Below are 72089 nucleotides of genomic sequence, written 5' to 3' on the forward strand. Positions count from 1 at the left end.
AACGAGTTTCTTGCTCACTGGAGGGTATTTTGTTGCTCCGCATGGCACCATGAATCTCACAGTGTTAGACAATCACTGGTTTAAATGTTTTAACCTTTGATGATGTCATCGCGTATAAGTTTTTTACTTTCTCTTTTTCCCCCGTTCAAAACGTAGACATGCAACGTTTTCACATAATGCTGACACCGGTATTGTGCTGGAGGTAATGAAAATCAGGTTGAAACGTGGTGGAGTTGCCCTTTAAAGCCACAATCTGCCATTTCAATATCTTGACCATTGACTGACCATTGAACAGAAGCAAATAATGCAGAATGTACTAAGAAGGATTCAGGTCAAGAGGAGTAGGGTTATGTCTTGCACCCATTGACACCGAAACTCCCTCCATAGAAAACAACAGCGACTATACGCTTTGATTTAGATAGACATGGTTCAAAAGTCACAACCTCCATCAGTAGTATTCCTTTAGTAGTCATAGAAAAGGCCTCCAGTTAAGCACCCATGCCACTCTCTACCCAGCCAGTGACGCTGACGCAGGTTGTGGCAGGTAGCCTAGCAGTTAAGGGCGTTGGGCCAGTAACCGAAATGGCGCTGGTTCAAATCCCTGAGCAGACTAGATGAAACATCTGGTTCCGTGTGCGGCGTGAGGCCCCTCAACAATCACGTTGGGGTGGGTGGCGGGGCCCCTTTCCCGAAATCTCCAACCAAACATATGTGCCGTTTCATGGGTTTTCATTGTTTTTGGGGTGGAAAAGTATGCATTCCGTGATTAGAAACGCTTGTGTCTCGGCTGTACCAACCATGTTTATAGCCCCCCCCCCACCGCCAATCACTCTGGGTTGGTTGAGCAGACCTGGGTTCAAATACTATTGGAAATTCTTTCAAATACTTTAGCTGTGCTTGATTGAGCCTGCCTGCTGCGATAGAACCAATTAGAAAGTCCCAAAAGAGCCAACCCCGACCACCTGGCACACCAGGCAGGCTAAAGCAAATACTTAAAGTATTTGAAAGATTTCAAATAGTATTTGAACCCAGTACTGGGCTCCAGCCAGTTGGCTGGGTCAGTAACAACCTGGGGGAACCAACTGTTAGTGTTGGATTGGGCTGTAATGATACTGGTGTAGTGGGAGGATCCCTGTGGTTACTCAGAGACTGGGGTGTTCCTGCACCTGTTTGGCAATTTTATCCTGTTACCACATTAACTGTGAGAGTATTGCAAGATGTTTTGGTGTATTGACTGTTGACTTCAATGTTGATATGTTCTATGCATTTCAAGGTTTGGTTCCCATTGAATGTATTGGGATAATATGCTAAAATGTATACAGCCTATGTAGTTGACTTGTCATGCAGTGCAACTCTTAATCACATGTATGGTCCCAAATGAATAATCGATAATTCCACAGTGTGGCATAGCCACCTCTTCTAGGAGTTTTGTATAGAAGGCTCAAGGCTTTCCTCAGGAATTGTCCAATGCCCGTGTGCAAATCACCCCTGGTAATGACATATGATTTATTTATTAACTGTGAGACGTATCTGAGCCTCTATCTTGAGCTGATGTTATTTGAGATAACATGTCTATTGGGGGTAGGCTATAGGCCATCCTTGGGGCCTCACAAAGTGGCTACAATGTGGATAGTTCAGACCAGCTGTCTAACCAGTGTCTAATCCATGGTGATTGCTGTTTGTCTCCAGTTGTGGGGGTCCATCATGCATCAGTATAGCGTTGAAAGATTGATTCTGTTGTACACCCCATAATGTTTATGAGGTTATGTTGTTTACAAACTAAGACCTACTGCCTGTGGAGACCATGCATATGCTATTCAGAAAACGAAGGGCCTCTACTTGAGGGGTGGCTATTTATACAGTTCTCAAAAAATATTTTTGTGATTTTACTTGACCGCAGGACTACTGGTTGCAATAAAAGCAGTTGACATTTGAACGACATGTCGGGTGCGTTGCCAAAGAATGTGGCTTTCTCAACGCAGTCTGGTAATAGCTAGCCTGATACAGTTCCTGTATCAGGCTAGCTGAGGAGTAGGCATGTTGACGACCTTGGCAAGGGGGGGGCCGCAAATATCTATCTTTAATAAAGCAGGCGCTGTATCATAGCAGTAGTCCAATCCTTTGAACAAAATCTGCGTTGGCTCATAGTGGCGGATTGCAACATGCAATAGACATGTCCATCACAATCAAGTGTGACAGGCGGCTAAATGACAAGAGTTATGAAGGCTTGGCTCTTCACAAGTATTGGCCCTACTTCGAGAATATCATATCATATCATTACCATAAACGAAAGCGTTCTGTGTTTTATTCGTGTTTTCCATGTAATCCCATACACAGAAGTCTTATTTTGGTAATGAAGCATTACACGAAAGGCTGTTCCCAGCTGTTGAAACTTTTTAAAATTAATTTATGACAAAAATGTGCGTTGTTTCTTTGTTATTCTTGAAAAAAAAAGGTTGGCAAAAAAAGGAGGAGAACGCAGTATGAAATGTGTGAATTGGGAGTGTTATGCATTTATTATTCGTTGCAGACCACAACTGAGTCCACATATCTGTGGTCTATTTAGCTAGTATTTTGTCTGGCAGGAATCTAACCTTTGATGGTGCAAATTTGATAATAATACATCGAATGTGTACATCAATATTCCTAAAATGATTACTACTTACTGGAGCTACTGGTACTATGTTTAATTGCCTATTAGCCTAATGTTGTTATAGACAACTATTATATTGTATGTAGCCTACTCTTATTACTCTGGTGTTACAAAGAATAAACCCATATAGGAAGGACATTAGCTGCCATTGATTGCTACACAATTACGGATTTTAGTATTTTAACTTTCAAAAATCTTTGTCAAATATTTTGCTGTCATGTTTGATGTGGTGTTTTCCAAATAAATCCTGAGAAATGGGGCGCGTTTCATACAAAATGGGGCATGTAAAAGATCTAACATCGACTCTGAAATCAGATATTACACCCGACAAGCAAATATAAATTCTGGAATAAAACTGTCTTGAGTTTTGGCTGTGGGGTAGCAAGAACTTCCAAATGTGATTAAGTTACCATGAACGCAGTTTACCCATGCATGCAGAAACCATTTTTGAAGTTTGACAGAATGACAATACAGAAAATCCTTTTGTAGCCTACATTTTATAACCAGTGTAGTCGAAACGTTAATCACAATAGATTTAGTTCAGAGACAATATTTCGTTCCAAATGTTTCGTTCTGAACCAAATATTTAAAATATATAGTTAAAACACGTGGTATCATTCTTCACTTCCATAATGACTTTTTAAAAAACTTTTTCGTTTCAATGTTTTTTTTATATCCTTTGCTTAGGGCCACATGAATGATTTTGCATTCAGCTGCAAATTACATTTGTAGCATATTTGAGGCGTGAGGTAAAATATTGGTGATATCAAACCCGGAATACAGTATAATAAATAAACTTCAACCCGACGTTTTTCAAAACAACAATATTTATCACCAGTCTGTTTTTGCTCTGGGTCTTTGACATAATAATACACTATGGTTGTTGATGGAGTGGGACACGTCCCTTATGCACCAGAATCAAAACTCTCTCTCTCTCTCTCTCTCTCTCTCTCTCTCTCTCTGACATATTATCATTATGTTGATATTTTATTTCCCCTGGCGTTACATCAGAGCGTGCAGAATGAGCCATCAAAGTGTTTAGTGACGCCTCCTCGTTGTGATGTATCAGTCTTCAGAAACATAACAGTATGTTTCAGTTATATCTGGAACATTGCAGACCACAGTCTGTCAGGATTGAAATAGTAAAGAACTATGTGGACTTTATTATAACGTATATGTAGCCTAGCTTACTATGCAGTTGCGCAGGTAGCTTATGCTATTGTTATTGTTCAGTTACAGAATTCATAAATTGATAATAACGTTGTAATATTATGCATAACTATTATCATAGGCCTTAAATAATATGACTTATAATATGAATACTAATACTAACACTTACAATAATATTAATAGTAATTTAAATGTATTCTAATCTCATTTATTGCATTCATGTTGAGTTATCATATTATTCCACAACGTCCCACATATTATACGGAAATAGTTTGATATTCAGACTGAAAAATAAACTAAGAGTTGATAATAAAAAAAATGAAATGCAGAAGTAGGCTACGTCACCAAAATATATTATGTATCATTCGTTCCTGTATGCAGATGGACCCGTCGGCTGTCTTTCAGAACGGAAGCAAAATAAAGCATCATGCCACCGCTAGCTCGAGGACCGGGAGGACCGGGAGGACCCGGAGAGAGATTTGATTCGAGATGAAATATCTAGCTGATGATGTAAAAGGTCCCTTTCGCGTGAGTTATGACCCGGATTTGGCTAGGCTGAGAGGGATGCATGCTGCTCCTCTCTCCCCCTCTCCTCCCCTCTCCTCCTCTCCCCCTCTCCTCTCCTCTCCTCGCCTCCTCACCTCACTCCCCCGCCCTGAAGGATTGTATCATCAGTCCTGATATATTGCCTAGATCCATATTGCCTTCAGAAAATAAAGGCTCATCCAAAACCATCGCTTTTGGTGGAGGAAAAATCACTTTCTGTACTAACTAGTAATTACTTCTTAATCCACTGCATAGCATAATTTGACCAATTTCAGAATCATTGAAATCATTTCCAATATTCACATTGGAAATGTTCAAAGTATCTATCTTCTAAAAAATCACACATAGTTTATTACTGTAATACTATACTTAAATACGCAATGCGATTTAATCCCCCATTGACTGCACACTCTCTCTTGCTCATTTACCGTAAGGCCTATTCTGGTATCTCACCCCACGACTAATTTAGACCCAAAGATGATAAGAGCGCAACCCGTTATAATTCCAACCGGCTCCTCCTCCTTCAAACTATGCCTTGTAATTATTGGGAGCATCCCACTCGCAAAAGCCCTGCACTGGACTGCAACATAGTCAGAGAGTGAAAGGGAGAGGGCGAAAGTGCCAGTGGGGACATAATTGATTACGTCCTAATCAATATTAACTTGTTAGTCAGTTGTTGCTGCAACTTCTTTGGACCTCGCCATTTTCAGGGAGGCACAGTTCTCCTTCGGATTGTCTGTACGTATTTTTGTGGAATAATACTTTCAAGAAGATATCCCGGTTTGGAATTAGGAGGGCTTTTTTATGTTTCTTTTTGCAAGAAAGTTTGCAGCCATGGCGTGCATTTGGTGACTGTAATGTGACTGTTTCTTCGATAGGGTTCGATATTATTTGATATCTGTGTTTGTTGTTTTCGTTGTTAGCAATTCAAAACAATTTAAAGTTAGCTTGCGTAACGACTAACGCACTAATAATGACATCCAAAGAAGTCGCCAAATGTGATGCGGTCGAGAATAGGAGGCGAAGTCCGTTGGACCATCTTCCTCCACCTGCAAACTCGAATAAGCCACTGACACCGTTCAGTATCCAAGACATTCTAAACAAACCCTCCGTGAAACGAAGTTACACCATTTGTGGGACAGCACACCTGATTTCATCCGCTGAGAAGCACCGTTCGTCCAGCATCTCTGCTCTGTCCAACCGGGCACTGCTCACACAAACCTCACCACTCTGCGCCCTGGAAGAACTAGCTAGTAAAACCTTCAAGGGGCTCGAAGTTAGCGTGCTACAAGCAGCTGAAGGTAAATATGATGGTATTTATGGCCTATTATAATCATTATATCGATATTACTTTCATAACAGTGCAATGCACAATTTAAAGGGAATTTATTATTTTTCATTTGATCTGTGAAAATATAAATAAGTAATATTGTATCTAAAAATAGACATTGAACATTAGGCTTTAAACAAGATTGTTTGCCAGAAAATGTTACATTGCATCTCTTCTGTGCGTAATTTGGAAGGATGAAAAAGAGGCTATTCATGAATTTACCAGCTGGAATTGTGCAATTGTTCTCTTTATGATGAATGCATAACATTACGTCTACGTTTATATTTGGTATATAGGCTAATATAACTTATTAAAAAAATTATCATTGATTTGGGGTCAAATGTCTCAAAATATGTTTAAAATGTTTAAATGCAGAGTTCAACGCCCTGCAGAGCCAATGCCATAGCAGCATGAGAATGACACCAACATATCACTGACTTAATAACATTTTATCTTTGTTTGTGCAGGGAGAGACGGAATGACACTCTTTGGCCAAAGAAACACCCCGAAGAAGCGAAGGAAGTCCAGGACTGCCTTCACCAACCACCAAATCTACGAATTAGAGAAAAGATTCCTGTATCAGAAATATTTGTCTCCCGCTGACCGAGACCAAATCGCTCAACAATTGGGTCTAACGAACGCCCAAGTCATCACGTGGTTCCAGAACAGGAGAGCCAAACTAAAGCGAGATCTGGAAGAGATGAAGGCCGACGTGGAGTCGGCCAAAACTATAGGTGACGGTGTTGTACCTCTGGAGAAACTCGCCAAGCTCGCTGACCTCGAGAAATGCGCCAACGGAACGCTCGGACATCACCCGCGAGCCGATTCTCCCGCGCAGAGTGGCGGACAAGAGTACGAGCTCGCTCGCAAGCTCCGGATGTCCCCCCTGTCGCCATTTTCAGACCACACAACAAGTAAAGAATGCTCAGAGGACGACGAAGACCTAGAAATTGATGTGGATGACTGATTGCGCAGTGGGATAATGAAATACAAAAATTACGACAACAAGCAGTAACAATCCTTACTACGATTGTAACTTTTCCCTGCTGATATTCGTACATCATCTCAGAACATTTACTAGTCTGTTGTGACTTTTGTATCGGCACACAGATATTCACAGTAAGCATGAACAGTACAACAAATAGCCTATGCAGTGCTATAACCATTTGTATTCATCAGCAGTCGGACAGTTTCCTCTTGTCTTCAAATGTCAATGAAAGCAATATAGGTTTCATAATCAGAACTAAAGATAATGCTATTATTTTGAAACATTTAATTGTCTATCAGACACACACACCTCTTTGAGGTATTTCTCTCTCACACACACACACACACACACACACACCTATTTTAGTTATCTCTTTCACACACACACACACACACACACACACACACACACACACACACACACACACACACACACACACACACACACACACACACACACACACACACACATTGATCCTTGTTCATATTTATGTAACACCGTGTCATATGCTTTAAGTATGTCAGTTTTATGAAATATTTTCGATAGGTTTTGCATGTTGAAATGCATGTTTTGTTTTGTTGATCATATCTATTTATTTTTCCTTTTAAATTATATCGCTTGTTTATTTTTTGAGACATACCTTATCATACATATAGGTCTACTCGAGTTCAGACCGTTTGTACACAGCGTTTACATAATTAGCTAGTCATATTTACACCAACCATAATCATTATGCTGCGTTGCATGATACGAAAGGCAAATTCAAAGGATCAAAAACCAAGTTATGCGTTTTATAGAGAAATGGTCAAACAAAGGTTATAAAAATACAAAATACTGCGGTGATATTTCGACATGGAGCTACAGTTACTGGACCGTAGGAATATATTCATTTGTTTGGATACAATAGAGTACTCTATGGTTGAATAGATTTGTTATGTTTTGTACACCTGTAAGTGCCTTTCTAAAATCAGGACAGTATTTGAAAACCAATGCACATTCTGTAATGTATATACTATGGAAATAAAATGGCTTTTCTCAACACGCTGTTTGTGTCATTATTATACTGATAGATTATAATTTCGATATTTAGTCCTAGTAAAAATGGTGACTATATGTAGAATCAAGGGGGGGGACTGAAATCCTTTATGAAGCTAATTCAATGCAGGCCTACATTATGGACGTTTAGAGTAGCCTATTTAGCAACCATGATCCCTTATAATACTTCAATATTTTTTGTTCCATTGTATCCCATTTGTGAGGATACTCGAAACATTTTGTGGCTCAGCCATCTCACTCTCTTTCAAACTGCTAAATGCGTGTCTTGGCTTCTTGACCCGGCAACGTGTTTCCCCATTCGGGACGAAATTTATGTGAGAATCGCAAATCTGGTGCTGGGGGAGAAAAGAGGGTCTAGGATGCCACAAAAACACAAAGTTTTGGGCCAGTTTTCCTGAGCCTTTATGGGTGTTTTTTTGTTCTGCGGGGCTGCGGGACGAGGCCATAATTTTGAGCGTAAAGCATGAAAACTGGGGACAAATGAGATGCCTTCCCCGATGTGACAAGTCACAATAGAGCCCGCCCGGTCTCCCGCAGGCAGCAATGCTGAGACAAGTGTGTCCCACCGTACAAAAAGGACTCAAACGTTTGGAGGCCATATGGTTTTTGAATTTTCCTCACAATTTCAGACAATTTGATGGATTGACTTAACCCTCCTTTTAAACTGTTTAACTCCCCGCGAACAAAGGCCGTAATGCATACACAGGCCCTTCTCTTCACGAGGGCATCTGCGACCATTAATGTCTAGCCTCTTTTCTTTGCCTTTTTAGCCTGGCATTTGGAACAAGTCAATGAATTACAATGAAAATGGCTCTTTTTTTTGTCCAGCCACTTGTCTTTCTTCCCTTTTTAGGCCCTGAAATAATATGTTTGACTTTTGTCCAGGAACGTTTTTCTAAACAACAAAATGCGGCACATTTTGTGTGAGTGTTTTTCATGTTAAGTAGCCCGAGTCATAAAGAGTTTAGAGTGTGACAGTTATGCCAAAGTCTAGTTAAAAGGAGTCTTTCGTTGCTTTTCTTCTCATGTCTTTTTCTTATTCTCTCTTTATTTCCTTTGTCTTTGCGGAGTTTAATGAAGCTGAAAACATGGTGATGTGAGAAAAAGTCATAAAGAAAAGCTTTCTTTTTGATCTAGAAGAGCCTTGTTTAACCCTCCGTCTTTTAAAGAAGGGGATTGATGCTGCTAAAGAGGGCTTTTCTTTTCAATACTTTTTTGGAAGCTGGTCGCATGAGTTTTATCATCCAACTCTATTATAGCCTATAACGTGTGATCTATACAATTTGCAGACCTATAGCTTCTCATCTTTACTAAAATAAATGGGTAGTAGGCGTAAAAGGCTAATGCTAATAATAATAATAATGATTTCTATATATGTTATTTTTCAATTAGCCTTTTTATAATTATATTTGCCTTATTAACATTGAACACCTATCCTGTGTCTGGACTTTGATCTGCATTTCAAATTAAGCTTCCCTAAAAAATGTAAATAAAAATATTAATAAAGCGTTACAATATTCAATAACATTGTTATTACAAAGGGAACACGTAAGCTACTTATATAAAGTCAATTATTGACTGAAATAATGTGGGAGAAACTATCAACACAACCAACAAAATTGTTGAATTTATTTGGATGAGGGTCGATTCTTTTAGCTTACACTGACGGTTTGACAAGAATTGAATAATAGGCAGCAGACTATTCTCAATGCCTTAATTAATTAGCTGGACGACCACATACAATTTAATTCCGATGACAATGTTAGGCTACTGTAGGATTCTCCAATAATATTTGGACATGGGTAGGCTATACGACCACACGAACACACACATAGGCTAAGGCTACCCACACAAACAACGGCGCGAGCATTGACGGGCTACTTGACTTGAATGCGCGCGTGGTCGACAAATAAACCCCCTGCGGTTTTGATGAAGAAAAAAAAAACGTGCTCGAATTCTCCCCACCTCCTTATATCACTCACGCCTATTTTGAATAAAGCATATTTATGGTCGGGGAGAGAGGAGAGTGTTAAGGCAGGCTAAGTTTATGGATTTCACTTGCTTATTTTATGAGCGGTTGTCAAGGCGATAACTAATACGACAGTCAGTGGGACCAGTTCTTGGTAATTAATCCGTTGGTCTTAAGTGTATTTCAGTTCAAGATGGAAAAAAATCACTAATTCAATCGTCCGGAAAATTGAAGTTTGATGCATGAGTCCCTGCTGAAACAATGGGGCTGGCCACCAAACTCTCTCTCTTTTCATCTATTTTTTCCTCCCCTTCTGTGGTCCATTCATTTATCTGTCTGTTTATTTTTTTCCTCATTGTGCAAACATTTATTACTAGAAAAGCAGGAATAACTTATCTCTGTAGCCTAATAAGGAGAAATATATCTTAGCAAAGTTTTCAATCTAAACTTAAATCAACCCAATGTTCGAATGTTTTATAGGCCAATTTATATCAAACTAGCAAATTGTCATAGCCACAGGTACAAGCAATCTTTTTAGCCTTTTACATTTTATCTGAAGATATAATGCACATTATCTACACATGTTGTATGTGTGTATTCTATGAATAACCTACATAAATCACGAGAATAACCTACATAAATTGTTAGCTGCACCAAAAGTCAAAATCGGATAAAATACTCAGGTATGGAGTTGTCAGTGAAAGTCTCTAAATAGGGATGAATAGCAAAGTTTTAATCATACCGTTCCTTGAGAACCAGTTGATACTTCAAACTTCAATTTTACGGGCGATTGAACTAAGCATGTTCCTGACAGAATTGATGTATGTATTAATTTCCTTTAACTGTTGATTAATTAGCCCGCGCTGAAGGCTCAAATGGAACTCTTTGCTTTCTATTTGCATATTAATCAAATTGTAGTTGATCATTCGCACGAGGCATGTGATTTAGGAGGGGCGCATATAGGCTTGGTAAAAAATATATACCCCAACCTTGGAAATATTTTCTCTCCTCTGCTGCCGCTGAGTTGCCTGCACTGCATTAAAACCAAAGACGCAGAACGAGTTAGCTTAGCTATTTCCAGCAAACAGAAATTGCCTGTCCAGTTTTCTGACGGCACACCGCTGAGCAGACAGATCTTAATGATGTCAAAATGTCACCGATTTAAACCGGGAGCTTTACCACTACACAAAACCTAATTTCTCTATCTCTTGCTCTCTTGCTCTCTTGCTCTCTCGTTCTCTCTCTCTCTCGTTCTCTCTCAATTCAATTTCAATTTCAATTGAAGGGGCTTTATTGGTATGGTAAACATATGTTTACATTGCCAAAGCAAGTGAAATAGATAATAAACAGTATACAGTATACATTAGACTCACAAAAGTTCCAAAATAATAAAGACATTTCAAATACAGCAGGCCTATATTGTCTCTGTGTGTGTGTGTGCGTGTCTTGAGGCTGTTGCTCATTCTGAGAGAGATTTCATGTGAAAATGTAATGTATGACGTCTGATGGGTTGAATTAGATTAGTAAAAAAGATACACATTTTCAAAGGCTGCCATCTTCTGGTTAAATACACTCACTCGCTCGCCCAAAAGCTCTCCTATATAACTTGGAAGTTTCTCTACTCCTGTAAGTATGGTGCCACTGCCACCTAGTGGTCGGATTCTATCAAGCATCTCAGAGTGGTCTTTACAGTGCCTTGCAAAAGTATTCATCCCCTTGGCGTTTTTCCTATTTTGTTGCATTGCAACCTGTAATTTAAATTGATTTTTATTTGGATTCATCTAATGGACATAAACAAAATAGTCCAAATTGGTGAAGTGAAATGAAAAAAATAACTTGTTTCAAAAAATTCTAAAAAAGAAAAAAAAGAAAAGTGGTGCGTGCATATGTATTCACCGACTTTGTCATGAAGCCCCTAAATAAGATCTGGTGCAACCAATTACCTTCAGAAGTCACATAAATAGGTAAATAAATTAATTCCACCTGTGTTCACATGATCTCAGTATATACACTGCTCAAAAAAATAAAGGGAACACTAAAATAACACATCCTAGATCAATTATTATCAATATAAATTATCAATGGAAATCAAATTTATCAACCCATGGAGGTCTGGATTTGGAGTCACACTCAAAATTAAAGTGGAAAACCACACTACAGGCTGATCCAACTTTGATGTAATGTCCTTAAAACAAGTCATAATGAGGCTCAGTAGTGTGTGTGGCCTCCACGTGCCTGTATGACCTCCCTACAACGCCTGGGCATGCTCCTGATGAGGTGGCAGATGGTCTCCTGAGAGATCTCCTCCCAGACCTGGACTAAAGCATCCGCCAACTCCTGGACAGTCTGTGGTGCAACGTGGCGTTGGTGGATGGAGCGAGACATGATGTCCCAGATGTGCTCAATTGGATTCAGGTCTGGGGAACGGGCGGGCCAGTCCATAGCATCAATGCCTTCCGCTTGCAGGAACTGCTGACACACTCCAGCCACATGAGGTCTAGCATTGTCTTGCATTAGGAGGAACCCAGGGCCAACCGCACCAGCATATGGTCTCACAAGGGGTCTGAGGATCTCATCTCGGTACCTAATGGCAGTCAGGCTACCTCTGGCGAGCACATGGAGGGCTGTGCGGCCCCCCAAAGAAATGCCACCCCACACCATGACTGACCCACCGCCAAACCGGTCATGCTGGAGGATGTTGCAGGCAGCAGAACATTCTCCACGGCGTGTCCAGACTCTGTCACGTCTGTCACATGTGCTCATGTACTCAGTGTGAACCTGCTTTCATCTGTGAAGAGCACAGGGCGCCAGTGGCGAATTTGCCAATCTTGGTGTTCTCTGGCAAATGCCAAACGTCCTGCACGGTGTTGGGCTGTAAGCACAACCCCCACCTGTGGACGTCGGGCCGTCATACCACCCTCATGGAGTCTGTTTCTGACCGTTTAAGCAGACACATGCACATTTGTGGCCTGCTGGAGGTCATTTTGCAGGGCTCTGGCAGTGCTCCTCCTTGCACAAAGGCGGAGGTAGCGGTCCTGCTGCTGGGTTGTTGCCCTCCTACGGCCTCCTCCACGTCTCCTGATGTACTGGCCTGTCTCCTGGTAGCGCCTCCATGCTCTGGACACTACGCTGACAGACACAGCAAACCTTCTTGCCACAGCTCGCATTGATGTGCCATCCTGGATGAGCTGCACTACCTTACATTTACATTTACATTTACATTTAAGTCATTTAGCAGACGCTCTTATCCAGAGCGACTTACAAGTACATACATTCATACTTTTTTTGTACTACCTGAGCCACTTGTGTGGGTTGTAGACTCCGTCTCATGCTACCACTAGAGTGAAAGCACTGCCAGCATTCAAATGTGACCAAAACATCAGCCAGGAAGCATAGGAACTGAGAAGTGGTCTGTGGTCACCACCTGCAGAACCACTCCTTTATTGGGGGAGTCTTGCTAATTGCCTATAATTTCCACCTGTTGTCTATTCCATTTGCACAACAGCATGTGAAATTTATTGTCAATCAGTGTTGCTTCCTAAGTGGACAGTTTGATTTCACAGAAGTGTGATTGACTTGGAGTTACATTGTGTTGTTTAAGTGTTCCCTTTATTTTTTTGAGCAGTGTATATCTACACCTGTTCTGAAAGGCCCCAGAGTCTGCAACACCACTAAGCAAGAGGCACCATGAAGACCAAGAAGCTCTCCAAACAGGTCAGGGTAAAAGTTGTGGAGAAGTACAGATCAGGGTTGGGTTATAAAAAAATATCAGAAACTTTGAACATCCCACGGAGCACCATTAAATCCATTATTAAAAAATGGAAAGAATATGGCACCACAACAAACCTGCCAAGAGAGGGCCGCCCACCAAAACTCATGGACCAGGCAAGGAGGGCATTAATCAGAGAGGCAACAAAAAGACCAAAGATAACCCTGAAGGAGCTGCAAAGCTCCACAGCAGAGATTGGAGTATCTGTCCATAGGACCACTTTAAGCCATACACTCCACAGAGCTGGGCTTTAAGGAAGAGTGGCCAGAAAAAAGCCATTGCTTAAAGAAAAAATAAGCAAACACGTTTGGTGTTCGGCAAAAGGCATGTGGGAGACTCCCCAAACATATGGTAGAAGGTACTCTGGTCAGATGAGACTAAAATTGAGCTTTTTGGCCATCGAGGAAAACGCTGTCTGGCGCAAACCCAACACTTCTCACCACTCCCGAGAACACCAGCCCCACAGTGAAGCATGGTGGTGGCAGCATCATGCTGTGGGGATGTTTTTCATCGGCAGGAACTGGGAAACTGGTCAGAATTGAAGGAATGATGGATGGCGCTAAATACAGGGAAATTCTTGAAGGAAACCTGTTTCAGTCTTCCAGAGATTTGAGACTGGGATGGAAGTTGGACCTTCCAGCAGGACAATGACCCTAAGCATACTGCTAAAGCAACACTTGAGTGGTTTAAGGGGAAACATTTAAATGTCTTGGAATGGCCTAGTCAAAGCTCAGACCTCAATCCAATTGAGAATCTGTGGTATGACTTAAGGATTGCTGTACACCAGCGGAACCCATCCAGCTTGAAGGAGCTGGAGCAGTTTTTCCTTGAAGAATGGGCAAAAATCCCAGTGGCTAGATGTGCCAAGCTTATAGAGACATATCCCAAAAGACTTGCAGCTGTAATTGCTGCAAAAGGTGGCTCTACAAAGTATTGACTTTGTGGGGATGAATAGTTATGCACGCTTTCTGTTTATTTGTCTTATTTGTTGTTTGTTTTACAAGAAAATATATTTAGCATCTTCAAAGTGGTAGGCATGTTGTGTAAATCAAATGATACAACCCCCCCAAAATAAATTTAATTCCAGGTTGTAAGGCAACAAAATCGAAAAAATGCTAAGGGGGTGAATATTTTCACACGCCACTGTACATATTTGGTAGCCATACAATTCAATATGTACGGGTAACTGCCAAAATAATGGAAACACTTGAGTAAATGAAGGATACAAAGTATATTGAAAGCAGTTGCTTCCTCACAGGTGTGGTTCCTGAGTTAATTAAGCATTTAACATCCCATTATGCTTAGGGTCATGCATGTGTAAAACAAGCTCTCACAGCAGAATTAGTTCTCCAAACTTACAATTTTGAAGTTGCCCCAAATGTCAAATTTTGAAGTTAAGGGTTAAGTAAAGTGCAGGCACTCTTTACAAATGGTTAAGGTTTGGTTTATAAAAATAAAATTAAAATAACAGTTTCCACGAGTGTGATCAAACAGACAACCTTCTGATCCTGAGTCATGGGATCCACCACCTATTTGATGGTAATAGCACTCACTGTTGCCCCTAGTAGCCGGTTATGAAGGCATTTCCCGTCCTCAGGACATGGATAGACGTCCAATTTTCAACGTTAACCTTGAACGACCTGGCTGGTATAAAAATGCTGGATAGGCCATTATTTTGGCTACCATGGCTATGCCCCCCATAGGATGACAATGTCCCCATCCACAGGGCACGAGTGGTCACTGAATGGTTTGATGAGCATGAAAACGATGTAAACCATATGCCATGGCCGTCTCAGTCACCAGATCCAGCCTGGTCTCGTAGACTAGACCTAACATAGCAAACGTAAATCCGTCAGATCTCAACCCAATTGAACACTTATGGGAGATTCTGGAGCTGCGCCTGAGACAGTGTTTTCCACCACAATCAGCAAAACATCAAATGATGGAATTTCTCGTGGAAACATTGTGTTGCGTCCCTCCAATAGAGTTCCAGACACTTGTAGAATTTATGCCAAGGTGCATTGAAGCTGTAATGGCTCGTGGTGACCCAACACCCTATTTAGACACTTTATGTTGGTGTTTCCCTTATTTTGGCAGTTACCTGTATGTCTATACTGTTCACTTTCCCCTTGACAATATTGTTATCACTGTAGGCTAGAATGTAACTGCGATATCAACGTAGGTCTATGACTAAAAAGTCAAGCAACCCCTGTGTTCCTGGTTTGGTTCTAGATTTAGAGATTCATAAATGAAGAGAGTCGCGGTATGACCCTCTTTTGAAATTGACTGTGGTTTTAATGATAAATAAAGCACAAAAAAAGACGGGAGGGGGGTTAGAGTGAAAGGAGGGATGGGGGAAAAAGAAGAGAAACGGCAGTCGTGAGCATCTCGAGACGTGATGTTCTCATCCTCCTGGATGTTTTCCAATTTCACGGAAGCCACTTTAGCCTGAAAAAGGAAAGGTAGAAAATAGAGAAAAAGCTCTGAAAATACCTATTGGCACGGGATATTAGTATCAACCTAGTTTAATGATTAACAGTATTACAGAGTATGAGTATTACTGACAGGCTTCTTGTTCTTCCTTCTAAAAACTCTCTGGAGAGCTGTGAAGAATCCGGTTCTATATTTCTTCTGCTTGGTGTTAGGTGAAGACATTATGTTGTCATCAGTGTTAGAGGTAGACAAATCTGCAGACTGATCCAGGCTGGTAGCATCAATAGTAATGGTAATTCTCTTTCTATTGGTTGAAGCATCACTCACATGGAAATCAGGTTGGTTGGAGGCTCTCAGGGCCGTAGACCAGGGGTTCTCAAACTTTATGGGACTGGGGACCCCTTTTCTGACAGCAAATTCATCAGGGATCCCCTTGTAATCAGAACACAACTTTAAAAAAGCATACAAGGAGTTTTACTATGACTTTGGCAGGGCATGGCCGGATGAACTAAGTCTCAAGCACTTCGGGCCCTCTTGTTATCAGAGAGAAAATTATGCAGTTTTAAAGTTCACATTACAGTGCTTTTATGTAAAACAATATATATATACAATAAGTATTTAGTAGAAAAATATATAAGGCTGGTGTACTGTGGATACCAATGTCCCTCTGAGCCTCCCAGGCCCATGTTGTCCAGGGTTAATAATGTAATTTGTTGATGAATAATATTGCATTGAATTGGATTACACCCTCTAAACTAATTTCACAGATCCCTTGGCCAAAATTAGTTTAATCTGTTTAGCTATGTTGCTAATATTTACTTAAAAAATGAATGATTATTTATTTATTTTTGGTCTGACCATGGACCCCCTGCAGACCCCACTTTGAGACCCCATGCCGTAGTCAACTCATGAAATATAAAAATATCATGCTTATTCATGGGATAGGGTAGGAACTCCTACAGGAATTCCTAATATGAGCATGCATTCACATCCAACCGCTAATAAAAGCATAATTATGAGGGTGAATCATCATAACTTTGCTTGCTACGCCATCTAGAGGTTACGAGCAAGAATGCATGTAATAATAAATAAAAAAATGGTGCTGACAAGTGATTGTAGTTATATTGTAACAGAATGTAAATTGTTGTTTTCAATCTTTCCACATTGTTACATTTACATTTGAGTGATTTAGCAGACACTTTTATCCAGAGCGACTTACATGCTTCTAAAAGACACAGTTTTCTTCCATATTTGCCCCAGTTTTCTAAATTCTGAGTTGAAAGTCAATCAGTGATTAATTGACAAGTACTGATGTTGAACTGCTAAACCCCTGCATCTGTGGTTGTATTCTATGACATTTGATGATAAATCCATATGTGTAACATGACTATGAAAATTACTCTCATTAGAGATGTTTTTTGGTTTCAATTAAGATTCCAAACACATTCAAATGCAACACAAAAAAGTTTACTGACTATAAAAATGTATAGCTTGGTGTGGTGGTGGTGGGATGAGGAGAAACAGAAGCATCATTGTGGGTGCCTTCAGTAGTGAGTGTCCTCACCTAGATGTCCTACTTCTTGGAAGCCACTTTAGCCTAAAGAAAGGAAAGATAGAAAATAGAGACAAAATAAATAAAAGGCATTAACACTGGATATCAGTACCAAAACAGTTGATAAGTTAATAAGTATAACAGTACAACAGTGTATAACGTATGAGTTATTTCTTCCAGGCTTCTTGTCCTTCCCCCTGAGAGCTCTCCAGAGAGATGAGAATAATCCACACCTGTTCTTCTTCTTGGCAGCAGCAGTTGAGATGTCGTTGACATCAGTAGTAGAGGTAGACATTTTCTCAGCAGATTGCTCCAGGCTTGTAGCACTAACATCAACTTCATGTAAAGCAACAAGGCAACTCTGGGTTGAAACCATAGAAATAGTGATGGTTAGACTACTTCTCTTGGTTGAGACATCAGCCACATGGACCTCAGGTTGGTTGGAGTCTCTCAGTGTGGAGTCATTATCCTGAGACACTAGGTTTGTAGCAGACTGGATGAGGTCATTCTCCACGATAACAACACCGGTAGACAACTCCTGAGACACTAGGCCTGCAGCAGACTGGATCAGGTCATTCTCCATGATGGCAACACTAGTGGACAGAACCTGAGACACTAGGCCTGCAGCAGACTGGATCAGGTCATTCTCCATGATGGCAACACTAGTGGACAGAACCTGAGACACTAGGCCTGCAGCAGACTGGATCAGGTCATTCTCCATGATGGCAACACTAGTGGACAGAACCTGAGACACTAGGCCTGCAGCAGACTGGATCAGGTCATTCTCCATGATGGCAACACTAGTGGACAGAACCTGAGACACTAGGCCTGCAGCAGACTGGACCAGGTCATTCTCCACGATGGCAACACTGGTGAACAGAACCTGATAAACAAGGTCTGTATCAGACTGGATCAGGTTGTCTTCCTCGTTGGAAACACTGGTGGACAGAACCTGAGGAGTCTGCAGGAGTGTCAGTGGCTCCCACTCATCCAGGAAGAAGCTCTCGACAGAGGAGAAGCTTCTTCCTTTCAGAGCTGGGGGAATGTAGGGGGTGTACCCAACAGTCCAGAGCAGAGAGCTGTCAATGGCATTTGCGTAGTGGTACTTGTCACCAAGTACCTCTGCAACGCTCTGATTGATGTTCTGACTCTCTGACTCTGGACCGTCAAGGGCGTTGGGTCACCATTGAGATCCACCCTGAAAGAACCAATATGGTAACACAGGGTAAACATAACAGATTTTTTGTATTATAAACAAGGAATATTCTCCTTTCACTAAAGGTAAAGTACAAGTGTGTCCCAATAATATCTAATTTCTCCTGAAGTGTGTACTTGTTCACTACTTCTCACAAATCTAAAACATTGGATTGGTGGAGTCATGGGCTAGTGGGAGTCTAACTATATTTATTATACCAGTAATTTCCTTTGAAATCAGTGAAGTGAACAAATGCACACTTTGGTACAAAGGAGAGATAATTGGACATAGCATAAGTTTATAACTTACATTTTGCATGTTTACATTGCTTGGTAACTAACAACAAATGCCCCAAGTCATCTTAACCTACATTTTATTATATATTTCCTTTCAACTAATAATTCAACCTTCAATTAATATTGAAGTTTCAAGATGTAAATTAATTGAATTGTTCCTACCTGAATTGACTTTGTTGTCCTTAATGGAACAATGTCTGTCCTCAGGGAGGATGAATGAAAAGCTTGCCATAATAATGCTGTCTCTCTCGTTGTTTGTCAATCAAGAACAGTGGAATGCTTGACATTTCTGAACTTATCTCTTGGGTTCTGGAGTTCCATGTGAAGCGTCAGCATTGTGACAATCTCGGTCGCATTGAGACGGTATTCTTTACACAGAATGGCATTATGCAGTGTTTGGAATCGGAATGGAAATGAGATTCTGTTTACCACACACTCTGGCCATAAACAATATGCAAAGAATACCTCATCATTGATGAATTTTAATTTGATTATCCAATATTGAATGTTTATGAATTACTGCAAGCATGCGTAAAAGCGGCACCTAGATGCGTGCCCCGTGCTTTTCCTCACCTGGGCAATGTGCACAAACAGTCCATTCCAAAAGTATTCAGACCCCTTCCCTTTTTCCACATTTTGTTACGTTACAGCTCTGTCAAGTTGGTTGTTGATCATTGCTAGACAGACATTTTCAAGTCTTGCCATAGATTTTCAAGACGATTTAAGTCAAAACTGTAACTAGGCCACTCAGGAACATTCAATGTCATCTTGGTAAGCATCTCCAGTGTCTAATTGGCCTTGTGCTTTAAGTTAGTGTCCTGCTGAAAGGTGAATTTATCTCCCAGTGTCTGTTGGAAAGTAGACTGAACCAGGTTTTCCTCTAGGATTCATAAATTATTGCTTTTACATATATCATGTGAACATTTCCTCAGAATAAATAACACAGGATTGTAAAAGTAGGGAGATAGAAATACCACTAGATGAGAGAACAGAACACCAAAAACAGGCAATATACCATTTACAGAAAACACTTCAATAACAATTTTTAATTCATGCCTGATGGGTGGAGAGTTTTTAAATATACTATCCACCTGCATTCTGTCTGGAGAAGACTAAGTTCAAGATTACCACCCCTACGTGAACGTTTTATCTGCTGTATAGCACAGGAGGACATGGAAGAGACCGGGTGACAGGTGTTGTGCCGAAAATCTCCCCCCTGCCAGAATTCTCTCCCCCCTTCGCGTTCTTCATTGCTGCGACTTGCTTGCTTGTAGAGATTTATGCTCTTCACTCCATTGTCAGTTTAGCCTACATTTCACTGATCTTAGTAGCAGAAAGCATGTTTGTTTACAGTTTTCGGTTTGGCTATTTGTTTCAAGTGTTTGTGGCGGTTCTAGCTTGTATGGCGCCCTGGGCGAACCCCCCCGGCAAGATGCCGCCCGTACCTAAATACGCTACTGATTTTGTATTAGTCTATAAATAAATGTCTTTGCCAAAATTCTTCATCTCTCCCATGTCTTATTCGACTCGTATTTTTGAAAGTGTAAGGATAATAATTCAGCCATAATTGTTCTGAAATGTTTATTGCTTGCCTACATTTTACTCCTCTATGTTTAATATAACACACATACATTAATTATTCATTTCGGTTGCCTATCCTGACGTGAAGTTTGTTCTATAGAAAGTATTTGACTCTAATGTGTGTCACAGAAAGTATTTGACTCTAGCCACAAAATTAGGGAAATTAGAAATGGGGGGGGGGGGGGGGGTCTGGCAGTGGGGAGATTTTAGGCACAACACAGGCCTCAGTGATATGCGTATCAGTACGCAGACCTAACGCTCTCAAACGAAGTACTTCCGCTCAGACGTACGTCATCAATACTGGCGGTATTTTGAAAAGGAACTAGCTGGCCGTGAAGTTGACAGCTGTATCTCATCTATCTGTGGCTGTATGATATAGTGAAATATTATACGTTTTAAGAAAATAAGCCCGCTAACTATTTCAAATATGGTAGGTGGACACGTTGTTTGACAAAGTGAAAAACAGTCGATTTCCAATTGATGAATGTTCTCCTATTTGTAACGTTAATGATATAACGTTAACTTATTTTCAGTCGGATATGCTAATCTTTTTCACTGCTAACGTTTGCTATTTTTTAGGTTTTGGTAGCTTCCGAGGAGCTGTAATGTTTCTTCCAAGAGTAACGTTACTTCCTGCTTTTATGTAAAAAAAAAAAAAAAAACTTTTTACATTTAACCCTAACCCTTTCACTAGAATTGATGAGGAAGCTGGCTAATTTACTAATCTAGCTAACTTAATCTGACTTGCTAGTAGGACTTCAAGTTATTTTCGGAACTTACCAAAGTAAAGATGTTGGTAGAGTGCTGACGAACATTTCTTTGTATGCGCCTGGTGTATTTTTTTTCTCCAAAACATGATTCAAACGACTTTTGAAAATGTTCCGTCATACTCACTGGTCCACGCTATGGAGTGCAGATCCAATGCAATGCAATTCATGGGCGTGGATCAGAGCTCGGTAGTTACCCACTTGTTGATAACAATATTGTGAATTCCTTGTTTTCAGAGTTCCAACGAGGTAACGTTGCAACAGGAGAATGTAAGTACGGTAGCCAAATATGAGCCTTTGTAAGCTTTACTGAAATTACAGTAAGTTATCCATTCAACATGCATGTCCTAATAATTCTGACATTTTTGTCACAGGGACAGCCACTGGACACAAAGTCAGAGGTCCAGGATACTCCAGCACCACCTGCCATTCCTTTCTACACAGAGTGCTCGGAAGCTGCACAGGCAGAACTGTTTAACGAGTGTGAAGAGCAGTTTGCCCAGCTAGAGATGGTACTGATCTGTTTACAATGACAGCTCCGGGTCTGCACAGACAACTTTGGATGATGTGATGTTGTTGTGTTAATGTTAAAATGTAATATTCTGCTTGTTTTTCAGCTTCAGAACGAGATCATTCTCGCAGAGCCAGACTCAGATGAAAACCCACAAGAACAGGTCAGAGATGGCCCTATTTCCCTATAGCTGAATGAAAGCATTAGTATGTGTGATGCATGTACTTTTTACGTTATCTTGCCTTATCTGCTGCATATCTGTTATTTGTCCAACAGTCTGTGAATAGATTGACAGCTGTAGCAGCTGAACTGAAGCAGTGGCAGACAAGACAGCCAGAACGTGCGTGTCTGGTTTATACTCTGAATATCATTCCTTTATAACTAATTGATTGTACTTATACTGTATGACTGAGACATAAGCATGATATGTACCATCAGAATGTGGTTTACTTTCTATCCATAGTGTTGTCCACAAATCCTGAGGTGTTACTCGTTGTTGGAGCAGAGGAGGTAAATTCACATGTGGATGTTGCCTTCCACCGTAGTAGTTATTGTTGGAAAATTTTCATTAAAAAAATATATTTCTATGCAGTTACCTTTTAATATACAGTACCAGTCAGATTTGGACACCTATTCATTCAAGTGTTTTTTTGTTGTTTTTAAAAATATATTTTCTACATTGTAGAATGTGAATAAATCAAAACTATGAAAGTGTTAAACAAATCAACATTTTTATATTTGAGACTCTTCAAAGTAGCCACCCTTTGCCTTGATGACAGCATTGCACACTCTTGCCATTTTCTCAACAAGCTTCATGAGGTAGTCACCTGGAATGCTTATCCAACAGTCTTGAATGAGTTCCCAAATATGCTGAGCACTTGTTGGCTGCTTTTCCTTCTCTCTGCCGTCCAACTCATCCCAAACCATCTCAATTGGATTGAGGTTGGGTGATTGTGGAGGCCAGGTCTTCTGTTTTGCTAGCACAGACTGGAATATGTTCCGGGATTCTTCCGATGGTATTGAGGAGTACACCACATCAGTCACTGGCTTTATCAATAAGTGCATCGAGGACGTCGTCCGCAAAGTGACTGTACGTACATACACCAGCCAGAAGGCAACATTCGCACTGAGCTAAAGGGTAGAGCTGCCGGTTTCAAGAAGTGGGATTCTAACCTGGAAGCTTATAAGAAATCCCTCTATGCCCTCCGACAAAACCATCAAACAGGCAAAGCGTCAATACAGGACTTAGATCAAATCGTACTACACCGGCTCCGACGCCCGTTGGATGTGGCAGGGCTTGCAAACTATTAGACTACAAAAGGGAAGCACAGCCGAGAGCTGCCCAGTGACACGAGCCTACCAGACAAGCTAAATAACTTCTATGCTTGCTTAGAGGCAAGTAACACTGGAACATGCATGAGAGCATCAGCTGTTCCGGATGACTGTGTGATCACTCTCCGCAGACGATGTGAGTAAGACCTTTAAACAGGTCAACATTCACAAGGCGGATTACCAGGATGTGTACTCCGAGCATGCGCTGACCAACTGGCAAGTGTCTTCACTGACATTTTCAACCTCTCCTTGTCCGAGTCTGTAATACCAACATGTTTTAAGTAGACCACCATAGTGCCTATGCCCAAGGACACTAAGGTAACCTGCCTAAATGACTACCGACCCGTAGCACTAACGTCCTGGTAATCCGTCTGGCCCAGCGGCTTTGTGAATGTTGACCAGTTTTTAAAGGTTTTGTTCACATCGGCTACTGAGATCCAGACCAGCTGGTGCTCTCGTGCATGCTTCAGTGTTGCTTGCCTCAAAGCGAGCATAAAGGCATTTTAGCTCGTCTGGTAGGCTCGCGTCACTGGGCAGCTCGCGTCTGGGTTTCCCTTTGTAGTCCGTAATAGTTTTAAAGCCCTGCCACATCCGACGGGCATCAGATCCGGTGTAGTAGTTTTTAATCTTACTCCTGTATTGACGCTTTACTTGTTTGATGGTTCGTCGGAGGGCATAGCGGGATTTCTTATAAGCGTCCGGATAGTCTCCTGCTCCTTGAAAGCGGCAGCTCTAGCCTTTAGCTCGATGCGGATTTTGCCTGTAATCCATGGCTTCTGGTTGGGATATGTGCGTACTGTCACTGTGGGGACGATGTCGTCAATGCACTTATTGATGAAGCCAGTGACTGAGGTGGTGTACTCCTCAATGCCATTTGATGAATCGCGGAACATATTCCAGTCTGTGCTATCAAAACAGTCCTGTAGTGTTGCATCCGCGTCATCTGACCACTTCTGTATTGAGCGAGTCACTGGTACCTCCTGCTTTAGTTTTTGCTTGTACGCAGGAATCAGGAGGATGGAATTATGGTCAGATTTGCCAAATGGAGGGTGGGGGAGAGCTTTGTATGCATCTCTGCGTGTGTGGAGTAAAGGTGGTCTAAGATTTGTTTTCTCTGGTTGCACATGTGTGACATGCTGGTAAAAATTTGGTGAAACTGATTTGTTTGCCTGCATTAAAGTCCCCGGCCACTAGGAGCGCCGCTTCTGGGTGAGCATTTTCTTCTTCGCTTATGGCCTTATAGAGTTGGTTGAGAGCGGTCTTAGTGCCATCTTCGTTATGTGGTGGTAAATAGACAGCTACAAATAATATAGATGAGAACTCTCTTGGTAGATAGTGTGGTCTACAGCTTATCATAAGGTACTCTACCTCAGGCGAGCAATACCTCAAGACTTCTTTAATATTAGACTTCGTGCACCAGCTGTTATTGACAAATAAACACACCCCCACCCCTCGTCTTACCAGACGTAGCTTCTCTGTTCTGCCGGTGCATGGAAAATCCCGCAGGCTCTATATTATCTGTATCATCGTTCAGCCACGTCTCGGTGAAACATAAGATATTACAGTTTTTAATGCCCCGTTGGTAGGATAATCTTAATCGTAGGTCATCAATTTTATTTTTCCAATGATTGCACGTTAGCAAAAAGAACGGATGGCAGTGGAAGTTTACTCGCTCACCTACGGATTCTCAGGAGGCTGCCCGATCTGCGGCCCCTTTTCCTGCGTCTTTTCTTCAAACAAATTACAGGGATCTGGGGCTGTTCCAGTGAAGCAGTATATGCTTCTCGTCGGACTCATTAAAGGAAAAAGTTTCTTCTAGTCCGCGGTGAGTAATCGCTGTTCTGATGTCCAGAAGTTGTTTTCGGTCATAAGAGACGGTAGCAGCAACATTATGTACAAAATAAGTTGCAAAAAAACAAACAAAATAGCACAATTGATTGGGATAATGTAAAACCTCAGCCATGTTCTTCAAATGCATTATGAAGGAAAGAAATTCCACAAATTAACGTTTTAACAAGCCACACCTTTTAATTGAAATGCATTCCAGGTGACTACCTCATGAAGCTTTTTGAGAGAATGCTAAAAGTGTGCAAAGCTGTCATTAAGGCAAAGGGTGGCTACTTTGAAGAATCTCAAATATTAAAATATATTTTGATTTGTTTACCACTTTTTTTGGTTACTGCATGATTCCTTTTTTGCTTACCACATGATTCCATGTGCTATTTCATAGTTTTGATGCCTTCACTATTATTGTACAATGTAGAAAATAGTCAAATAAAGAAAAACCCTTGAATCAGTCGGTGTCCAAACTTTTGACTGGTTCTGTACACATTTCAGATATCAGCTATTTTATAGTTATATAGAGCCCTATGCTTATTAAAAGTAACCATATTCATGTTTTAACAATTATTTTATTTTTTGTAACTTTTCTTTCCTACTTCCAAAGTTACAGAAGCTGAATTCACAACTGGAGTTGGTCCTCTCTTGCTCACAAGCCAAGAGAGACACACTGAGAGAGACTTTAAAAAGGTTTTCTTTGAATGTGATTGTTATTCTAAATCTCCAACCCTTTGAATGTTGACATGGAGACAGTAGATTTGACAGTATACATCTGTGTTTCAGTGAACAGAAGTGGTTGGAGGAAAAGAAGGAAGTGTTGAGGGCAGGCACTGAACATGTGGTCAAACAGCGACTGGAAAACGAAAGGTTATCAGAACACAGGTAAGGTACAACAACTGGGTCGTGTTTGTTAGGGCACACTGTAAATACAAATTTTACAAGGCTTAATAAAACCAAATGTTTTTTTTATTGAACAAGTTCAGATTGTACCTCCCCGTTTCACTATGTTTTGGAGTGTTTTCTTCGGTTTCCTGCCTATGAATATGATCCTGAATAATAGAAAATGACACACAAACCAACACATTGACAACTATCCTGAATTTAATATGGAAGTATTGCTGCTGTTGTTCAGTGTGTTGCAGGACACCAAGAAGAAGATCCAGAAGATGAAGGATTACCAGAACAGACTGATGGAGACCCTGACAGACGTACTGGCGGAACACTTCCCACTTCCTACGCAGGAGACCACCGCTGACAAGAAGAAAAAGGTGGTAGTCTTAGTGATGTATTATGTGGCTCTGATGGAGGGGTTCCTCACTGGTCACATATTGTTTTTTACTGTTGCATCTAGCTTGGTCTCAGATCTGTTTGTGCTGTGTAGCTAACATTTTTTGTTTTGTTGGGAAAGAGAGCACAAACAGATCTGGGACCAGCCTAGATGCTATAATTTTTGTTTCCATTTTCAGAACATTCCTCAAGAGCTGAACGAGAATCTAATTTCACTCAATGAAGTCCTGGAGGTAAGTCTCTGTTCGCATGCATTGTTTGTTTTATTATTCAACCCGGTGCTCTGGTTTAATTTTGTATTTCTTTATTACTACATGCTTGAACCAGTAGCAGCTTTATAGTCTAGTTTTTTATGACCCTATGACTATATTTTACACTTACATTACACTCACATCTTTGTAATGTAGATCAATTTGATCACAGTACAACAAACTGCATAAACATCCCTACTCACCTCTTGCTCCAATTGAACAACAACATAAATAATAATCTTAAACCCTTGTCTTAAACCTTATCTTCCATTGTTGAAATTTGCAGCTGCTGATGAACACGACTCTGGAGACGCCTCACGATCCCTACGTATCAATAGACGAGACGTTCTGGCCCCCGTACACAGAGATGCTGCTGCGCCACGGCATTGCACAGAGACACCCAGAGGACTGTTTCAAGATCCGCCTGGAAACCTTTTATTAACAGTAGCTGGTCAGACATTTTGGTTCTAGTTTTGTCAGCGTGTATAGCAGCCTGGTCCCAGATGTTTGTGCTGTCTTGCCGTCTCATTGTAATGCCATCGATCATAAGCGTTGGTTATACAGTACAAAGGGATCTGGGACCAGGCTAGGTGTATGGTAATATCATGAGTATGTATTGCGATAGTGGCTTGATAGGTCACTGGTTTATAGTGTTATTTCCTGTATGTTTCACAATAGGTTAACCTTTTTGAATGTTTTTTTTGTTTGTATATGTTAAATATCTATGTATGTTGCTCTCTCTGGCTACTGGAACACAATTTGCATACTTTGGTGAAACCTTAAATTGTTTTTATGTATATATTTCCATGTATCAATGTATGCCAGATTTGTTCTTAATAAAATGAAAAATCAACAGAATATACAAACATTCGTCATTCACTGTAGCACTTTGTTCTAATCCGAAGAACAGAAAACATCTTGATACATCAGTACTTGATTCACAGCAGTCAATTTATAACTCAAGTACATAAGAACTTGTATAATATTTTTGCAAATACAGAAATTCTCAAGGACAGATAATCTACCAACAACACATTTTAAACATTGAAAAATGCTATACATTTTTTTTTTGTCAAGAAACCCTGACATGCGTCAGCAGACTACGTAATCTCCATCATCCAATCCCGAGAACCGTTTAGGTATGTTCACCCGCCTCCCGGGAGTTCGTGCATTCTTGTGGGCGGAGAACAAATTTCGGTTCCGGGTGTTTTTACACTTCTCTCGAAGGCGTTCATTTGTCTGATTATGGTCTTAAATCATAAAGTAAAATAAATTCACGAACATTCAAGGTAGAGAACAGTTTTATTGAAAGAACAAACAGAACATCAGCAAAGATGACAACCCGATCAGAGAGAGAGAAGGCCCTGAAACTCAACGAGCAGCATCAGGCCATTCTGTCCAAAATGCTGAGAGAGGACGACAACAAATACTGCGCCGATTGTGAGGCGAAAGGTAACCATATAACACAATGTAAACTTCGTTAAATGATGTGTCATTTGATGTTATATAACTATTTCAGTTATTCGTCCAGCCAGACTCCGACTGAGTTGTTAGCTAGCTATGCTAACTGTAAGTAGCAGCTAGTCTGCTGACACCTTCCTTCCTCTTTAGCATTTATCCGGTAGCTACTAGGCTAGCTTAGCGATGCTAGGTAGCATTTTGTCTTCCACCACACCTTGAACCATGATCCAAACTTTAGTCATACAAGTAAATGCTAGTTTCGACACCCCCTGCAACATGAAAGTCACCACTGGGAAACTATCCCTAAATGTCAAAACATGTCACTCTAAAAGAATGCACAGGGAAGACCTGCCAATCTGAAGTGCTATTGTGACACCTGTACCACCGGTACAGACAGGTTTTTGATAAGTGAATCTTCCGTTACCTGGGCTGTGTTCATTAGACACCTAACGGAAGAGAACATACTGAAACCGGTGCACTAATGAGTACTCTGCCTGCCAGGTCCAAGGTGGGCATCATGGAACCTGGGAGTGTTTATCTGTATCCGATGTGCAGGCATCCACAGGAACCTTGGGGTTCACATATCACGTGTCAAATCTGTCAACCTGGACCAATGGACAGCAGCACAAATACAGGTAATTAGCCAATGTCCAGGATTTATAGTTTTCATAAATTAGAAATGTCATGTATTGACCTATATTTATTGACACAGACACCTCTCTTTCTTGTATATCCTACTGGCTGAATACAAAGTTGACTTTTTAACCCATACTTATCATGTCCCCCCTGCTGTTTCACTATCCACCCTCCACCCCTCTGTCTCTCTATCTCTGTGCTCCTCTTTCTCTCTTTCCCCCACCCTCTTTCTCTCCATCTATCCTTCTCTTCTCTCACAGAGCATAGTAGATATGGGCAACTCCAAGTCCAGGCAGCTTTATGAGGCCAACCTTCCAGACACCTACAGAAGGCCTCAGACAGACCAGTATCCTTACAACTACACACACACACACACACACACACACAGTCTCTCTCGCTCACTCACACACACACACACACTGCGGTTCCCAAAAAGCTTCCCGTAACACACGTACTTGCCCCTTTATAATATTGCTACATTTTTTCCCCCTTAACCCCTGACCCCAGAGCAGTGGAGTTCTTCATCAGGGACAAGTATGAGAAGAAGAAATACTACAGCAAAAATATGACCAATGGACACAGCGTATGTATCTCACCTCTGACGCCACACTCAAACTGGTTTGCGGATAGTACTAGAATGTGTTACACTGTCTTATTTGTATGTAGACTCTCCAAAGTGTTGCTTGTTAGGTTAAAGGGACACTTTGGGGTTATGGCAATGAGGCCCTTTATGTACTTCCCTAAAGTCAGATGAACTCTTGGATAGCATTTGTATATCTCTGGGTCCAGTATGAAGGAAGTTAGAGGTAGTTTCACTAGCTAATGCTAACTAGCATTAGCACAATGACTGGCTACCTGCTAGCATGTATTTCCACAGGTGTTTATGGTGCTGCTGGGGTACTGTTTTATTGTGTTATATGGCCCAACCATTTTGGAACATTATTCAAATGAGATTAGGCCTTTATCTCTCTTCCTCCATTGATTTTATTTTTCTAATTTCCTCTTATGATGTTCCTCTACAGCCAAAAGACAAGGAGAGCAAGCGAGAGAAGGAAACTGATAGAGGAACCAAGCTGTCATACAATGCCAAAGTACGGTGGTTTTGAATGGATACATCTATAGACTCTTTATATAAGATATCTGTCTCAACCCAACCCATATTCCCTGTTTGTCTCTTTTGAGCTTTGCAGTCAGAATGATATGTTTATTTAGTTTAGAACAGTTCCACTCATCATGACACTCCATGCTATAGCGGTCAGGTTTTAGTGGTTTAATGGGAGCAGACTTAAAGGGCAATTCCGCCGCTTTTCAAACTCATATTCATTTTCCAGCAACATACCATTGTCTACATATGTGAAAACGGCGCGTTTCTATGATCTGTGGTTAAAAGGATCAAATTGCTTCCCTGTAACATTACAGGGTAGGATTTAAAATCAAGAAAAACTGATTTATTTATTTATTTTTTGCCAGAGGGAGGGTATTTTCTTGCTCCCCATGTCACCAATCTCCTAGTGTTTGTTTTTTAAATGTTTTAACTTTTGATGATGTCATCGGGTAGAACTTTTTAACTTCATAAAAAAAAATTATACAAAAAGAAGAAATGCATGGGTTTTCACATGTCGACACTGGTATTGTGCTGGAGATAATGAAAATGAGGTTGAAAAGTGGTGGAATTGCCCTTTAACAGTCTAGTATGGCAAACTGTATGAACAACATTACAGTTAACAGGTCTGGCATTATACAAAGTACTTAATACAACTAATCATCAATTTACAAATGTTTATGGTCACCATGTCCAGCAAACTGATTTGTTGCGGTGCGTCTCACTGTGTAGTTACTTTGACGTGTTGATACATTGATGGCATGGTGAAAAATAGACCATCTTTGGGTTTAGGGTTAGAATGCTGGGCGTCGAGCTCCCGGCATGTTAGTTCCTAGGCATTGAATGTGGTCAAGTAACCCAAGGCTGATGATGCACCTAACCTTTGACCTCTAAGAGGGCTTTACTGCTGAGGGTTTGAAAACCTCCCCAGGATCTTTGCTTTCATTATGAACTAAACCTATGCTCAACCGAAGCCCTGCATATTTAGCCATTAGTCTGGAAGAAGCTTAACACATCAACTTCATTATTACTTCCAAGACTACATTATTATTTTTTCACAATCATTATGCCTTTTCTCTTGGACTCAACCCCTGAAGAGTGAAGAGACCCGCCATGCCCCCAAAGCCAGTCCTGTGAAGACAGCAGAACCTCCCGTCAACCTACTTGGCCTTGGTAAGATTAAACCAGTCAGTTTTCCAAAACGAAAATGAGAGTTTCTTATTGGACAAGTTCAGATAGTCCTTCCTGGTTTCAGCCTGTTTTCTTTTGTTTTGTGCCTATTGAATATGACCCTGCTTTGCCTTGACGAATACGACCCTGGGTGGTAGCCTAGCAGTTAAGAGCTAACTAGGTGAAATTTGCCGATGTGCCCTTGAGCAAGGCACTTAACCCTAATTGCTCCTGTATGTCGCTCTGGATAAGAGCGTCTGCTAAATGACTCGAATGTAAAATAAATAAAATAAACTAAACCAGTCAGTTATTCAGAAATGCTGAAGTCCTGAACAATACACACATTCATCTTATGTACGTTTTTTCCTCCCCTGTATAAACTGTTTTACACATCTGTTTTTAACCCCTCTCTGTTGCTCTCTGTCTCTCCCATCTCTCTAGATGCTCCAACACCTGCCCCTGCTAACAACGGTAGTGCTGCTAGCACAGCAAGTAACGACTTGGATATCTTTGGCCCCATGGTGTCCAACCCCCTCCCCTCATCTAATGCTGCTGCTCAGTTCTCTCAGGTAACACAATCTGATGACCTCACCACTTCCCTGGTCCCTATGGACACCCAGCTCCACAAACATAAAGACGCATACTGAACTTCTATATTTACATGCACACATATTACCTGTACATCTACATCTGAACGATGGCTCAGTTGGTAGAGCATTGTGCTTGCAATGCACTGAGTAATTTGCTGTTTACCCATTGTTTCACACACATCCATGCAGGCCAATGCATGCTAGCGTGAGAGTAGTTTGAAGAGCAAGAGACTCAACACACTGAATAGGGTTAGCGACTTTTCTTACGTCGTTCTTACAGTTTTTGCTTCCTTCTTCCAGGCCAGCTCCAGTACCCCAGCCAGCACCCCAACACAACCCCCAGCAGCAACCCCATCCTCGGGCTCTGTTCAGGGAAACCTGAACCTGTTCAGTGAGACTGGTGGTGGAGGGGGCATTAAGGGGGAGGACACCGGGGCCAAGAAACCCCTCTCCAAGGACTCCATCCTGTCCCTGTATGGGAACACCAGTATGCCTCAGATGCCCCAGCACCAGCAGGCCCCGCCTGGTAAGGAGAAATACAGACACAAGCCTACACATGCACAGTATGTACACTCATGCAGGGCTCTACACCGACCTTTTTTACAAGGAGCACGTGTAGGAGCACCCAAAGAAATTTAGGAGCACAATGACAATTATTTGAGGTAACAAGACGTTTTCTTTGTAATAATGGTGCAAGAATGACGGTCATGAATCTGCACTCAGTGTATTCACCATGGCACTCCAGGGCTGCAGTACAGTGAAGTAATCATTTCAACAATTATCATCAGCACTTGTGCTCCTAAATTAAAATTCCAGGTTGTACAACAAAATATTTAGGCGCATATGCGAGTAAAATGGTTGCACTGTAGAGCCTTGTCATACATAAGTGTGGGCATGTGCACACATCGTGATGTGACTTTGATTAATGTGATGAATGTTATTTATCGTTGTTACTCGATTAAATTAACCATGTAACAATTGGCTCATAAGGAATTTGGGGCACCACGGAAGAAGTTGTTTAACCTGTTTGGGCTGCAGCCCGACACCGGTACACTTATGACAACATCCAGCTCAAGTGCAGGGCGCGAAATTCAAAAGATATTTTTTTTAAATATTTAACTTTCACACATTAACAAGTCCAAGACACCAGATGAAAGGTGCACATCTTGTGAATCAAGCCAACATGTCCAATTTTTAAAATGTTTTACAGGGAAGACACAATATGTAAATCTATTAGCTAACCACGTTAGCAAAAGACACCACTATTCTTACTCCATCAGTTTTTGACTCCATCAGTAGCTATCACAAATTCGGCCAAATAAAGATAAAAATAGCCACTAACCAAGAAACAACCTCATCAGATGACAGTCTGATAACATATTTATTGTATAGCATATGTTTTTTTCAAAAAATGTGCATATTTCAGGTATAAATCATAGTTTACATTGCAGCTACATTCAGAAATTGCACCGAAAGCAGCCATAATATTTACAGACACCAACGTCAAATACCTAATTACTCATCATAAAACATTTCTGAAAAATACATAGTGTACAGTAAATGAAAGACAGACAGGCATCTTGTGATGCCAGACAATATTTCCGATTTATTAAGTGTTTTACAGCGAAAACAAAATGTTGCGTTATATTAGCTTAGCTTAGCACAATAGAAACACTTGGGCGCCGGCGACTACGACAGATATATGAAATAACATCATAAATTGGGTCTTACTTTTGCTGATCTTTCATCAGAATGTTGAACAAGGTGTCCTTTGTCCAGATGAGTCGTTGTTTGGATTCAGAATGGCAACTTTCTCTCTCCATTTAGCAAGCGTGCTAGCCGGGTTGCACGGATCTCTCCATGTAAACAAACGGAAGAGAACGGAACACGGCAAAACTCCCGAAAAAATTTCAATAATCTGATGAAACTATATTGAAAAAACATACGTTACGATGATATGGTGACATGTATCAAATAAAATCAAAGCCGGAAATAATATTCGCCTATAACGTCAGCAAAACAAAAGGCAACCCCACTGTCCAAATTGCGTTCTTCAGATTACCGGAAGTTGGGTACACGTCATTCCAAGAGGGTTTATTCCATCCCAGATCGAGATAATCACCTCCTTTCTTCTCTCACAGCCTTCTTGACACCCAGAGGAAGGTGTATGAAGTGTACGTAGACTCTTACGTTCATTGCCCATGTATAGGCATGAAGAGGAAGAGAGCCTCGATTTCAGACTTTGAACTTCCGGGTCAGGAAAAGTGCTGCAGAAGGAGTTCTGTTTCACTCAGAGAAATAATTCAAACGGTTTTAGAAACTAGAGAGTGTTTTCTATCCAATAGTAATAATAATATGCATATTGTACGAGCAAGAATTGAGTACGACGCCGTTTGAAATGGACACATTTTATCAGGCTACTCAATACTACCCCTTGCAGCCATAACAGGTTTTAATGAGTTACCATCTCCCGAATTAAACTCTAGAAGAAATATATAAGATATATCGATAAGTCATTTATTATTCATAACCTCATCTCAGTCTCATTCTGAACATTGCATACTTCTTGAATCCGCAAGAACCCCAGCCTTTTCTGATTATTCAGTTCTACACAAATTGATTTCATTATTTATTTACTAACTAGCTAAATAATAACACAGAATACACATTTACATGAGACAAAAGTCTCCAGTGGACTGACAAAATATGATGGCTTGTTACACAATGGAGAGGGGGTGGGGAAAGAGAGGGATAGAGAAAAGGACATTTATTGTGGATACATTCTAGGACTGTTCTCACATTAATTCTACACCTTGTACACGAACTGCTGCCCGTTTGGGTAAGAAATGCAATGTATTTACGTGTAAGTTAGATGTCTTTGTTCGTTGTCTCTCTGTTGAAACCAATCAATCCTTCTATGGGGAATGGCTCGATGGGTGTAAGGCTCTGATTGTCCACCAGAGGTTACAATATCCTTCTTAGTTGTCATGGCTTGGAGTGGAGTGTTTCTTCTGAACTGATCTTCAGATGCACCAATGATTGTCTGAGATGGGATCCTCTCCTTCCTTTCTCGGGTAGATAGTCAAAGTTCTAGATCCCTTTACATGCACAGCTGCAGACTGTCAATGTTTTGGTCTAGTGAGTTTATCTTCTTCATCTCGTGTTGAGTTTCAGAGTTTCCAGCCATTTGTAATGTTTAGCTCACGCTTCACATCTGCTGGTCTGAATATGTTAATTCTTAGCGAGTCCTTTTAATCACTCTGGTCGGAAAGGGCAGTTCCATCACACTGACACGTTCGTCTGACCTCATTCGGGGCGTGGCTTAGTTAATGTGCAACGGAAATCACAGTATTTGGTTCATACAGTTTTTTATAACATCACAAAATGAAAAGCAATATGACATGATTATTTTTTGATCCCCACTGACCATTCTTAACATTCCTATCTTAGAAATTTTGTTCCAATATACATTTTTTGGGGTGTTATAGTTTTAGCGGCAAAAATATTCTCGAGAACAAAGGCATTCCTTTGGTTGGTACTGAAGAGCAGGAGAGGGTTCTCTGCAGCATAAGATTTACGATTGGCGTGAAGTGTCATAACTGGCCTGGCCCCCCTCTCCTCTCCTGTGTTCTGAGGCCTTGGAGTCATGACACACAAGTGCATGCACACAAACACACCAACCAATAACACAGAGGTTGTAAATGGTCTCCAACTGGCTCTGGGCTATGTAAATACCAAACACTTCTAAAGTAACAAGTCACCAACCAAGTTGTTCAGTCACTTTAGTATATCTATGGCAAGCAGTCATAAAGGTTAACAGAAAATTATATTTTGAAAGAAACTCAAACTGTTCTCAGTATTTCTCCTGTATTTCTCCCTTCCAGCTGGTATATACATGAACCCTGCCCAGATGCAGTTTCCAGTTGGCATCCCCCAGCAGCAGGTCCCTGCTGGCTACCAGGCCTTCCCTGGTATGGGCACAGGCATGCCCCCCACCACCGTCATGGGTGCCATGATGGCTCAGAACGGAGCTGCCATGATGGGACACAACACAGGCATGATGGTTGGCATGACGATGCCCAACGGTTTCATGGGACAAGCGCCTGCGGCCGGGATGGTTGGCATGGCTCCGAGGATGATGGGGGTACCACAGGGGGGGATGGGGGGTATGGTGCCCGCTCAGGGCATGCAGGGGATGTATGCCGTCCAGCCTGGGCAGCAGGGCCACTGGAGCATGGGACAGGTATGTTAGTTCTTTTGATGTCACGCTCTTTGGCATATTGGGGATTTTCCCATTGGGGTAAACGTTGCATTTGAAGTATAAGATGGTTTTATAAGAATACAATATCAAGTGTCTTTGGGAGGTAACTTAGGTAATGTTACCATATTGCCATACCTAACAATCAAATCTATATAAATGCATTGGGGTTAGGGCTTGGGTTTGTTGTAGTATTAGGCAATATTGTGTTTCCCTGACACCTTACTATTCATCTCTTCTACTGTCTTCCCCAGATGAACCAGCAGATGTCAGGGATGAGTCTGAACGGTGCCGGGGGGGCCATGGCCTTCGGTCAGCCTGCCTCCACCATGGGAGGCTGGGCCGCCGCACCCTCCGGTCAGACCCTCAGCAACCAGCTCTGGAAGTGACCCCGCCCCTGGAGGTCAAAGGTCAGGGATTAGGGGTCAGGGCAGAGGGGGTTGCAACCAGGGGGTCCGAAATCCAACATCCAACCCCCCAGCAACCTTACTATGAACTGATGCCCGTTCTCCAATTGATACTGACTAACATCGAGCTTATCTGGCTCTGTTCGCATACTGAAGAGATGCAGCCTTCCTTCCTTGTTTCCTTCAGGTAATCACAGATCCATTGGTGATTGGACAGGTGAAAGCAAGGTGACCGTCTTATTAGTCTGACCGACCCAATCAGATCAGGGATTACTTCAAGGAAGGAAGCATTTCTGAAGTATTCAAACGGGGCACATCTCTCTCTTTCTGTCACTTTCTATCCATCGCGCTCTCTTTCCGTCTCTCTTTTGTGAGTAAATTGGGAGTCCTCATACATACACCATCATACGCAGGCTGGCAGTCAGTGCCTGTTACATGTTGTGGATATCATAACTCTTTTAATTTTCCTTTTTTGGAAAGAAAAAAACGACAACCACAACAACGTAAACAAATACAACAACAAAGACATCATCGACAACATATCGAAAAAGCTGCAGGACCAGTTACACAAGCTTTTATTGTATCATTATAAAAATTGTTATAGAGAATTAAAGAATAGTATTTAAGCTTTGGGAGAAGACATGGCTATCATTTCTGTGAATACTGCTCTCCTATGTACAGCTCTGTATAACCTTTTAAACTACCTGTTCCCCTACAAAATAAAGTATGATAAACCAATGTGTCTTATGTGTGTTCTAGATTTTGCCATTAACAACATTCAATGTCAATTCTACCAGAACACCTAAGAAGGTCCAGAAGTTTGCATTTAAAAGATGTCTACTCCCCCATGTATTTATTTTTTCCGGGGTATGCTACACACATGCAAATGTCAGGGTGGTATCATTCTTTAACCATCCTATGCAGAGCTGGCAGGTTAAATACACCACTACAGTATCACATAAGAGGGAATATAGACACGGAGAGCCAAGAGCTCCCTTTTAAGGAGGCTAAATATTTAACAGAATTCGGTTGATGGTGCAACATGGTAAAAAAAGACATTTACTAATTGTTTTCTGAAAAATAACTGAATGAAGAAGCACTGAACTGGGGAGCTAGGAAGAAAAAACGAATTCCATGTCCCGCGTTTTTCCTCATGATCTCTTTTGAGTGCATTAACAGTGTGAGGGTGTTGACCCTAGCTTACTCGATATTCTACAATCAATCACAAGTATTTGAGGACGACAAAGTAACAGTTTGGTAATGGCCACACCTTCAGTTGTTGATTATCCGGAGGAGATACGGCGAGGGTGCCCGATGAAGAGCTCCGGGCCCGTCTATCCGACTGACGCTTCTCCCTCCCTGTAGCATCGAAGCTCCCTCCGCTACTACTACCTTTCAGAACTGCCTCAACACCGTCAGCTGTGGAAGACCGTACCCGAAGTCAAGACCAGCTAATGTCAGAATCCTACATTTGTTTTGTTTTTAAATAGTATTTGAGATTATCTTTAATGAAAAGCGCTATCTAAAATAAATGTACTATTATTAAACAGAAATAGAGTTCCAGGTCATACTTTATTTATTTAGTTCCAAATAAATGATTTACAGACAGGCATACTTTCAACCAACGATCTGTTGATAAGCAATTGCTTGCTAAGGTTATGTTTCGCTTATAATTGTGTAAGGGTTACGTTTAGGCTAGGGTTAGGATAAGGGTATGGCTTAGGGTGAGTGGATAGCGGTAGTTAGTTGACATGTTGACAGTTATTGAACATCTACAAACCATCTACTTGGGACTATCCAAATAAAGTGTTCGCGAATTCCATTCTAAACCCTGCATAATGGCATTCTGCAGATATGGGACATAAAGAATCCCATCTCTATGCGACTGGGAGGATCACAGTGCCGACGGTTCAAATCGAACTCCAGAACCAGAGAGTTATGTTCAGAACTCTCAAGAAATCTTCAGTTCTTGATCGTCAAACAACGAGCGATACAGCATTCTGGCGAGCTTTTCATTCATTCTCCCTGAAGACGGACGTAGTTCTTTTAAAAGGACAACGACGTTAACTCAGGTAAGAACAATTCAATTATTTCAGTCTTAAAACTCAAATATTAATTGATTTAATTCTGATGAAAAGGAAATATAATAAAACTTAGGAGAAGATGGCTGTATAGGCTTTTGTTGTTAGTTACCAAGAATGGTAACCATGCAAAATGAATATTTAAAGCTGTAAATTATGTTACGTAATGTCCCAATTATCTCTCCTCCCTCCCAAAGTGCGCAGTTGTTCACTTCACTGAATTGAAGGGAAATGACTGGTATAATAAATATGGTTGAAAATCCCACTAGCCCATGCCTCCACCAATCCAACGTTTTAAGATGTCTGGGAAGTAGTGAATGAGTGCACACTTTAAGGAAATGTGAGATATTATTGGAAGGCACACATTATTTGCCATGAGTGAAAAGGAGAATATCCCTTCCTTAAAATGCAAAAAATCTATTATGTTTACCCTGTGTTACCATATTGTTTCTTTCAGGGTGGATCTCAATGGTGACCCAACTCAACTCCCTTGACGGTCCAGAGTTAAAGAGTCAGAACATCCGTCTGAGCTTTGCAGAGGTACTTGGTGACAAGTACCACTACGCAAATGCCATCGACAGCTCTCTGCTCTGGACTGTTGGGTACACCCCCTACATTCCCCCAGCTCTGAAAGGAAGAAGCTTCTCCTCTGGAGAGAGCTTCTTCCTGGATGAGTGGGAGCCACTGACACTCCTGCAGACTCCTCAGGTTATGTCCACCAGTGTATCCATCGAGGAAGACAACCTGATCCAGTCTGCTGCAGGCCTTGTGTCTCAGGTTCTGTTCACCAGTGTTGCCATCGTGGAGAATGACCTGATCCAGTCTGCTGCAGGCCTAGTGTCTCAGGTTCTGTCCACCAGTGTTTCCATCAAGGAGAACGACCTGATCCAGTCTGCTGCAGGCCTAGTGTCTCAGGTTCTGTCCACCAGTGTTGCCATCGTGGAGAACGACCTGATCCAGTCTGCTGCAGGCCTAGTGTCTCAGGTTCTATCCACCAGTGTTGCCATCGTGGAGAATGACCTGATTCAGTCTGCTGCAGGCCTAGTGTCTCAGGTTCTGTCCACCAGTGTTGCCATCCTGGAGAATGACCTGATCCAGTCTGCTGCAGGCCTAGTGTCTCAGGTTCTGTCCACCAGTGTTGCCATCCTGGAGAATGACCTGATCCAGTCTTCTGCAGGCCTAGTGTCTCAGGTTCTATCCACCAGTGTTGCCATCGTGGAGAATGACTTGATCCAGTCTGCTGCAGGCCTAGTGTCTCAGGTTCTGTCCACCAGTGTTGCCATCGTGGAGAATGACCTGATCCAGTCTGCTGCAGGCCTAGTGTCTCAGGTTCTGTCCACCAGTGTTGCCATCGTGGAGAATGACCTGATTCAGTCTGCTGCAGGCCTAGTGTCTCAGGTTCTATCCACCAGTGTTGCCATCGTGGAGAATGACCTGATTCAGTCTGCTGCAGGCCTAGTGTCTCAGGTTCTGTCCACCAGTGTTGCCATCCTGGAGAATGACCTGATCCAGTCTGCTGCAGGCCTAGTGTCTCAGGTTCTGTCCACCAGTGTTGCCATCCTGGAGAATGACCTGATCCAGTCTGCTGCAGGCCTAGTGTCTCAGGTTCTATCCACCAGTGTTGCCATCGTGGAGAATGACTTGATCCAGTCTGCTGCAGGCCTAGTGTCTCAGGTTCTGTCCACCAGTGTTGCCATCGTGGAGAATGACCTGATCCAGTCTGCTGCAGGCCTAGTGTCTCAGGTTCTGTCCACCAGTGTTACCATCGTGGAGAATGACCTGATCCAGTCTGCTGCTGGCCTAGTGTATCAGGTTATGTCCACCAGTGTTACCATCGTGGATAATGACCTGATCCAGTCTGCTGCTGGCCTAGTGTCTCAGGTTATGTCCACCAGTGTTACCATCGTGGATAATGACCTGATCCAGTCTGCTGCTGGCCTAGTGTCTCAGGTTATGTCCACCAGTGTTTCCATCATGGAGAATGACCTGATCCAGTCTGCTGCTGGCCTAGTGTATCAGGTTATGTCCACCAGTGTTACCATCGTGGAGAATGACCTGATCCAGTCTGCTGCAGGCCTAGTGTCTCAGGTTCTGTTCACCAGTGTTGCCATCGTGGAGAATGACCTGATCCAGTCTGCTGCAGGCCTAGTGTCTCAGGTTCTGTCCACCAGTGTTGACATCGTGGAGAATGACCTGATCCAGTCTGCTGCAGGCCTAGTGTCTCAGGTTCTGTCCACCAGTGTTGACATCGTGGAGAATGACCTGATCCAGTCTGCTGCAGGCCTAGTGTCTCAAGTTCTGTCCACCAGTGTTGCCATCGTGGAGAACGACCTGATCCAGTCTGCTGCAGGCCTAGTGTCTCAGGTTCTATCCACCAGTGTTGCCATCGTGGAGAATGACCTGATCCAGTCTGCTGCAGGCCTAGTGTCTCAGGTTCTGTCCACCAGTGTTGCCATCGTGGAGAATGACCTGATCCAGTCTGATACAGGCCTAGTGTCTCAGGTTCTATCCACCAGTGTTGCCATCGTGGAGAATGACCTGATCCAGTCTGCTGCAGGCCTAGTGTCTCAGGTTCTGTCCACCAGTGTTGACATCGTGGAGAATGACCTGATCCAGTCTGCTGCAGGCCTAGTGTCACAGGTTCTGTCCACCAGTGTTGCCATCATGGAGAATGACCTGATCCAGTCTGCTGCAGGCCTAGTGTCTCAGGTTCTGTCCACCAGTGTTGACATCGTGGAGAATGACCTGATCCAGTCTGCTGCAGGCCTAGTGTCTCAGGTTCTGTCCACCAGTGTTGCCATCGTGGAGAATGACCTGATCCAGTCTGCTGCAGGCCTAGTGTCTCAGGTTCTGTCCACCAGTGTTGCCATCGTGGAGAATGACCTGATCCAGTCTGCTGCAGGGCTAGTGTCTCAGGAGCTGTTCAGCAGTGACGCTAGAGTGAAGGATCGTGATGATTCCACACTGAGAGACTCCAACCAATCTGAGGTCCATGTGGCTGATGTCTCAACCAAGAGAAGTAGTCTAACCATCACTATTTCTATGCTTTCAACCAAGAGTTGCCTTGTTGCTTTACATGAAGTTGATGCTAGTGCTACAAGCCTGGAGCAATCTGCTGAGAAAATGTCTACCTCTACTACTGATGTCAACGACATCTCAACTGCTGCTGCCAAGAAGAAGAACAGGTGTGGATTATTCTCATCTCTCTGGAGAGCTCTCAGGGGGAAGAACAAGAAGCCTCTAAGTACTAACTCATATACTCTTAGTCTCTTTTGTACTTAATATAATCATTTATCAACTATTTTGATACTAATATCCAGTGTTAATGGCTGTCTGTGAAATAGGTTTTCTATATTTTCTACACTTTGTTTTTTTTCAGGCTAAAGTGGCTTCCAAGAAAGAGGACGAAATCAACACGGATCTGAGCAGCCTCACCTGCCACCACAACACGACACAGGGAGATCACTGATGCAGGCACCCACAATGGTGTTCCTATGTTTTATCCCACTTTGTCTTCATCCCCAATCCCTTTCCCCCACCCCACCCGTTTTATCTTCAGTAAACCTTTTGTCATTGCATTTGATTGTGCTTTGTCTTTCATTGGGATCACTGTCATTGAAAAGGGAAGGGGTTTCCTAGTTCAACTACTTGTGAATAAATCACTGGCTAACTTTCAAACTCCAAATTGAGACAACCGAGGCAAAGACGTCAGCAGGAGGGCAACTGTGACCTTCAGAAATATGCAATTGTGTGAAAAGATTGTAACCATGTAACAACACTAATGCGATCAGTTATATCCACATTTCCCGGAGAATAACAGGCATTCTCGCTCAGGGCCTCAAGATGGAGTAGTAAGCACAATTATAATGGTTCCCCTCATAATGACGCTTTTATCAGCTGTTGGATATGGGGATATTCCCATATTAGGAATTCCTGTGGGAGATTTATACCGTGAATAAGTATGATAATTGGACATTGTGCATGGATTGTCCATGGCTACTGAGTATTTCCATCATATGATTGTAGCCTAGGTTATGATTCTGTTATGATGAGGTTTACATTGCAGTTGTCTCCTAAGACATGACTGACTCATGGTATTGTAATCTATTACATCACATTGATGCATCATGAAATAACCCATGTGTGTAGGAGTTTAACCACAGGCATAATGTAGCCAAGGTGTTCATGTAATGCAAGTGTGTTTTCAGTTTGTTCTTTGTGAGCTATTGCCAGATTAAGATATATAACAGATGATAGGACATGGCTATAGTTTATGTTTGCCCTCATTTTTCAAACCACCACCAACAAATACCAACCCTGTTCTCAATTAAATTCACTATTCCATTCAATTTCTGAGGGCTCTTCTACAAAACAATGTTATGAGAATGAAACCTGAAACCAATAGCCATCTCCATGATTTAGGTTACAGCGAGAGGCTAAAAATATCCAGTTCAGACTGGTAGTAGTCACGACCTAAATTATGACAGAATTCTGCACCACTGGTAGTTGACGTCAATACAGTACAGTCACTTCCTCGGTGACGTAATCGAACGGACTCGGTCGGTAGCATTGCCATCTGGTGGATGGACTCCGACTCGAGCCCCGTAACATTACGTCATTGGAAAGGAACCGATGCCAGTGTTTGTGTCTGGGTTTGAATACAAACAGATGAATAGCCGACCATTAGAACTGATACTCGACAGCAACAACTTGAGCTACAATTAATACGCATTTAGGCTACAGTAAACTCTTAAATAACTACTCAATATGCTTCAGGCGTTTTCTGGAGAGTTTTGGGGAATGTTGTGACTAAGAATGTTTCAAATTAATTGAGGTTGCTTCATTGGTAATGAGAAAATAGTTGCATAGTCAGCAAAACAGCGTAGGGGTTTTGACTTCAGTTCATTGACGTTTATGTCAATTCTGCTGTATAGACTAGCCAGTATCGTGGTCATCATGCATTTTTTGTTTAATATATTTCAAAAGACAAGGGCTCGGCAATGAAGGGAATGGATAGATAGCAAAAGCAAGCATTAGCTGATTTAAAACTGTTGCAATTATGATACTTATGAGTTGTGCGTAAATGTCTCTGTCCGTGGTGCTGAAATGTTTTTTCTTTATCGTGACTGAGAAACGCATTGCAGGATGTCCATTGTACTGATCCTATTTTATTGACATTCAAATATGTTATTCGATTCTACTGATACACACTGTATGTTCATCCAGCTATATGTTATGTTGAATATTGTTTGAAATATAGCTGGTAAGAGTGATTGTCATTTGCATCTCTGACGCAACTTCCAGGAATCAAACAGAACGTTGATAAAGTCTAGGACATTGAACTCTCAGACAGAACCCAGTTTAGCCTTTCCTGTGGATCAATATTTTACAGAAGCCTTAACGGTCAATTAATGTTGGAGCTATAACGACGGGAACGCGCACTGTTTTTGGTACATATTTGCAGGCAGGTGTGTGTGTGTGTGTGTGTGTGTGTGGTGCCAGCCAGGGTGGCGTGACTCCTGAAATAAGTGAGGTTGGAAAAAGTGTTGTTCTTGCATGTGGCGAGAGAGAGAGAGACCCATTCTCAAATTCGTAAAAGCGCGTGCACAACCATAAGGAAGGAAGATTCGAGCTCTAGGGGGCTGCATTCCCATTGACTGTTCCATCTCCCTGTCAGTGGCAGCAACATTAGCAGTGCCGAGGCGGTGGCAGCACTGAGAGAGAGAGAGAGAAAAAGAGAGAGAGAAAGAGAGGAACGCAACACACAGACTCCGCCTAACGTTACCACGGTCCAACATCACCGAGCCCGTGTCCGGTGGCGCGAGGGCATCACAGCTCAAAGCCAGTCCATCCAGAGGGTCCCTCGGCTTGCTTGTGTCATCTCTTGGCGTGGAGATGGGCTTCCCGTAAAACCGGCGGTGGTGGAGGGGAGAGGCGGGGGGTGGGGGGGGGGAAGCGAGAGACTAGAGAGTGAGGAGGTGTAGAAAAAAAAGCCGAGGAGGACGAGAAACAAAAGCACAACCGTGGGTGCCTGCAACAACCATGAGCAGCGGCGGCTTGCCCTATTCACCAGAGCTGCTGCTCTACCCGTGGACTATGTCGTGAGGTGTGGCTCTCAACGCTAAGCAGCAGGGATTCTGTCAGTCGAAACGACAGTAGCAAGCCAAGGAGGGGTGCGGCTGGTGGAAAAGATGTCGTCCGCCTCGGTGGGGCCCCAGGGCGGCCCTCGCCCACCCACCGCGCCGCCGACCGTCCCCGAACTGCCGGACCTCAGCCATCTCACGGAGGAGGAGAGGAAAATAATCATGGCCGTGATGGATCGGCAGAAGGAGGAAGAGGAGAAAGAGGAAGCAGTGTTAAAGTAAGGGCTACATTTCCTTTCCCTGAACGGTGATCGGTGGAACCCCGAACGCACCACTCGCAAACGCAACAACCCCATTCACGAGCGAGGTGTCTGTGTCCAGAAGGCAGACGCACGAGCAGCCATCCGCCACCTATTAGTCCCAGTATGTTACCAATATGCCTGTCGTTTACCATTGTAGTCACATTTCACACCCATTCAACCACCATAACCCGTTGCATCCCCTATTGTTCCCTAATACTGGGCTGTAATTTCCGTATAGCCTACAGATGTTATAGCCTACGCTAACGGTGTTCCCTTGCTTGCCACTGAATGAATAATTCACACCAGGTTGGATACTGGGGTTCGTTTTGGGATTCGACTATTAACGAGGGTAAAAAAAATCACAGTTTATAGGCCTGTCAATGCTTTAGCTTTGCTCAAATCCAGTATAGGCTATGCGCTCTTCTCCAAAGCCCCCATAGGGAACGTCAGGTGTAGCCTAGCCTATATGATTGAAATTCATCCCAGTGTGGACATAGCCTACAAGGTGAATAGCTAATCAAGGTGTCCTCGCCGTGACAGTCGATGATGATGGAGGTGGTCATTGATAAGGACGTGGAAATCGGGTCAAACGAGATACAGGTGTAGCCTCGCGCGGGTGGCGGAGGAGGGGAGACGGGGTGTACCAGTGGGGGAGCACTGGATGAATCATACCACAGGACTGCGTGCCCCCCCCCCCCCCCCCCCCTCCCCCCTCCCTGAATCTTTCACTATCTTCCTCCTCTCCCGAAGTATTTTTTTGTTTTGTTGCTTTGACACGGCCGCGTACACAACCGACATCACCACCTTACCGAAGCAGCTTGGTGGCTGGCAATGCTTGGTAGCTGTCCTTAACACAACATCAACGGTGTGCAAGATATCGAACTGTTGCTGTTTATGTCACCTGTTGCTGTTTATGACACCGTCGTAGTCCAACAAGACGATGGTGACATTAAAACTCTAATGATGCTTCATTGCGAGCCTGGCACAAACCATTCGTATTTTATGCCCGACAATCGTGTTACACCGGTGTGGTGCCATTTTCCCCTCCCCTCGGCGATGAGTGAGAGTGGGTGTGGTTGCACTGGTTGGACATCTCACCATGTGATGTAAGGCCGGGCATTCGAGCTAAGCGTGATAGGGGGAATTGAAGCTCGACCAGTTATAGCCAATGTCTGGTTTTAAAACGCCTCAAACCAGTATCAATTCAACTGATATCGAATGAATCAGTTATTGGGCCCATTTTATTCGGAAAACGTGTATGCAGCGTGAAAGTACCGTGCGCCTCTTGTGTTCAGCTCTAGTCCACTGTTGGCCTAAATATATATTCTGTGTTCCTTCCCCCGTGAACGGGTGTATTGGTTATTCTTTGGTTTTCCCACCGGTCGGTTCCCAACACAATGCAATGAATGTGGTGAATGAAAGTCGCTTATATAATTTTGCATAAGACCATCTTAACGAGATCGTATGGTAGTAGGGAACATCCATAGTGCACTACGTGACTCATGCTGTGTCACAGCATGCCAACAGCAATACATAATGTAAGATATCTAGCCTATTCAAAGTGCTTTATGACATCCTTGTTTGCTGCAATTACATTGCACTGTTTCATTTCCTGGTTGAAGTCTGAGGGAGCCAGGGCTGGAGCTATCTCGTGCCTCAGGAGAGGAAGTGATGTATTTAATGTTCCATGAGGCTTGAGCCTTCCACAGATTCTGTAAATAATGCCCTCATCATTTAGCCAATCATTTATATGATGATCCATGCACACCCAAAGGTCATGGCCAGTTGCTGTGCTGTTGCTGTGGCTCTGTGTGCACAGTTGCACACTATACCCTTTGAATTTGAGAAGCTGTCATGTGTTGGCGGCTCTCAAGTTAAGGCCTGTATGTAGGGGTTCAGTGCTTCCAAGAGAAATGGTACAGAATCACAATAGGCATGCGGGAGAATAGGGAATAAGGAGAGGGAGAGTGTGTGTGTGTGTGTGACAGAGAGACAGACAGAGAGAGAGAGAGAGAGAGAGAAATAAATAATGTAAGGAAGAAATAATGTTAGAAAGAAAAAAGAAAGAGAGTGAGAGAGAGACTGGGGCTGTATTTGAACTTTCCATGGATTCTGCGGGCATTCCCATTCTTCCTGCAAATTTGGTTTTAGAAGGGGGGGGGGGGCCTAATTATATATTTTTTTATCCAATCAGATAAACACTCCAAACAGCCTACCAGACTGCTCGGAGGTGTCCACATGGTCCTAAATTACACCCTGTTTTGTATCACATTCCAATGATAAAACTGGGGGGGGGGGGTGCAATATCAGAATGTAGGGGGAGGGACATGTCCCCATCCCCAGTGAAAGTTGCCCCCCTGCTGTGCATCATGGGATGCATTGGGGAGACACACATTACTCAGACACGCAATGTCCGAACCATTCACACTGGGCACAGGCGTCAATTCAACGTCTATTCCACGTTGGTTCAATGTCATTTGATTGAGATGATGTGGAAACAACGTTGATGCAACCAGTGTGTGCCCAGTGGGTTGTTGCACATCATTACTAAACTCATATATTTCCATTGAGCATTTAACTTCTAATACAGTCTAGTAGTATGGCATTGTGATCAGGGTCTTTTGAATAGACAGGGCAAGCATTAAGCCTATGGACCCACGTCCTTGGCATGCGGCCATCCAACAAATGACTTCCCCCATTCACTTCAGCTTCAGCTTCACTTCAGTGAACGTTTCCGATGAACAATGAACAATGTAGCACATGATTATTCCACGTGCAATAGATGATATCAAGCTAGTCTGTCGTGACAATGATATAACATGGCCACACAGGCCCTCCCGACTGTTCTGGGTGGTATTCATTAGACACCAAACGGAAGAAAACGGACTCAAACGGGGAGGGACTACCTGAACTTGTCCAATAAGAAATTGTCATTTTTGTTTCCCGTTGCAAAACGTTTTGCTACAATGTGCACTAATGAATATGACCCAGGTGTTCTTATGGGAGCTAAGCAGCTGGTGATAAAGTGATAGGTTCCTGTATCTCACCACCTCCTCCTCCGTCATGGGAGAGGCCAGTGTGTCCAGGTCTGTTGCCCAGCCCAGAGGCCTCATCCTGGACTAATCATTACCCCTTAGGTCAGCCTGTGGGAACAGAGCACCTGGAGCTTCTGGTCTCAATACTGGTGCCACTGTATCTGTACCATGGGTGATTCATCTCTGTAGGTGTTGTTGCAGCAAATGCAGCAGGTGAAGAAAGATGACGTGGTCTATTGACATTCTCTATCCTGTCCTATGTAAACGATTTCAAAGAAGGTGTGAAATGAGCAACTTCACACTGTGTTGACGTGCAAGACCATTACTGTCCTCTGAATCAGGGTGCTGGACACGTGGCTTAAGAGAGATGGTATTACTGGACACTATAGACATGGTTGAGAGTGTAGTAGGAGTGCTGAACACCATTCTAACACGCTAATAAGCAGGACTGAACTGAACACTGAACTAGCATGCTCAAAGAATTTACAGCATTTAGCAGTTAGCAGTTAGCTACCGCCCCAATGTGGTGACACAACACCCGCTAACTAAACAGGAAATCTCCCCCTTAGAGCATTTGTGGTTTCCGTAAAGTAAATATAGAAACCCCTTTCAAATATTGATGAGCTAACAGAGGTTGTAGAGTTTCTTAGAGGGGTGTATGAAGCAGAGGGAGAGAGATGGAGAGAGAGAGGAAGAGCACTCATCATCGAAGATGGCGGAAGAGAGGAAGCCTAGAGTATAGTGGATGGAAGGATTTGGAGGGTTTAGGATTAGAGGGGTACCTAGGAGAGCGCGACACACACACACACACACACACACACACACACACACACACACACACACACACACACACACACACACACACACACACACACACACACACACACACACACACACACACACACACACACACACCTACAGTGCCAATCTCTGCTTCACAGGGCTCCTGAGGGCCCCCAGAGCACAGAGTGCATCAGAAGGCCATGCAGGCACCACATCACCACCCAGCCATAGGTCACTTAGATAGGTATACAAGGGCAAGACGTGTAGCTGAGGTTAGTATGGAGGTTGTCGGGAGGAGATGGGAATGGATGTCTGGAAGTTATTTTTCCCCTCTGTGTTGAGGCTACAATGACGTGAAGACTGTTGTGTAGGAGACAGTCACTTGCAAATACACATAAATACACATTCACATACATGTACAAGTCTCTCAAACATGCACATGCTCTGTGTACACCGTCACACCCACTTAACACACAAACTCACTATGTGTGTATCCACAGCTGTGTCAGTTGCAGAGCTGGGAGGGCTGTGATGTGATTATTGATTGACAGACAGGGTCGGTGGTTGATGTTGACGTGGAGCGGGTGTCAGACCTGGTGGTGCTACACCGGGTGCTGCTGGGGGTTAGCTATGTCCTGCCTGGGAATATTTTGGCTTTTGTCAGCTTCTGACTGGCATACACCGACAGACACTGACACTGACACGCACGTACACACACACACACACACACACACACACACACACACACACACACACACACACACACACACACACACACACACACACACACACACACACACACACACACACACACACACACACACACACACACACACACACACACACACACACAGCTAGTGCTTCTATGGGACTGAGACACCTGGTGTGTTTGTTCCAGACTGCGTACTCAGCTACTATACTAACATACATGCTGTGGCATGTCCTGTGACCGGTCCCTGATGTACTGATATCAAATGCTTAGATTAATCTCTGCATTTTATTATGAGTAGTAATGCTTATGATTTGTTATCGAGATACTGTATGTTCTGTAACCCCCCCTATGGTAATGACCTGGGCTCTGAGTTCCCTCGTCAAGTCATGCAGTTGTAACTATTTGTCCATGTGTGGGATCAGCACCAGCTGAAAGGGTTGCTATGCCAACTCCTATTCCCTTCTGCCTTCTCATCTCCCCCTCTCTCTCTCCGTCCCACCTCCCTTTCCCCCCTGCTGTGTCTCAGTGTCTCTAGTGTTCCTGGCTGGTTACTCCTGCCTCCTTCTACCCCCCAAATAACCCCTTTTCACCCCCTACCCCCTATCCCTCATCCCCCTCTTCCCATCCTCCACCCTCCTGCTGTGTCTCAATGTCCCCATGTTTCTGGCTGGTTACTCTCCTCTTCCCAGCAATTAGCGTTGTTCTGCTGTGGAGCTTCCTCTGCAGGCTGGAGGGAGGTAACTGACCATGGCCACACACACGCACACACACACACACACACACACACACACACACACACACACACACACACACACACACACACACACACACACACACACACACACACACACACACACACACACACACACACACACACACACACACACACACAGAGAGAGAGAGAGAGAGAGAGAGAGAGAGGGAATTAATTAATGAATGGGGGAGAGAGAGCGGGAGGGGAGGAGAGGGGAAAGAGAGGGGTAAAGATGGCGTGGTGGGAAGGTGGAGAGAGAGAGAGGGATAAGGGGGGAGGAGAGGGAGAAAGAGATAGGGGAAATGGAGAGAATGAGCGTGGAGATTTCTCTGTGTGGTTTAATTCTCACGGCTGGAGGGAATGGTGAGGAGGGAGGATGTGTCCTTGGTGATGAACTCTGAACTCTTCCTGACTTATGTAGGTCTCCTGTTCCTGCCTTTAACATTTCTTCTGGCACAAGAACTGTGAGTTATAGCGACAGTATCCTATTTCAGATTATTTTATATTGTTGGCACCCGTGACAGCTGGTTGGTGAATTGGGGATTTTTCCATTAAACATGGGGTCACACATTAATTAGGTAGAAAAACAGCCTTACCTCTTCAGGGATACATGCCCAGGAAGTCATGTGAAGCCAGGTTCTAAACACTTATATGGCCGGACACTTCACACCGTCACAACACGTCCCCAAATCGTTCCCATGAGGGAAAATATATACCCTCAGTCTCTAGACATGAAAGTATTCCCTCTCTTCTGATATCTCACAGTTCAAATAAACACAAACTCCTATTTTTTCTTAATCAGAGAGCTGAAGGTTTCAAGGTTTCCGGGAGAAAAATGTTAATGTTGAATTATGGAACAGTTCTGGAAATAGCTCACACTTGGAAGCGGCCTCCTGAAATATTTAAATATACAGTTTGCTTGCTCTGGCTATGCTGTTGATGTCCCACATCTTTAACCTGTTTCAGTTTCCCCTCCGTTGTTGAATTTCTCCTAATTAGAAGCGTATATTTATTGGGCATGGCTTTGTTTATGTCTGTGTGTGTGTGTGTGTTTGTGTGTTTGTGTGTGTGTGTGTGTGTGTGTGTGTGTGTGTGTGTGTGTGTGTGTGTGTGTGTGTGTGTGTGTGTGTGTGTGTGTGTGTGTGAGTACTTGCATGCGTCCGTCAGTGGTTGTGCGTCTGTGTGTGTTTTTGTGTGTGTGTATGTGTGTGTGTAACTTGTCAATGCCTTAACGCTTATTATGAGAAGATCAAAACTACCTTGATGTGGTGTTCTGTCTACCTGATGCATTTCTGAGCTGTTTGAACAGGGCCCCAGTCGTCTTTATAGAAACTTCCATTCTTGAAGACTGGGGCCCTGTTCAAATAGTCAGCAACTTTTATTATACACACCAGCATCTGGTTTGCAGCAAAAAACGGTGCATCTCCCTGCTAACACACACACACAAACACACGCACGCACACTATGGTTGATGTGTCTGTATTTAGTGGATGTTGGCTCTCACACAATCTTTTCTTTTAATTAGAATAACTCAGAGGCACTTGGGTGTAACTGAAACACCTGGAGGAACGATCATGTGTGGAAGGAGCACAGTATATGTGTGTGAGTGAGAGAGAGAGTTGCGTATGTGAGTTGTGTCAATGTGTGTGTGTGTGTGTGAGTTGTGTCAATGTGTGTGTGTGTGTGTGTGTGTGTGTGTGTGTGTGTGTGTGTGTGTGTGTGTGTGTGTGTGAGTTGTGTCAATGTGTGTGTGTGTGTGTGTGTGTGTGTGTGTGTGTGTGTGTGTGTGTGTGTGTGTGTGTGTGTGTGTGTGTGTGTGTGTGTGTGTGTGTGTGTGTGTGAGTTGTGTCAATGTGTGTGTGTGTGTGTGTGTGTGTGTGTGTGTGTGTGTGTGTGTGTGTGTGTGTGTGTGTGTGTGTGTGTGTGTGTGTGCGTGTGTGTGTGTGTGTGTGTGTGTGTGTGTGTGTGTGTGTGTGTGTGAGTTGTGTCAATGTGTGTGTGTGTGTGTGTGTGTGTGTGTGTGTGTGTGTGTGTGTGTGTGTGTGTGTGTGTGTGTGTGTGTGTGTGTGTGTGTGTGCACGGCTGTCTTCTCAGTGGGGTGTAATTTCTCTATGCGGCAAGCAGCTCAGGTAGAACTCGGCTGCATGTCAAGGAAAAGCTACACATTCTGTTCGTCTTGTCTTGCAACATTTTGTTTCCACAGCAAGTTTGGTGGAGCAATTTTGGCACTGCCAGGGTCATAATCACTGTGGTGTGTGTATGTATCAGGATCATAGATAGTTCAAGGTATGTATTTATTTGTGTACTCTATGTACATTATTAGGGTCATTAGTAGTTCAGTTTGTGTGCCCTCTATCTCTGGTGGGAACAGGCCTCCTGCCTTTGTCTGTGTGGTAACACCTGGGCTCCACTGCATCCTGGTTAATCATTTTCTGTTCCTCGTACTCAGCTCCTCCTGATATTTGGATAGAGTATATATGTGCTCTTGAGATAGTTTATTAAGTACACCCGTCTAGGTTGGAGCTCCCCCTTTGTCTCCAGAACTGCCTGAATTCTCCGGGGCATGGACATGTTGCTTAATTGGTATCAAGGGACCTAACGTGTGCCAGGAAAACATTCCCCACACCATTACACCACCGGTCTGTACCGTTGACACCAGGTAGGATGGGGCCATGGACTCATGCTACTTACGGCAAATCCTGACTCTGCCATCAGCATTACACAAGAGAAACCGGGATTCGTTGTACCAGACAATGTTTTTCCACTCCTCAATAGTCAAGTGTTGGAGATCGGGTGTCCACTGGAGCTGCTTCTTCTTCTTGCCTCTCGTGTCAAAGGTTGCATGTTCGAATCCAGCGCTAGAAAATTGTCCTCAACTTTTACCTTAACCATTCTGAATTAATGCCTAACCTTAAGATTTCGAAGGTTATGCCTAAATTTAACCCTAGCCTTAAAAATGCTTAGTTAATGCCTAAACTTAAAGGGGAACTTCACCCTGGGGGAATCTGGGCTTGTTTTCATCATGTCTGAGATATTTCTAGGCCAGTGTGATGTGTTTCACATATAATTGTCCAGGAGGAAGGCAGGTCAGGGCTTCGCACGCTGAATGATACACCTTATGACGGCTTCAAGTGTGTTGATGATGGGGCGTGAGATCTAAAAAGTTATGTGGTCCCGCTTTGTTGCATTTTGCAAAGGCTCTATATTATACTGATTGCACTATAGATTTCTGTAGGTGTAGATATGGTTGTCCTTGTTCGAAAGAGCCATTGGGAATTTTTCAGCGATGTTCCTGTTGGCGGATTCATTGCTAAATACACAAGCAGACAACAACATTTCAGTCTCTGAAAACGGCAACTTGTGTTGGGCGGTGCTTCATGCTCTTGTCACGACTTCCACCGAAGGTGGCTCCTCTTCCTGTTCGGGCGGCGCTCGGCGGTTGTCGTCGCCGGCCTACTAGCTGCCACCGATCCCTTTTCCTTTTATTTTGGTTATGTCTGTTTTGTGTATCACCTGGTTTCACTTTGGTTAATTAGGGGGGTTATTTATTTGACATTTCCTTTGGGGTTTTGTGCGGGATTATTTTCGTTGAACAGTCAGTGAGGTTGGGGTGCGTTTTATTTCGCTCATGTTCTACGGGGGGTTTTCCCTGGACTGTGTCTGAGTGGGGGATTTTTCCAGTGTATGTTACTGTAGGCCTGAGTTCTGTTGGTTTTCTTTTGAGCTTTTGAAAATAAAACGCCCTTTCTTTGGAACTCGGTTCTCCTGCGCCTGACTCTACACCCACATCTCCTTGAGGAGATCTGACAGAACCATTCAACCATTCATGTTTCAACTGGAATATAGTAAAGAGTTGCAAAGAGTTGCATTTAGCTAACATTAGAAGCTTAGCTCCCAAGTGGCACAGCAGTCTAAGGCACTGCATCTCAGTGCTAGAGGTATCACTACGGACCCTTGTTCGATTCCAGGCTGTATCATAACCGGCTGTGATTGGGAGTCCCATAGGGCGGCACACAATTGGCCCAGTGTCATCCAGGTTAGGGTTTGGCCGGGGTAGGCCGTCATTATAAATAAGAATTTGTTCTTAACTGACTTGCCTAGTTAGATAAAGGTTAAATAAATAAAAATTAAAAGCTACAGCCAATGCTAGCTAACTTGTTATGCGCCACAGCTCGCATTTGTAACTTGTTAGCAAACGTGTAACATCAGCAACTGAAAATAATTTTACTAGCTAGCTATTTTGGTGTTTAATTTCGGTATTATCAAATGAGGAGAGACAAACTTATCGCACAAGTCAGAGTTATACTGAAACTAAATCTTTATTCACTTATTAATAAGGAGAGCAGGTCACACCACACCCACACATGTGAATGATGACTATGGCTAGTTGACGAACCACACTTAGATGATTCATTGAGAGCCCCGACACAAAGGATGCAAACACCTTTTATAGCAAAGATTCACCCCCTTAGTCTACATGACAAACAACAGATGTGTGGAATGGGTCACAAGGTTAGGATTTGTATGAAAGATACGAATAATTCACAGCAGGCAGTATCTGCTGTAAAGACTGTTCTCATTGTGTAGAAACCAGGGCCTGGCCCCCAACACAAGCTTCATCTCATAATATCCATACCCGAGCCATCTCTTCCTGTTACTTTCCAGTCAAACCGGCACAATCTCCCTCACATGAATGGAATGTGGCCTAAGGCATCGTACATCTACTTGTCAGCATGAAGCCCCAGGGGCCCACTCTCAGTTCACACAGACACAATATAGTTCTAAGAACCCCATATTCTGTTGCATAAAACAACCATTTGATGCAATAACAGCATTATAACATAATCTTGTAATTTGGCTCTCACACTATGTCAGATAATTGATGAGGGTTGAAATTGGTTATGATTACGACCGTGGATGCATTTCAATCTCACAGATAGGATTCCAAACAGATGTAAATAACAAGCATTGCATATCCAGCAAGCTAGCTAGCTACGTTTACTAGCCCTCAGTGAGGAGAAACAATAATATAACAATTTACTGTTGTAAATCTCTAAAACCAAAGCTGGTTTTACTATAAAAATATTTGCCTAAGCATGCTTGACCGACATGGCTGAAGGTAGATACTGTCTGCCTATCTAGGCTCATTTGTACGGTCTGGTCACTGTGAAAAGATCGAGTGTTATGCCATTATTCTTTCTATTAGGCTAGATATTGTTGTAAATGTAATCTCTGTGCCTGTGCATATGTTTGCATGTTCAACTAGTCTACCCTAATGGTGATGTTATGCTGGCATGGTTGTTCAAACTGTACAATGGAGTATAATTTGAGTTCGTTTTTTGTCTAACAGACAATATCGTGTGGTGCCTGGGCTTCTTCCTGTTTTGGATTCTAGATACAGAAACATAATTAATTTGCCTGCGTGTGTCAATGTAGCAGAACTGTATCCCGTGTACTGTATCCCTCTTGAGGGATTAGACATTATGCTGGAATTCAAGCAGATGACTCATGAGGAGCTGAATGGCAGTTTGATCATGACAACACTCCTCCCACAGCTTTACAAGTATTCCCAAAACTTACTGTATGTTTCTTTTGAATGGCAATCACAGCGGGTGCTCTGGTCAGAGGGTGCGCTCACCCCCACCCGCCCGAGACCCTGGAAAGGCAAGGCCCAAAGGAATTTTCTAAGGGATGGAAAATCCAAGCCCTGCCTGACGCTCGAGTGGGCATGGAAGTGAGCGCACCCATACATAAAAAAAATATATGGAACCTTTATTTAACTAGGCAAGACAATTAAGAACAAATTCTTATTTACAATGATGGCTTACCGGGGAACAGTGGGTTAACTGCCTTGTTCAGGGGCAGAACGACAGATTTTTCTTACCTTGTCAGCTCAGGGATTCAATCCAGCAACCTTACGGTTACCGGCCCAACACTCTAACCACTAGGCTACCTGGTACCCCTAACTACCAGGACCAGCGCATACACCACTCACGAAATGAACCTACCCATAACCACCAGCCCCAGCACACACACCGCTCACAGCATGAAACTACCCATAACCACCAGCCCCAGCACACACACCGCTCACAGCATGAAACTACCCATAACCACCAGCCCCAGCACACACACCGCTCACAGCATGAAACTACCCATAACCACCAGCACCAGCACACACACCGCTCAGAGCATGAAACTACCCATAACCACCAGCACCAGCAAACACACCGCTCACAGCATGAAACTACCAATAACCACCAGCCCCAGCACACACACCGCTCACAGCATGAAACTACCAATAACCACCAGCACACACACAGCTCACAGCATGAAACTACCCATAACCACCAGCACCAGCACACACATCGCTCACAGCATGAAACTACCCATAACCACCAGGACCAGCACACACACCACTCACAGCATGAAACTACCCATAACCACCAGCCCCAGCACACACACCACTCACAGCATGAAACTACCTATAACCACCAGCCCCAGCACACACACCGCTCAGAGCATGAAACTACCCATAACCACCAGCACCAGCAAACACACCGCTCAGAGCATGAAACTACCCATAACCACCAGCCCCAGCACACATACCGCTCACAGCATGAAACTACCCATAACCACCAGCCCCAGCACACATACCGCTCACAGCATGAAACTACCCATAACCACCAGCCCCAGCACACACACCGCTCACAGCATGAAACTACCCATAACCACCAGCCCCAGCACACACACCGCTCAGAGCATGAAACTACCCATAACCACCAGCACCAGCACACACACCGCTCACAGCATGAAACTACCCATAACCACCAGCACCAGCAAACACACCGCTCACAGCATGAAACTACCCATAACCACCAGTCCCAGCACACACACCGCTCACAGCATGAAACTACCAATAACCACCAGCCCCAGCACACACACCGCTCACAGCATGAAACTACCAATAACAACCAGCCCCAGCACACACACCGCTCACAGCATGAAACTACCCATAACCACCAGCCCCAGCACACACACCGCTCACAGCATGAAACTACCCATAACCACCAGCACCAGCACACACACCGCTCAGAGCATGAAACTACCCATAACCACCAGCACCAGCAAACACACCGCTCACAGCATGAAACTACCCATAACCACCAGCCCCAGCACACACACCGCTCACAGCATGAAACTACCAATAACCACCAGCACACACACCGCTCACAGCATGAAACTACCCATAACCACCAGCACCAGCACACACACCGCTCACAGCATGAAACTACCCATAACCACCAGGACCAGCACACACACCACTCACAGCATGAAACTACCCATAACCACCAGCCCCAGCACACACACCACTCACAGCATGAAACTACCCATAACCACCAGCCCCAGCACACACACCGCTCAGAGCATGAAACTACCCATAACCACCAGCCCCAGCACACACACCACTCACAGCATGAAACTACCTATAACCACCAGCCCCAGCACACACACCGCTCAGAGCATGAAACTACCCATAACCACCAGCACCAGCAAACACACCGCTCAGAGCATGAAACTACCCATAACCACCAGCCCCAGCACACATACCGCTCACAGCATGAAACTACCCATAACCACCAGCCCCAGCACACATACCGCTCACAGCATGAAACTACCCATAACCACCAGCCCCAGCACACACACCGCTCAGAGCATGAAACTACCCATAACCACCAGCCCCAGCACACACACCGCTCACAGCATGAAACTACCCATAACCACCAGCACCAGCAAACACACCGCTCACAGCATGAAACTACCCATAACCACCAGTCCCAGCACACACACCGCTCACAGCATGAAACTACCAATAACCACCAGCCCCAGCACACACACCGCTCACAGCATGAAACTACCCATAACCACCAGCCCCAGCACACACACCGCTCACAGCATGAAACTACCCATAACCACCAGCACCAGCACACACACCGCTCAGAGCATGAAACTACCCATAACCACCAGCACCAGCAAACACACCGCTCACAGCATGAAACTACCCATAACCACCAGCCCCAGCACACACACCGCTCACAGCATGAAACTACCCATAACCACCAGCCCCAGCACACACACCGCTCACAGCATGAAACTACCAATAACCACCAGCACACACACCGCTCACAGCATGAAACTACCCATAACCACCAGCACCAGCACACACACCGCTCACAGCATGAAACTACCCATAACCACCAGGACCAGCACACACACCACTTACAGCATGAAACTACCCATAACCACCAGCCCCAGCACACACACCACTCACAGCATGAAACTACCCATAACCACCAGCCCCAGCACACACACCGCTCAGAGCATGAAACTACCCATAACCACCAGCACCAGCAAACACACCGCTCAGAGCATGAAACTACCCATAACCACCAGCCCCAGCACACATACCGCTCACAGCATGAAACTACCCATAACCACCAGCCCCAGCACACATACCGCTCACAGCATGAAACTACCCATAACCACCAGCCCCAGCACACACACCGCTCACAGCATGAAACTACCCATAACCACCAGCACCAGCAAACACACCGCTCACAGCATGAAACTACCAATAACCACCAGCCCCAGCACACACACCGCTCACAGCATGAAACTACCAATAACCACCAGCACACACACAGCTCACAGCATGAAACTACCCATAACCACCAGCACCAGCACACACATCGCTCACAGCATGAAACTACCCATAACCACCAGCACCAGCACACACATCGCTCACAGCATGAAACTACCCATAACCACCAGGACCAGCACACACACCACTCACAGCATGAAACTACCCATAACCACCAGCCCCAGCACACACACCACTCACAGCATGAAACTACCTATAACCACCAGCCCCAGCACACACACCGCTCAGTGCATGAAACTACCCATAACCACCAGCACCAGCAAACACACCGCTCAGAGCATGAAACTACCCATAACCACCAGCCCCAGCACACATACCGCTCACAGCATGAAACTACCCATAACCACCAGCCCCAGCACACATACCGCTCACAGCATGAAACTACCCATAACCACCAGCCCCAGCACACACACCGCTCACAGCATGAAACTACCCATAACCACCAGCCCCAGCACACACACCGCTCAGAGCATGAAACTACCCATAACCACCAGCACCAGCACACACACCGCTCACAGCATGAAACTACCCATAACCACCAGCACCAGCAAACACACCGCTCACAGCATGAAACTACCCATAACCACCAGTCCCAGCACACACACCGCTCACAGCATGAAACTACCAATAACAACCAGCCCCAGCACACACACCGCTCACAGCATGAAACTACCCATAACCACCAGCCCCAGCACACACACCGCTCACAGCATGAAACTACCCATAACCACCAGCACCAGCACACACACCGCTCAGAGCATGAAACTACCCATAACCACCAGCACCAGCAAACACACCGCTCACAGCATGAAACTACCCATAACCACCAGCCCCAGCACACACACCGCTCACAGCATGAAACTACCAATAACCACCAGCACACACACCGCTCACAGCATGAAACTACCCATAACCACCAGCACCAGCACACACACCGCTCACAGCATGAAACTACCCATAACCACCAGGACCAGCACACACACCACTCACAGCATGAAACTACCCATAACCACCAGCCCCAGCACACACACCACTCACAGCATGAAACTACCCATAACCACCAGCCCCAGCACACACACCGCTCAGAGCATGAAACTACCCATAACCACCAGCACCAGCAAACACACCGCTCAGAGTATGAAACTACCCATAACCACCAGCCCCAGCACACATACCGCTCACAGCATGAAACTACCCATAACCACCAGCCCCAGCACACATACCGCTCACAGCATGAAACTACCCATAACCACCAGCCCCAGCACACACACCGCTCACAGCATGAAACTACCCATAACCACCAGCCCCAGCACACACACCGCTCAGAGCATGAAACTACCCATAACCACCAGCACCAGCACACACACCGCTCACAACATGAAGCTACCCATAACCACCAGCACCAGCACACACACCGCTCACAGCATGAAACTACCCATAACCACCAGCACCAGCACACAGACCGCTCACAACATGAAACTACCCATAACCACCAGCCCCAGCACACACACCGCTCACAGCATGAAACTACCCATAACCACCAGCCCCAGCACACACACCGCTCACAGCATGAAACTACCCATAACCACCAGCACCAGCACACACACCGCTCAGAGCATGAAACTACCCATAACCACCAGCACCAGCAAACACACCGCTCACAGCATGAAACTACCCATAACCACCAGCCCCAGCACACACACCGCTCACAGCATGAAACTACCAATAACCACCAGCACACACACCGCTCACAGCATGAAACTACCCATAACCACCAGCACCAGCACACACACCGCTCACAGCATGAAACTACCCATAACCACCAGGACCAGCACACACACCACTCACAGCATGAAACTACCCATAACCACCAGCCCCAGCACACACACCACTCACAGCATGAAACTACCCATAACCACCAGCCCCAGCACACACACCGCTCAGAGCATGAAACTACCCATAACCACCAGCACCAGCAAACACACCGCTCAGAGCATGAAACTACCCATAACCACCAGCCCCAGCACACACACCGCTCACAGCATGAAACTACCCATAACCACCAGCCCCAGCACACACACCGCTCACAGCATGAAACTACCCATAACCACCAGCCCCAGCACACACACCGCTCAGATCATGAAACTACCCATAACCACCAGCACCAGCACACACACCGCTCACAGCATGAAACTACCCATAACCACCAGCACCAGCAAACACACCGCTCACAGCATGAAACTACCCATAACCACCAGCCCCAGCACACACACCGCTCACAGCATGAAACTACCCATAACCACCAGTCCCAGCACACACACCGCTCACAGCATGAAACTACCCATAACCACCAGCCCCAGCACACACACCGCTCACAGCATGAAACTACCCATAACCACCAGCCCCAGCACACACACCGCTCACAGCATGAAACTACCCATAACCACCAGCACCAGCACACACACCGCTCAGAGCATGAAACTACCCATAACCACCAGCACCAGCAAACACACCGCTCACAGCATGAAACTACCCATAACCACCAGCCCCAGCACACACACCGCTCACAGCATGAAACTACCAATAACCACCAGCACACACACCGCTCACAGCATGAAACTACCCATAACCACCAGCCCCAGCACACACACCGCTCACAGCATGAAACTACCAATAACCACCAGCACACACACCGCTCACAGCATGAAACTACCCATAACCACCAGCACCAGCACACACACCGCTCACAGCATGAAACTACCCATAACCACCAGGACCAGCACACACACCGCTCAGAGCATGAAACTACCCATAACCACCAGCCCCAGCACACATACCGCTCACAGCATGAAACTACCCATAACCACCAGCCCCAGCACACATACCGCTCACAGCATGAAACTACCCATAACCACCAGCCCCAGCACACACACCGCTCACAGCATGAAACTACCCATAACCACCAGCCCCAGCACACACACCGCTCAGAGCATGAAACTACCCATAACCACCAGCACCAGCACACACACCGCTCACAGCATGAAACTACCCATAACCACCAGCACCAGCACACAGACCGCTCACAACATGAAACTACCCATAACCACCAGCCCCAGTACACACACCGCTCACAGCATGAAACTACCCGTAACCACCAGCCCCAGCACACACACCGCTCACAGCATGAAACTACCCATAACCACCAGCACCAGCACACACACCGCTCAGAGCATGAAACTACCCATAACCACCAGCACCAGCAAACACACCGCTCACAGCATGAAACTACCCATAACCACCAGCCCCAGCACACACACCGCTCACAGCATGAAACTACCAATAACCACCAGCACACACACCGCTCACAGCATGAAACTACCCATAACCACCAGGACCAGCACACACACCACTCACAGCATGAAACTACCCATAACCACCAGCCCCAGCACACACACCACTCACAGCATGAAACTACCCATAACCACCAGCCCCAGCACACACACCGCTCAGAGCATGAAACTACCCATAACCACCAGCACCAGCAAACACACCGCTCAGAGCATGAAACTACCCATAACCACCAGCCCCAGCACACATACCGCTCACAGCATGAAACTACCCATAACCACCAGCCCCAGCACACATACCGCTCACAGCATGAAACTACCCATAACCACCAGCCCCAGCACACACACCGCTCACAGCATGAAACTACCCATAACCACCAGCCCCAGCACACACACCGCTCAGAGCATGAAACTACCCATAACCACCAGCACCAGCAAACACACCGCTCAGAGCATGAAACTACCCATAACCACCAGCCCCAGCACACATACCGCTCACAGCATGAAACTACCCATAACCACCAGCCCCAGCACACATACCGCTCACAGCATGAAACTACCCATAACCACCAGCCCCAGCACACACACCGCTCACAGCATGAAACTACCCATAACCACCAGCCCCAGCACACACACCGCTCAGAGCATGAAACTACCCATAACCACCAGCACCAGCACACACACCGCTCACAACATGAAGCTACCCATAACCACCAGCACCAGCACACACACCGCTCACAGCATGAAACTACCCATAACCACCAGCACCAGCACACAGACCGCTCACAACATGAAACTACCCATAACCACCAGCCCCAGCACACACACCGCTCACAGCATGAAACTACCCATAACCACCAGCCCCAGCACACACACCGCTCACAGCATGAAACTACCCATAACCACCAGCACCAGCACACACACCGCTCAGAGCATGAAACTACCCATAACCACCAGCACCAGCAAACACACCGCTCACAGCATGAAACTACCCATAACCACCAGCCCCAGCACACACACCGCTCACAGCATGAAACTACCAATAACCACCAGCACACACACCGCTCACAGCATGAAACTACCCATAACCACCAGCACCAGCACACACACCGCTCACAGCATGAAACTACCCATAACCACCAGGACCAGCACACACACCACTCACAGCATGAAACTACCCATAACCACCAGCCCCAGCACACACACCACTCACAGCATGAAACTACCCATAACCACCAGCCCCAGCACACACACCGCTCAGAGCATGAAACTACCCATAACCACCAGCACCAGCAAACACACCGCTCAGAGCATGAAACTACCCATAACCACCAGCCCCAGCACACATACCGCTCACAGCATGAAACTACCCATAACCACCAGCCCCAGCACACATACCGCTCACAGCATGAAACTACCCATAACCACCAGCCCCAGCACACACACCGCTCACAGCATGAAACTACCCATAACCACCAGCCCCAGCACACACACCGCTCAGATCATGAAACTACCCATAACCACCAGCACCAGCACACACACCGCTCACAGCATGAAACTACCCATAACCACCAGCACCAGCAAACACACCGCTCACAGCATGAAACTACCCATAACCACCAGCCCCAGCACACACACCGCTCACAGCATGAAACTACCCATAACCACCAGTCCCAGCACACACACCGCTCACAGCATGAAACTACCCATAACCACCAGCCCCAGCACACACACCGCTCACAGCATGAAACTACCCATAACCACCAGCCCCAGCACACACACCGCTCACAGCATGAAACTACCCATAACCACCAGCACCAGCACACACACCGCTCAGAGCATGAAACTACCCATAACCACCAGCACCAGCAAACACACCGCTCACAGCATGAAACTACCCATAACCACCAGCCCCAGCACACACACCGCTCACAGCATGAAACTACCAATAACCACCAGCACACACACCGCTCACAGCATGAAACTACCCATAACCACCAGCACCAGCACACACACCGCTCACAGCATGAAACTACCCATAACCACCAGCACCAGCACACACACCGCTCACAGCATGAAACTACCCATAACCACCAGCCCCAGCACACACACCACTCACAGCATGAAACTACCCATAACCACCAGGACCAGCACACACACCACTCACAGCATGAAACTACCCATAACCACCAGCCCCAGCACACACACCACTCACAGCATGAAACTACCCATAACCACCAGCCCCAGCACACACACCGCTCAGAGCATGAAACTACCCATAACCACCAGCACCAGCAAACACACCGCTCAGAGCATGAAACTACCCATAACCACCAGCACCAGCAAACACACCGCTCACAGCATGAAACTACCCATAACCACCAGCCCCAGCACACACACCGCTCACAGCATGAAACTACCAATAACCACCAGCACACACACCGCTCACAGCATGAAACTACCCATAACCACCAGCACCAGCACACACACCGCTCACAGCATGAAACTACCCATAACCACCAGGACCAGCACACACACCACTCACAGCATGAAACTACCCATAACCACCAGCCCCAGCACACACACCACTCACAGCATGAAACTACCCATAACCACCAGCCCCAGCACACACACCGCTCAGAGCATGAAACTACCCATAACCACCAGCACCAGCAAACACACCGCTCAGAGCATGAAACTACCCATAACCACCAGCCCCAGCACACATACCGCTCACAGCATGAAACTACCCATAACCACCAGCCCCAGCACACATACCGCTCACAGCATGAAACTACCCATAACCACCAGCCCCAGCACACACACCGCTCACAGCATGAAACTACCCATAACCACCAGCCCCAGCACACACACCGCTCAGAGCATGAAACTACCCATAACCACTAGCACCAGCACACACACCGCTCACAGCATGAAACTACCCATAACCACCAGCACCAGCAAACACACCGCTCACAGCATGAAACTACCCATAACCACCAGTCCCAGCACACACACCGCTCACAGCATGAAACTACCCATAACCACCAGCCCCAGCACACACACCGCTCACAGCATGAAACTACCCATAACCACCAGCCCCAGCACACACACCGCTCACAACATGAAACTACCCATAACCACCAGCACCAGCACACACACCGCTCAGAGCATGAAACTATCCATAACCACCAGCACCAGCACACACACCGCTCACAGCATGAAACTACCCATAACCACCAGCCCCAGCACACACACCGCTCACAGCATGAAACTACCCATAACCACCAGCCCCAGCACACACACCGCTCACAGCATGAAACTATCCATAACCACCAGCACCAGCACACACACCGCTCACAACATGAAACTACCCATAACCACCAGCACCAGCACACAGACCGCTCACAACATGAAACTACCCATAACCACCAGCCCCAGCACACACACCGCTCACAGCATGAAACTACCCATAACCACCAGCCCCAGCACACACACCGCTCACAGCATGAAACTACCCATAACCACCAGCACCAGCACACACACCGCTCACAGCATGAAACTACCCATAACCACCAGCACCAGCACACAGACCGCTCACAACATGAAACTACCCATAACCACCAGCCCCAGCACACACACCGCTCACAGCATGAAACTACCCATAACCACCAGCACCAGCACACACACCGCTCACAGCATGAAGCCAAACCACAAAACATAAATAAATAATAACAATAATCCCATTCTCACCCCTGATTGGAGGACCTCAAACATTTAACCTGTACATTTCTGTATATACTTACTTCAACACTCATCAATTCCACCCTTCAGACAGACACAGATCAACCCCAATAAATCACAGATCGTTCCCAATAAATCCCCATTCGACCATTTCCTCTCACAATACATCCCTCCATTCTCCCATGGTGTCTCACTAGGGACATATACCATTCTTGTTGACTACCCAGTTCTCTTGAGTTAGCATTAAATAGTGTACACTCCCCTGTATTTTAGAATTGGACAAATAAACAAACATTCTTTGGATATCTGAAGATCTTCTGTGAATCTATAAGGGCAGACAATTTTCAAAGATTGATAGAAAAACCCATATTTATTTAATGGTAGTTCTACATCAGGGCTCTCCTAACCTGTTCCTGGTGAGACACTGTCCTGTAGGTTTTCACTCCAACTCTAATCTAGCACACCTGATTCTAATAATTAGCTGGTTGATAAACCGAACCAGGTTAGTTACAACTGGGGTGGGAGCAAAAAACCTACAGGAGGGTAGATCTCCAAGAACAGGGTTGGAGTTAAAACCTACAGGAGGATAGATCTCCAGGAACAGGGTTGGAGTTAAAACCTACAGGAGGATAGATCTCCAGGAACAGGGTTGGAGTTAAAACCTACAGGAGGATAGATCTCCAGGAACAGGGTTGGAGTTAAAACCTACAGGAGGATAGATCTCCAGGAACAAGGTTGGAGTTAAAACCTACAGGAGGATAGATCTCCAGGAACAGGGTTGGAGTTCAAACCTACAGGAGGATAGATCTCCAGGAACAGGGTTGGAGTTAAAACCTACAGGAGGATAGATCTCCAGGAACAGGGTTGGAGTTAAAACCTACAGGAGGATAGATCTCCAGGAACAGGGTTGGAGTTAAAACCTACAGGAGGGTGATCTCCAGGAACAGGGTTGGAGTTAAAACCTACAGGAGGATAGGTCTCCAGGAACAGGGTTGGAGTTAAAACCTACAGGAGGATAGATCTCCAGGAACAGGGTTGGAGTTAAAACCTACAGGAGGGTGGTCTCCAGGAACAGGGTTGGAGTTAAAACCTACAGGAGGGTAGATCTCCAGGAACAGGGTTGGAGTTAAAACCTACAGGAGGGTCCTCTCCAGGAACAGGGTTGGCGACCCCTGTTCTACATGGTCTTATGCTTTGCCACACTGGCTGTGTTTACACAGGCAGCCCAATTCAGACCTTTTTTCCACTAATTGGCTTCGGTACACTGGCAATTGTGTTCGGCATTGGAAGCTGGGGAAGCTGAGACTCTTTGTGCTTATGGTGACGGGCCTGTCCTGTCTGCGGTGAACGGCCAGCTGGATAAGACTCTGCCGAAAGTGATGTAGGGCCTCTTAACCACTAACTGATTGGTCCTCTTGAAGAAGATTTGCTGGTACTGCATTTTACACTCTTTGTGGATGGAACGTAGGGCAACACGCCTTTGTTGGTAAAGGTATCAACCGAATGGGACCGGCTAAGGTCTTGTTTAGGGATAATGAGGGGACATTGGGAGCTGCTTTTGAGAGGAAAGATCAGTCAACAAAGTAAATGGGCTGGGGGGGGGGGGGGGTTAAAGAAGGTGTGAAAAGTCTTAGGAAGGCAGTTCTTACACAATATAAATTGTTGTGTATGGGAGATTGAGGAGAAATGGCACCTCAATCGCTCTCATACACAACAATACTTTTACTGTCCAAGCACAACCAAAAACCCCTTCCTCATGTCAAAGTACTGTCTGTAAACCTCCCCCAGCCCATTGACAATGACAGATCATTCTTGTCAATAGTATCCCTTTGCAGGGACATTTTGTAGACATGTCTTTGTATTGTGTTTTGAGAATCTGCAGAGAAGAATGAGGTGGTTGTGTCAGTGTCCCTTGCTAGTTTCTGTTCCACAATCTTGTTGTGCTCCATAACCGCAAAGTGTGTCTGCTCCCTCATGCTTGTGTACACACAATGCCCCCGCTTTGGGATATTTTTCAGCAGGGCACAGTGGAATGACTCCAGATAACCTGAGTTTTACAAAAAGAAAAGGTACAAAGCGGGGTAGACTAAATTGATGACATGGTCTGGAAGGTACTCTGTAGTCCTCAGGCTACCTCTAACCACCTGTAACCCCGTAACTGTCATGCCCTGACCTTAGAGAGCCTTTTTATTTCTCTATTTGGTTAGGTCAGGGTGTGATTAGGGTGGGCATTCTAGGTTTTCTGTTTCTATGTTGGTGTGTTTGATTCCCAATCGGAGGCCGCTGTCTATCGTTGTCTCTGATTGGGAATCAGATATAAGTTGTCAGTTTCCTTTTGGGTTTTTCTGGGATCTTGTCTTTGTTTTGTTGCTTTAGGCACGACTAGCTTTACGTTCGGTTTGTGTTCAGTGGTTTTTCCCGGTGTTACGTTTTCAAATAAAGAGAGAATGTACGCCTACCACGCTGCACCTTGGTCCGGTCATTTATCATCTGACGACGAGCGTAACAGTAACACAAACACAAACCATACAAACACTTCCCAATTCATGTTTATAACATGCGTACTGTAAATTGAGCTATCTTAGCCATCAGCTTGTAAATATTTTGACCACTTACCTTAACCTTGTGCAGAACTAGGGGTTGGAAGCGCATGGTGGTGGAATCAGATTCTGTACCACCTACAACAAAATACAGAACAATACACAATTTAACCACCACACTCATTGTATTGATCTCTATTAGACTGGCTAGCTAAGCACACCTAACATGGATATTTCAATGTTGTCAGCTTGCTGTTAGTTAACTAGCATCACTAAATTGGCAGCGAGATTACTAGCCAGCTGAGACGGGCTGAGAACAAACTAACCAACCATAGAGGATTTATACACTTTCGTCGTTACTACCAACACACAAACAGAGAGTGAGTTAGCTAAATCGATAATTCTATTTTTAGTAATGGAGTGTTTTCCAGACAAGGGTGGAATAAATTACTACCAAATTGAAACACCAAATAAGAGTAACATTAGCTAGCTCACAGCAGCTAACGTCAGTCAAAGACAGAAACAACAAACAAACATGTTTACTTTGCTGAAGGAAGCTACCAGTCTAGCAGTGACTGCCATGGCATAAGTGAAATTGATTGACAGTGTGTATACCCGAAATATAGCTATATGATTTATCTGATGGCTTTCAGAGTTCAATACAGGACTGTAACTTCAGCTAGCTAACCCAGCTAGTCCAGCTAGGCTAGCAAGCTAGCTAACATTAGGTTACCTCTAGTTGAGAATCTTCTGTTTTGTTGTGAAGGGACAAAATCGGTGGTATCGCATCACTTCTCAGCTGTCGTTTAGATGGATTACCCATCAGTTCAGCCTGAAAATCCCTCTGATAATCTTTGGTCACCGCATCATTTTTGACAGCTGCATAATCAGGGTGAATCCCTGGTAGGTATAACGGTGAAAGGTACCACATTTTGTTGCTTGTTTGTAAATAGCACAACCAGGCACACCACACAGGCATGATGACAAGCAATAATGAAAAACAAACGTTTAAAAAATATATGGCCTAGAGTAGTTCTGAGATTACTGTGTGTTTGTCGTTCCAACTAAACAACACCATTATTCAAGTTTGTGGGCACGCCCTCTCTACCTAGCGTGCGGTATCAGCATTTGCTATGAATGCCGGACTTTGTGGTTCACTATGAGCAGGCGAATACACAGGGAGTTGAAACCTCCCAATTCTACCAGTGAAATGAAAATGTGCGAGTTCTAGCTTGTGCCGTTCTGCATACCAATGTTGTACTGCGCCGGTTTTTGCCTGTTTGTGGTCGCCTGTTAGCTTGCACAATTTTTGCCATTCTCCTTTGACCTCTCATCAATGAGCTGTTTTCGCCCACAGGACTGCCACTGACTGGATGTTTTTGTTTGTCGCACCATTCTCGATAAAAACTAGACATTGTCGTGCGTGAAAAGCCCAGGAGGCCGGCCGTTTCTGAGACACTGGAATCGGCCCGCCTGGCGCCGACGATCATACCACGCTCAAAGTTGCTTAGGTCACTTGTTTTGCCCATTCTAACGTTCAATCGAACAGTAACTGAATGCCTTCATGCCTGTCTGCCTGCTTTATATAGTAAGCCACGGCCACGTGACTCACTGTCTGTATGAACAAACCTTTTTCGGGAACATACCTAATAAACTGGCCACTGAGTATAGCTAGATAATGACTCCTGGTCGGTGGTTGGTAGTTTAGCCAAACCCCACCCCTTATCTTAATAATCTCCCTCACTTCCAGTACAGTGGACCTTGTTGACATAAACAGTGTGTGCTCTGGAGATAATGTGTAGATAATGGACCATTTTCAGTAGATGATCAGCATTGATATGAAGACAATTCCATATGACCTTTACATTCCCATTTGTCATCTCAGACTCCTCTCCTCTGTCTCCAGAGTGGGAGGGAGGAGAGACAGGAAGAGAGAAATGAGAGAGAGGAGAGGGAAGAGAGGGAGCAGAGGGTATATAGCAAGGAGAGGAATAATAGAGGAGAGGGAGGAGAGAGAATAGAGGGAAGAGAGGGAGCAGAGGGTATATAGCAAGGAGAGGAAGAATAGAGGATAGGGAGGAGAGAGAATAGAGGGAAGAGGGTGGAGGAGAGGGAGAGGGAGGAGAAAAAAATGAAGTATGAGAGGTAGGAGAGAGAATAGAGGGAAGAGAGGGAGGAGAGGGATGGGCATGGAGCAGATGGTGAAATATGGAGAGAGCCCTCTTCATTTATTTAACACACTGACGAGAACACAACATTATGGAGAGAGGGAGAGAGAGAGAGACAGTGAGAGAGAGCGAATAGGATGGGTGGGAGGAGTGTGCGAGAGTGAATGAAGAGGGAGAGGAGGAGTTGGAGATGGAGAGATGGGGAGATGGAAAGATGGGGTGAAAGAGGGACACAGAGCGAGGAAGAGAGGATGTGACAGAGAAAGAGACAGAAGCATGGGGGATAAAGGTGGGAGTCATAGGGATAGAGACAGAGTAAGAGGGAGAGAGAGAAAGAGAGAAAGATTACAGAGAGATGAGAGAGAGACAGAGAAACAACGAGAGAGTGAGAGAAAGTTGGAGACTGATAAAGGTAGAAGTCAGAGGGATAGAGAGAGAAAGAGAGAGAGAGGCAGAGAGAAAGAGAGAGAGAGAGAGGCATAGGTAAAGAGAGAAAGAGAGAGAGAGGCAGAGAGAAAGAGAGAGAGAGAGGCATAGGGAAAGAGCGAGAGAGAGAGAGAGAGAAAGAAAGAGAGAGAGAGAGAGGCATAGGGAAAGAGAGAGAGAGAGAGAGAGAGAGAGAGAGAGAGAGAGAGAGAGAGAGAGAGAGAGAGAGAGAGAGAGAGAGAGAGAGCTGGTGAGCAGCCTGTTTAGTGCTCCCAGAACTCAACAGCATGAACGTTTAATGAGCAGGCATTCCGCTTGGGCTGCCCACAATTTCTGTGTGTGTGTTTGTTGGTTTCTGTGTGGGTGTGGGTGTGTGTGTGTATGTTTCCACATGTATTCCAACAGCATTTCTTAACACATGTGTTCATTCAATAAGAGGGGTATTCTGACTATGCATTATGTACACTGAGTGTACAAAACATTAAGGACACCTGCTCTTTCCATGACAGACTGACCTGGTGAATCCAGGCGAATGCTATGATCCTTTTTGAGGTCACCTGTTAAATCCACTTTAAATCAGTGTAGATGAAGGGGAGGAGACAGGTTACAGAAGGGTGTTTAAGCCTTGAGACAACTGAGACATGGATTGTGTATGTGTGCCATTCAGAGGGTGAATGGGCAAGACAAAAGATTTAAGTGCCTTTGAATGGGGTATGGTAGTAGGTGCCAGGTGCACCAGTTTGTGTCAAGAACTGCAACACTGCTGGGTTTTTCACGCTCAACAGTTTCCTGTGTGTATTAAGAATGGTCCACCACCCACAGAACATCCAGCAACTCAATATTAGAAAGGTGTTAATAATGTTTTGTACGTTCAGTGTATATACTGGGTCTATTTTTACTTGGGTGTGTGTGTTTGTACGTGTTTGTGTGTGTGTGTACATGTGTGTGTGCGTAGTCTGTCTGTCTGGAGAGGGATGGAGGACTAGGATACATTTCATCAATACACTGATCTCAAGTAAGCTTTACAGTCTTTCCCCCCTGTAAAGTCAGGATTTGCTCCTGAAGGGTCTAGGCCTAGCCACAGAAATGAAGTGTGTACAGTACAGAATGAAGTGTGTAGTAGGAAGGAAAGAGGAAATGGTTTGTGGCTGAGGCAGGGTGAGAGTGAGGGGATTAGGGGCTGGGCAGTCATTACTCCAGATCTACAAAGACTAATGGTTTACATCACAAGACAGAGGGGTGTGCG

General features: G+C 44.5%; 3 protein-coding genes across 3 annotated transcripts; all 3 read left to right on the forward strand.

Annotated features, from left to right (window-relative positions):
- The first annotated feature begins 5342 nt into the window (after positions 1-5342).
- LOC120032504 (transcription factor LBX1-like) lies at positions 5343-6666 on the forward strand. The gene is made up of 2 exons (XM_038978615.1): positions 5343-5670; positions 6167-6666. The coding sequence occupies exons 1-2, from the start codon at positions 5343-5345 to the stop codon at positions 6664-6666; spliced, it is 828 nt and encodes a 275-aa protein (XP_038834543.1).
- A 14200-nt stretch (positions 6667-20866) lies between these two features.
- Positions 20867-27383, forward strand: LOC120032950 (centromere protein K-like). Its single transcript, XM_038979226.1, has 11 exons — positions 20867-20968; positions 21543-21575; positions 21680-21817; positions 21923-21979; positions 22093-22156; positions 22280-22326; positions 25595-25677; positions 25771-25869; positions 26120-26255; positions 26454-26507; positions 26812-27383. Exons 1-11 carry the CDS (start codon positions 20966-20968, stop codon positions 26965-26967), a joined length of 870 nt encoding a protein of 289 aa, XP_038835154.1. The 5' UTR covers positions 20867-20965; the 3' UTR covers positions 26968-27383.
- A 316-nt stretch (positions 27384-27699) lies between these two features.
- LOC120032837 (stromal membrane-associated protein 1-like) lies at positions 27700-36885 on the forward strand. Its single transcript, XM_038979043.1, has 10 exons — positions 27700-27977; positions 28488-28621; positions 28883-28968; positions 29130-29205; positions 29645-29713; positions 30822-30897; positions 31336-31463; positions 31785-32010; positions 35369-35727; positions 35997-36885. The coding sequence occupies exons 1-10, from the start codon at positions 27860-27862 to the stop codon at positions 36129-36131; spliced, it is 1407 nt and encodes a 468-aa protein (XP_038834971.1). The 5' UTR covers positions 27700-27859; the 3' UTR covers positions 36132-36885.
- The last annotated feature ends 35204 nt before the right edge of the window (positions 36886-72089 follow it).

The sequence above is a fragment of the Salvelinus namaycush genome, chromosome 39 (genome assembly GCF_016432855.1).
Source record: "Salvelinus namaycush isolate Seneca chromosome 39, SaNama_1.0, whole genome shotgun sequence".
NCBI classification, from domain to species: domain Eukaryota; kingdom Metazoa; phylum Chordata; class Actinopteri; order Salmoniformes; family Salmonidae; genus Salvelinus; species Salvelinus namaycush.

What these genes read in the sequence shown, in the direction of transcription:
- LOC120032504 (XM_038978615.1), top strand. Translation starts at nt 5,343, where the DNA reads ATGACATCCAAAGAAGTCGCCAAATGTGATGCGGTCGAGAATAGGAGG. An exon ending in CGTGCTACAAGCAGCTGAAG is followed by an intron (nt 5,671 to 6,166) that starts GTAAATATGATG and finishes TTGTTTGTGCAG; the next exon opens with GGAGAGACGGAATGACACTC.
- LOC120032837 (XM_038979043.1), top strand. Translation starts at nt 27,860, where the DNA reads ATGACAACCCGATCAGAGAGAGAGAAGGCCCTGAAACTCAACGAGCAG. An exon ending in CGCCGATTGTGAGGCGAAAG is followed by an intron (nt 27,978 to 28,487) that starts GTAACCATATAA and finishes TCTGCCTGCCAG; the next exon opens with GTCCAAGGTGGGCATCATGG. An exon ending in GCCACTGGAGCATGGGACAG is followed by an intron (nt 35,728 to 35,996) that starts GTATGTTAGTTC and finishes TGTCTTCCCCAG; the next exon opens with ATGAACCAGCAGATGTCAGG.
- LOC120032950 (XM_038979226.1), top strand. An exon ending in TCGTTGTTGGAGCAGAGGAG is followed by an intron (nt 22,327 to 25,594) that starts GTAAATTCACAT and finishes CTACTTCCAAAG; the next exon opens with TTACAGAAGCTGAATTCACA. An exon ending in CTGAGAGAGACTTTAAAAAG is followed by an intron (nt 25,678 to 25,770) that starts GTTTTCTTTGAA and finishes TCTGTGTTTCAG; the next exon opens with TGAACAGAAGTGGTTGGAGG.